At 41.3% G+C, this 72089-nt stretch overlaps 2 protein-coding genes across 2 annotated transcripts; both read right to left on the bottom strand.

The window, feature by feature from the left end:
• Positions 1 to 42772: 42772 nt before the first annotated feature.
• On the bottom strand, positions 42773 to 43414 carry LOC127799772 (uncharacterized). Its single transcript, XM_052334015.1, has one exon. It carries the CDS (start codon positions 43412 to 43414, stop codon positions 42773 to 42775), a length of 642 nt encoding a protein of 213 aa, XP_052189975.1.
• Positions 43415 to 49771: 6357 nt separating this feature from the next.
• Positions 49772 to 51162, bottom strand: LOC127799589 (uncharacterized). Its single transcript, XM_052333799.1, has 2 exons — positions 50771 to 51162; positions 49772 to 50450 (listed from the first exon to the last, which is right to left on the bottom strand). Exons 1-2 carry the CDS (start codon positions 51160 to 51162, stop codon positions 49772 to 49774), a joined length of 1071 nt encoding a protein of 356 aa, XP_052189759.1.
• Positions 51163 to 72089: the final 20927 nt, after the last annotated feature.

The following is a 72089-nucleotide window of genomic DNA, read 5'->3' as shown; positions in this document are numbered from 1 at the left end:
GCCGCCATGGCCTCTTGTGCGAACCTTCGCCGCTACAACTCCAGCGACCACAGCTGGCCAAGACGGCCCTTGCCGTCACTTCCATCGCAACTACCACCTCTGGCCGATGCTGTTAGTGTAGGTGCTCTAGACCCAATCAGATTGGGCATGTTGTACACTGACAATTGTAATCATGTTATTATTTGAATAAGGAGTTATTCAAATTCACAAGAAGTCATTCTATTAGTTTCTTGTTATTATTGTAATAACCGAATGAAACTAGATAGAAGTCCATATGATGTATACTGTGAATAATCTATAAAGATGTGAGATGATGCATCACAGTTTATAGACATCATTAAACGTCCCAAGTCGTAGCAATGTCAAGAATGGACATTGAGAATTGCGGTAAGACTTGTATGTGCTATGTTTTTGCTATGTGATAGCAATGGGGGTCTCACACCCATAGGCATGGGGATGCCTAGACAAGTACATAGGTGACCAATGTTGGAGAACGTGTCACTGGACATGACTCGCCATGAGAATCCATTTTGGTTAAATGTTGATGGAATTCTCATACGAGATGGGTGTAACTAATCCTTGGACCTGAGGTTGTCACGGTCATCTCATAAGAAGACCGGTATGCTTTGACATCGTTTCGATGGGCCTAGACAAAGGCTGCACGTGGCGATCGTTGGGTATATCACGAGGCTTATGGAGATGGGTGCATAGCCAAGATGGGACTCGTCTATCCCTTGATAGAGGATGATGTATCTAAGGCGCATTCGGTGGATATTCACTTTAAATCCATGGCCATGGTGAAAGAGATCAATAAGGAGTTATTGATTCACTTTCTATTAAGTGGAGATATCCGAAAGACCGAAGAAAACTCATGTGATCATTATCAAGCAACACATCGCCATACTTGAGATCACATAAGATGCATTGACGAGAGGATCGTATTACACGGTAACCATGCTCGTGAAAGGTTATTTGCGGATTATGAATCCTTCTGAATAATTGGGTAGGCATGACGCCTTGCTAGAGGCCAATCTTGTCTTATGTGTTCGTACCGACACATTGCCAACATATTCGGAAGCCTAATGAGTCATACGCAATAGGCACGGTCCTTGGCTTAAACTAGGAGAGTGGACGTATGGTTAAGTGGGACACTTCGGCAAGAAGTTGTGCCGTCGTAGGTTCTCACGGAAAAAGAACAGATAGATGTAATGACGTCGATATGACGAGGAGTCATCGTAATGGAAAGAGTTTCCTAAAAATTACATTTGATTAAATTAGGAAGGAGTTTCTAATTTAATGATTTTCTATTTGTTGGAGTGGCAAATAGGAAATAAAATATTTTTGGGCTTAAGTTAATATTTGGACTAAATTAGATTTGGGCCAAATATTAAATTAAATATTATATTTGGACTAAATTGGATTTGGGCCAAATATTAAAATAAATATTATATTTAGACTAAATTAGATTTGGGCCAAATATTAAATATTATATTTGGACCAAATTAGATTTGGGCCAAATATTAAATAAAATATATTTGGGCTTGAATTAGATTTGGGCCATAATATTTTATTTAACCTATAAAAGGATTGGACCATTTAATTATATTTCTAGTTGGACTAGAATAAGCCCACTTATGATTCTAATTAAATTAGAATTAATGGGCTAGCCCAATCGATTAGCCTTTTAGAAACCCTAGGATATTTCATTATAAATATCCTTTTATAGGTTGCCCATTATTGTGGTGATTTTTGGTGTCATTTTTCAAGAGTTGAAAAACGCATTGCCGTTCACTCTTCCCCGTTTCTTTTGGCATCGATTTAAAACGTGGGTGTTCTTTTACCGTCCATACACAAGCCGCGCAAAGGAGAAGGAGCTAGCACTCCTATTCCGCTCTCCTTGCCAACGGACGCGTGCCGCGTATCACGAGTTAGAGGCCGGACGCTTGGACGGCTCGAATCCGCGAACGACTCGATAATCTAAAGGTTAGATTTATTTATTTGTTTGTGAATGATTTGATTTTGACGTTGATCCAATCGCCGGGATCGGGGTAAGGTTCAAAATTTTTGAACTACGCTGCTTGCCCCGGAGCGATCTTGCTTTACTTTCAGTGGTATCAGAGCCATCGTCGAAATATTTCAATTCCTTACGTGCGGATTCGATTATGTTGTTATTTGTGAAATAATTAAATGATTGTTGCGTTTGTATTTTTGGATTGCAAAACGTTTTTGGGTGAAGGGCAAAAGATCGTGTATGACACGAAAAAGGGCGAAACGGGGTTCGGGGTGCATACGGATGCACCGGGGCATCGAAAGACGCAGCCGAGCGGGGCCCGCGCGCGCTGGGCACGGCCTGGGCGCGCGCAGGGGCCGCTGGGGCGCGGCCGTGCGCGCGCATGGCGCGCACAGGGGCGGCCGCGCGTGCGCAGGCGGCCCCAGGCGCTGCCGCGCGCGCGCAAGGCTCCCCCATGCGCGGCCGCGCGCGCGCAAGGCGCAGGCGGCGCGGGCGCGACCCGCGACCCGCGCGCGGCCCTAGTGGCCCGCGCTTGCCGCCCCGCGGCCTTTGCCGCGCGCCCATGCGCGCCAGGCGCGGCCCATGCGCGGCCGTGCGCGCCAGGCGCAGCCCATGCGCGCCCTGCGCGCGCCAGCCGCGGCCTTTGGCCCTGTTTGGGCTGGCAGCATGTGTGACATGCTGCCCAGCCACCTCCCGGCCCCTCCCGCTCCCTCGGGCTTCGGTTTGACCATTCCCGGGGGTCCCCGTGAAGCACCCGGGTCGACCCTTCGGTGGCCCAGTGCGTTCCGTTCTTTTTGGTGGGGCCCGGCCAAATTGTTTGGCTATTTTTATTATTTTTATCCAATCCATGAGTGTATGACACTTATGGGCCGTGATTAAAAATGGGCCAGGGCCATTAATTGGGTTATTTATTAATTATTGGGCTACTAATGTATGTTTGACATACATTGGTTGATCCAAGGCCTGTTGAGCCTTGTTAGTTAGACTAATGGATGGAGCCCAAGCCCAACACAATTAAAACAATTTTGTTTTTCCAAAATCATACAAATTTTTCAATTTATTGAAAGCGTTTCATTAAGTTTGAAATAAATGCGACAATTAATTAACATAATCTAAATGAATCAATGTGATTGATTGCATGGGTGTATGGTATGGATCGAGTTGACCATTTATTTTATGTTGGGAATGAATGCTTGTAAATTTGGTTTTTGAAATAGGGCCTGCGTGTCCTGCCTCTCTTATACTCTGATGTACATTCTCTTCTACTCTCACTCCCCCGGAATGTAACTCGGGGTTTCTGATTCTATGTAATGTATGTAGAATAGAATAGAGTAGCGATAGTTGTAGTTTGTATGAAGAGCAAGAGATGGAGCCAAATTGAAGACAAGATTCGAAGACCAATGAAGGCTTGAAGAATGTGCTTATGAAGCAAGATGTGATTCTTCACCTAGGTTTGACCCGCTAGCTTCCCTTCTATGGCTCGAGGGGACTAGCCGTAGTTATCCATACCACACACCGGTTTGAGTCGTTTATTATGCATTATTAATTTGATTAATTGCATGTGATGAGACCTAAATAAATAAATAATAAATCCCTCATTAATATTAAGCCAACTTGCCTTCCATCATTATGAAGCATTAGGTTTCTAGCTGGCACTTGATTTGTTGAGTCACTCAAGGTCATGTGTCACCTATGATTCCTATGCTTCATGGGCCATGAGATGTCCCTGAATGATGGGTTCGACTTAACTAGAAAGGTGGGGTTTGTTGAGTCACTCAAGGCCTTACTGAGTATAGAGGCAAAGATTGGGAGTCACATAAGATGTGCTTGGCAAGGAGTTGTCAACCCAATGAATCTAGGAGTTGCATGGAGATGCAATTGGTAGCAATTACCTACCTAATCGATCCTAACACAATTTGTTGAGTCACTCAAGGTTGTGCGAGGGGAGATGGGATCCTGGCTCACTAGGAAATCTTCCAACGGGATTTCCCGAGTTATGTCTAGAGGGTGGAAAACTCGTAGAAAATAGTGGGAGCAATCATAAAATGTTACTTCTTGCAATTTATGATTTCGTAATTCAATATGATTATAATAATATCTCTATTCAGTTGTTGATCCAGAATGTCTGGAAACATGTCGATAAGATCGATACTCGAGGGCAATAATACCTTCAACGGACTAATTTCTATGACTGGGAGATCATCTTGAGGATAGTCCTCATGTATGATAAGATTCTTTATGCGATAAAGAGCTATCTTCTTACGAAGCCACCAGTTAAAGAAATAATAGCACATTAGGCCTGGACGATGCACATGGGTGATATGATCATCGCTTGATATATCGTCTTGGCTGCCATGACCCCGAAACATAGGTCGCCACATAAGAGTTATGATGCCTATGAGATCATGGCTAGGCTCAAGGATCATCTGTTGAGAAGCATGTCATGGAGATGGTATGTTTTATCAATAGGTTGTCAGAGCTAAACTTGGGTATGGATGCAGAAACTTACCCCAGACTTGGTGCTATAGTCCCTCCCTAAAAGTTATGGATAAGACTCTTGGAGAGTAGCTGTCCATACTAAGGGAGACCGAGCTTAAAATTGATTATAGGCCAAGGGAAGTGTTCTCTTAGTTGAAGGGCCCAAGGCGCACAAGGGTAAGCCCAAGAGTAAGAAAGTCAAAAAGGAAGAAGAGTTCTTCTATAGCGCAATTTGGAAGAGTCCAGAAGACTAAAACCAAAAGGCAAAAAGGATGCAATCTATCTCCACTGTGATAAACCGAGAAGTGTAGAGTAAGAAGAGTTCTACTCAAGGCACTTCAGGTATTTATGTTATTGGAATTAATCTATTTACTTCTGATCAGTCCACATGAGTATTAGATACTGGATCTAATGCTCATACTTACACCTTTGTGTATGGGCTTAGGAGTATGAGGAGATTAATAATAGGAGAAGTGTACCTATACGTGGAAAATGGATCAAAAGTTGTTCCATTAGTTGTAGGGACCTATTTATTGACATTGCCCACAGGACTTGTATTAGAGTTACATAACTGTTACTACAATCCTAGTTTGACTAGGAATATAATTTCTAATTCTTGTTTGACAATGATGGATATTCATTTTTTTTATTTAAAGGACAATAGTTGTTCATTTGATAAAAATGAGTTGTTTTATGGTAAAACAACAGTACGTAACAGTTTATATGTCCTTGATGTTGATACTCCTATCAATAACATAAATATTAAGTGACTTAAATCAGATGATTTAAATAGCACTTATTTATGGCATTGTTTCCTTAGCCATATAAATGAGACTCGCACATCCAACTTGTATAGAGATGGATATCTCGGCACATTTGATTATGAATCATATGGTGCTTGCGAATCTTGTTTACTTGGTAAGATGACTAAGTCTCTTTTTAAAGTAAAGGGAGGCTACATAAGTGCTAGGGCTTGTGCACATTGATGTGTGTGGGCCCATATCCATCCAGGCTCGAGGTGGGTATATCTACTTCATAACCTTTACTGATGATAGATCATGTTTTGGTTATGTGTATCTTTTAAGACACAAATCTGAGACTTTTGAAAAGTTCAAAGAATTCAAATTTGAAGTAGAGAAACAAACTGAGAAAAGTATCAAAGTACTTCGATCAGATCGAGGTGGTGAATACTTGAACAGTGAGTTTCTAGATCATCTGAAGTAGAATGTGATTCCCTCACAATGGACTCCACCTAGAACATCAGAGATGAATGGTGTGTCTAAAGGAGGAATAGGACCTTGTTGGACATGGTCTGGTCCATGATGAGTCGCGCTGAACTCCCTATTTCATTTTGGGGATACGCACTCCTCACCGCGATCTTTGTTTTGAACAGGGTTCCAAGTAAATCAGTTACTCAGACTCCATATAAGATATGGAAAGAAAAGAAGCCAAATTTGTCTTTCCTTAAGATTTGGGGTTGTCAAATTTATGTTAAACGTGTTGACAGTAATAAGCTACAACCCAAATCGACGAGATATCTGTTTGTGGGATATCCAAGTGGATATTACTTTTACCACCCATGTGAACAAAAGGTGTTTTGTTGCCAAGCATGTGGTATTCCTTGAGAAGGAATTCTTAGATGTTGTGGCTAGTGGGAGGAATGTTAAGCTCGAATAAGATTTGAGGCGAACCACAAACAAATACTCCCCTCCAGGAACCCGAGAAAGATCACACACAAGAAGTTGTGTCAACTCCCCAACCTTCTACACAAGAACCTCATAGGTCGATGAGGGTTCGTTGCGAGCAAGAAAGATATGGATTTCTCATCTCGGCACATGGAGATGTGCTTCTGGTTGTGAACGATGAGCCTACTACCTATGATGAGGCAATGTCTGACATTGACTCTGGGTTATGACAGATGAATGACAAAATAGCTTTCCTTAAAGGAAACTTGGTTGAGGATGTGTATATGACACAGCCTGACGGTTTTGTTACTCATAAACATGCAAATAAGATTTGTAACTTACAAAGGTCTATTTATGGACTAAGGCAAGCATCCCGGAGTTAGAATCAATGTTTTGATGAAAAGATCAAAAGTTTGATTTTTCACAAAAGGGAAGTTGATCCTTGTGTTTACAAGAAGGTTAGTGGGAGCGTGGTGGTCCTTTTAGTCCTATATGTGGACAATATATTGCTCATAGGGAATGGTGTTCCCATGATGCAATTAGTTAAAATATGGCTTTCAAAATATTTTCTCCATGAAGAATTTGGGAGAAGCAGCCTATATTCTGGGAATAAGGATCTATAGAGATAGATCCAGGAGGTTGCTAGCACTCTCCCATAGCGCGTACATTGACAAGGTGCTAAAGAGGTTTAGCATGGAAGATTCTAGGAGGAGAAGTCTTCCCATGTCACATGGAATACATCTCTCCAAGGCTATGTGTTTGAAGACACAAGATGAGAGAGATAGGATGAGTCGAGCGCAATATGCCTTGGCTATTGGCTCGATCATGTATGCCATGTTATGTACGAGGCCTGATATCGCATATACTTTGAGCATATGTAGTAGATATCAATTTGATCCAGGTTAGAAACACTGGATTGTTGTGAAAAACATTCTTAAGTACTTGTGAAGCGCTAAAGAGATGTTTTTTTCCATATGGAGAATAAGAGCATACCATGAAGGGGTTCATGGATGCCAGTTTCCAATTTGACCATGATGATTTTAAATCACGTACAGTCGAAATTCATATTCTGCCTATATGGCTGGGCCATGAGTTGGAAGAGTTCCAACAAGAGATAGTGGCAGATTCAACAACTGAAGTCGAATACATAACAACCTTCGAAGCAGCTAAGGAGGTTGTATGGATCCATAAGTTCATTGATGAACTTAAAGTGGTGTCCAGCATTGTTGATCCAATAACAGTTATTGGGACAATAATGGAGCCATCGCGTAAGCGAAGGAACCACGGTCTCATCAACGGACCAAACTTGTATTGCGGCATCACCATATGATAATGGAGATTATCAGCTGAGGTGACATATGTAGAGAAAGTATCGACGGATGACAATGTCGTAAATCCCTTGACTAAAGCTCTGTCCTAGGAGAAACATGAAAGTCATGTTCGATCATCAGGTATAAGATACATGAATGATTGGCTCTAGTGCAAGTGGGAGATTGTTAGTGTAGGTGCTCTAGACCCAATCAGATTGGGCATGTTGTACACTGACAATTGTAATCATGTTATTATTTGAATAAGGAGTTATTCAAATTCACAAGAAGTCATTCTATTAGTTTCTTGTTATTATTGTAATAACCGAATGAAACTAGATAGAAGTCCATATGATGTATACTGTGAATAATCTATAAAGATGTGAGATGATGCATCACAGTTTATAGACATCATTAAACGTCCCAAGTCGTAGCAATGTCAAGAATGGACATTGACAATTGCGGTAAGACTTGTATGTGCTATGTGATAGCAATGGGGGTCTCACACCCATAGGCATGGGGATGCCTAGACAAGTACATAGGTGACCAATGTTGGAGAACGTGTCACTGGACATGACTCGCCATGAGAATCCATTTTGGTTAAATGTTGATGGAATTCTCATACAAGATGGGTGTAATTAATCCTTGGACCTGAGGTTGTCACGGTCATCTCATAAGAAGACCGGTATGCTTTGACATCGTTTCGATGGGCCTAGACAAAGGCTGCACGTGGGCGATCGTTGGGTATATCACGAGGCTTATGGAGATGGGTGCATAGCCAAGATGGGACTCGTCTATCCCTTGATAGAGGATGATGTATCTAAGGCGCATTCGGTGGATATTCACTTTAAATCCATGGCCATGATGAAAGAGATCAATAAGGAGTTATTGATTCACTTTCTATTAAGTGGAGATATCCGAAAGACCGAAGAAAACTCATGTGATCATTATCAAGCAACACATCGCCATACTTGAGATCACATAAGATGCATTGACGAGAGGATCGTATTACACGGTAACCATGCTCGTGAAAGGTTATTTGCGGATTATGAATCCTTCTGAATAATTGGGTAGGCATGACGCCTTGCTAGAGGCCAATCTTGTCTTATGTGTTCGTACCGACACATTGCCAACATATTCGGAAGCCTAATGAGTCATACGCAATAGGCACGGTCCCTGGCTTAAACTAGGAGAGTGGACGTATGGTTAAGTGGGACACTTCGGCAAGAAGTTGTGCCGTCGTAGGTTCTCACGAAAAAAGAACAGATAGACGTAATGACGTCGATATGACGAGGAGTCGTCGTAATGGAAAGAGTTTCCTAAAAATGACATTTGATTAAATTAGGAAGGAGTTTCTAATTTAATGATTTTCTATTTGTTGGAGTGGCAAATAGGAAATAAAATATTTTTGGGCTTAAGTTAATATTTGGACTAAATTAGATTTGGGCCAAATATTAAATTAAATATTATATTTGGACTAAATTGGATTTGGGCCAAATATTAAAATAAATATTATATTTAGACTAAATTAGATTTGGGCCAAATATTAAATATTATATTTGGACCAAATTAGATTTGGGCCAAATATTAAATAAAATATATTTGGGCTTGAATTAGATTTGGGCCATAATATTTTATTTAACCTATAAAAGGATTGGACCATTTAATTATATTTCTAGTTGGACTAGAATAAGCCCACTTATGATTCTAATTAAATTAGAATTAATGGGCTAGCCCAATCGATTAGGCTTTTTGAAACCCTAGGATATTTCATTATAAATATCCTTTTATAGGTTGCCCATTATTGTGGTGACTTTTGGTGTCGTTTTTCAAGAGTTGAAAAACGCATTGCCGTTCACTCTTCCCCGTTTCTTTTGGCATCGATTTGAAACGTGGGTGTTCTTTTACCGTCCATACACAAGCCGCGCAAAGGAGAAGGAGCTAGCACTCCTATTCCGCTCTCCTTGCCAACGGACGCGTGCCGCGTATCACGAGTTAGAGGCCGGACGCTTGGACGGCTCGAATCCGCGAACGACTCGATAATCTAAAGGTTAGATTTATTTATTTGTTTGTGAATGATTTGATTTCGACGTTGATCCAATCGCCGGGATCGGGGTAAGGTTCAAAATTTTTGAACTACGCTGCTTGCCCCGTAGCGATCTTGCTTTACTTTCAGATGCCGCCACCATTTCCCACACACAGAGCCACCTGTCGGCCTCACCTGCGCACTGCTGGTACTGCTACAATGCCTTTGGCGGTGGTTGCCATGGCCGATTGGCCGCCACCGGCCATTCACCATCGTCTCTCTTTCTCGCCTCCAATCTTTGTCTCTCTCTTCTCTCGATCTCACTCCCTCTGCTTTCCTTCCTCTCAGCCATTTTAAATTTTAGAGAGAAACGAAGCTTCCTGGAAGCTCACCTCACGCCCACAATATATATATATACATATACATATTACACATTAACCCCCAAATATCTCATAATTCCACTTAAGGAACTTATTAATGGCACTTGAGGATTTTTATAATTACACTTGGACCCTCTAAGGCTTAAATTAATTATCATCAAGCCACTCCCAACTCGATTTCTTCGAAAATTAATATTCGCCTTTTACTTGGAATTATTGATTTCGTCCCTGCACCTACACGGGACCTTTATTCCACCCAAAAACTCCTCAGGGTTGTCTGACTCACAAAATCGGACCACCCCTAGGGTCCCCTCAGCTTCTTAGAGGTCCCTTAATTATTCTCGATCGAACTGCTTCTAGAGTCATTATCCTCATCTCGAGACGCTCACCAATCTCTTGCCCTCTTTCCTGGACATCCAAGTCCTGAGGCACTCCCTACCACCAATTCGGCAATTTTATTAATTAATTTCTTGAAACCGACTTTTGGGCTTTTCGGACCACCCGAGGTCCTTTCAAAATCACTGGAAATGGTTTATTTTCCAATACCATGTAATACGGGTATTACACCATGCCCCCCCACACTCGGGCATCTGAAGTTGGCATTTCTTGTGCATTCATAGCCCATGGATGTCCTGTTGCCACACTCACCCATCACTGCACTCGTACCACACAACTCGTTCACACCTCTCATCGGGTGGCCTCCTCGTCACCTAATAAGGATCTCGTGACCTTAGGCGTCATCCCTGACCCCAAGCATCACAATGAGGGTTTGATTGGCCCCTCATCCATTAATCACTTGAACTGTCTCTTGGCCTTACACAACATGGACTCCTAATCCTGTGGCTTTCACACGCATATCAACACATGCCCCACTCTGACATTCCCGATCTGGATTCCCCTGAATCCTAGCTCGACCTGCTAGGGACTTTCAATCTGCCACATACTTAATCGTCCTTAGGATAGACCTTGATTCATCTTGAAACCAGCTAGGGTCCACTCATACCCCAGGTACATCCCCTCCAGGATCATCATAACGATACACTCGCATTGCACCACATGTGTCCCACATGCATACATCACCCACGACTCCCCTCGGAGTCCATCCGAATGCTACTTACGTCATGCCTACCCTGGCCATAACATGCATATGCATTACATGCACACTCCCCCTAGAGCCTTACAACAATTAACCTTACCTTTTTCTTGGGGCTCGCCACCTAGCCCGCTGATGATTCCTTAAGCCTCGAGCTAACTTCCACTTTAGCTCACTCTATGTCAAGCACCGAAGCCTTATGACACCACTCCTAAGGGAAAAAGCTATATTCCCTCAATCATGCTTGGACAATCTCCGACACAAGGATGCTCCACTAATCCCTTCCCGGATTAGTTATACCTCAGGCTCTCCTTGCCCCATCATGATTCTTATTATGACTCAGCTTCGTGTCCCCACACAAAGCCTCAACACATCAATCACAATGAACTCTCATCCTTAGAACGCTTCATATTCCCTCAAATTTCGGCATTCGAGTTGTCGACACCAACACCCATACTTGGGCTTTTGATTCTTCTTTGCCCTGACTCATATACCACTTACGGGTATATCTTCTCAACCCATGGTATTTTCTTATTCCTAGAACATGAATATCCAAACATACCATTCAAATAATTAAAAGCCTCAATACCTCGACCCATCCCTTAAGGTCCTTGGACCACATGTCCTACCGTCGAGGTCATCGAATCAATCTCACATCCAAACCTTGAGTCACAAACTGATCGTTCCAGACCTTAACTCAACAACTAGGACATTTCGAATTACATCCAAATTATGGCAGACAATCCCCAACCCAAAACTCTGGCAATCGCTCACATCAATCACTTAACCGACCATACATGACACCACTGACACTTTAGCTTTCCCCACTCACATTGCAAGCCATGCTTTGATACCAAACTGTAACGACCCGTTCCCACTTTTGGGCGCCACTGGTGAATAATCACCCAAATTACTCACTCGACAAACCACAATTGAAGGGTTGGACTATGTTTCAATACGAAATGCCCTAGGTGGGCACTAGGTTTTGTCCCTCCCTTTGCTCCACTTGAAGAATCTGTCCTAAAACATAAGAGAAAACACAACGGAACGGGACTCGAAACCGAGTGAGCTTCAACTCTCTTCAGCTCGTCTCACAACAAGCCAAAGGTGACCCAGGCACAAAATAATAATAATACATTACACATCGATTGAGTACTGGGAATTTATGGGAACATACTTTTTTGATCCTTACCTGACCCGAACTCGGCTTCGCCAACTAAAGCAATATACATCAAGCACTTGAAAACATTAACATTCACACACAAGGGTATATAAACATACCACCACATGAATAGATACAAGAGGTAATACAATACACAAGCTTGGGCAACATCGCTAGTTGCCACAATAGCCTCCCGGCACCATCCTTGCTAGCAACTAGGCTTGCACATCTACAACACGAGGTAAAACCTCATGAGTCATAAAGACTCAGTAAGGGCGCAATGCATAAGTAAATGAAGCATGAGCGAGCTGTAATGCAAAAATGAAATGCAGCATGGGTAGTCTTTTATGCCCTCAAAACCTCCATAGGTTAAGACATCAACCAACCCTTCCCACAACACTAGTTCTCCATATAGCCATAGGTACACTAGGACACACATATCATGCAAATGTTGACCACTACATGCAACTCATAAGAAACACTTACAAATGCATGCAAGACCTCCTAGCACTTGGGGTCATCCCTTGCCTAGCTCAAAGCCTCTCTCAACCATGAGCGAGATCGATCGCTTGAACTCTGAGCTCTTCTAGGATCACCACCTCCTTGGTCGAACCTGTAACACCCCAAATTTATTGAGCATGTTATAACTTAGGATTTCGGGAATATAAAAATTTTTCATATCACAATAGCCGTCATACATCACACAATATCCCAAAAACCCTAATTTTCACCTTCTCAGCTTAACAAACCCAATAATCGAATAGCTAATATAAGCGTTAAAATCTCGAATGCGGAAGCTAGATCAAACTTGATATGGTTCACAACCATAATACTTTATTTATCATAAAATTGTTCAAGACGTCTACAAAATATATTACATCGACATCATCAAGTGATAACTAAACATCTTAAACATATCCAAAAATATATAGGTGCACACATAAATAAAGATATTCTAAACCTGCTACAGACAACAAATTAAACTTATTTTTCAGCTACCTCCTTTCCCTTAGATCCTCTTGTCGAACCTGGAACGTTTGAATATTCCAGGGACATAGTCCAATTAGAAGATGAATCTTCTAGTGAGAAACTCCAAAAATAGTTTATATCGATGCATGATCAGGTATAAAATGTATGAGAAGACAACGAGAACTACTCCGAAGGGCCTCATGAACACGTCAGCCTCCTCTAACGAGAGCTTTCTCAATGGCGCACGCATAGCGCCTCTCGGGAGGTCCCTAACCATTTCACTTTGGCCTGACTTCATAGCACTCATGCAATCACCATATCCGTTGTTCCTTAGGCTCACGGTCTTCCCCACGAGAGCTTTCTCGATGGCGCACGCATAGCGCCTCTACGGGGATATCCAACTTTTGCCCTCGGCCAGCAACAAATAGGTACAACAGTATGGCCACACGAATTTTATAAATACAATAGTAAAAAAGCCAATAGCATATATTTTCAAAAAAAATACATTTCATATATGCAACATGATTTCACGTATGAGAATAACAAGAGTCTACGTACAAGAACTTCACAAAATACGTCTCATGCAATAGAAGTCTCTCATAAGAGAATAAAAAATAGGATTTGGAGTATAGGAGTCTCACCTTGTTGGTTTATCTCTTAAACGGTATGGTTTCACTGCAAACGGCCTAGGTTTCTGCAGAAAACACACGTTTTGGTAAATCTAAACTCAATTATTTTTATATAGGGTTGAGGGGTATTAAATTAGGGGCATAACTGAAAAATTTGGAGAAAAATAGGGCCCTCATTCGCCCTCACGCGCCCTCAAAAGGTGGCTCACGCGCCTTCACGCACAGCCACTTCCGGCGCATGTATCTCACATGCTGCTACCAGATTTCGGATAGCATTGCGTCGTTTTCGTATTTCGGCCATATCTCCCCCGTTTTAACTCCGATTCAACCCTTGTTTGAACCTACGTGACCCTCTCTTCCCCCTCTACAGGATTATCAAAAACAATTGGACTTACCTTTCTTTTTTGATGATTGATTTTGGTGAACTCCGGTGAAGACCCGCAACTCCGACGAGGCTTGTTCTTCGCCGTTTCTTCGCCGCTTTCTTCCCGCCTTCTTGCCGAACTCCTTTCTCTCTCTTTAGAGCAAGCTTTTCCTCTTAGAGTGCTTCACTCTTCAAAGCTCTCTTGAATGGTTTTAGAACAACCCATGGTGCCTATTTATAGATTACTTGAACCAATGATATTATGCCAGTTGTCACAATCTTAACCATGGACTCCAAAGACTCAAAGATATATTTGAATGGCTTTTCAAATCCAAAACTATAATGAATTCAATTTTTTAAATCCAAGCTAATTCCCCAACTTCTTCCAAATGACACTTTGGCCCTTATTCCAAATCCTCAACTTTAATATTTTACCACATAAGCTCTTAATTTTATCCTTATTTCGTTTGGATAATTCTCTAATTACAATTACACCCTCAATCATCAAATTTATTGAGATACTTAAAATCTCAAAATTAATAACTCAAAATTACTCGATATGTACCATTTCCTGAAGCCCCTTACCATCATTCGGTTATTTTAGGCTACAACTTAGCTTAACCGAAAAATCATCTCTGATTTGATTTCTTTCAGCGTCATAAATCTCGCCTCGAGACGCTCGTCAAAGATATACTTTTGTCCTTAGGTATCTAAGCTCTAGGGCACTCCCTGTGACTGATTTGGTCACTTGTTGCCATTTCAAACATATTTTTTGATATTTTAAACTCATTTAAAATACGTGGCAATTTCACAAAAATATGGGGTGTTATATTCTCCCCCCCTTAAAAGAATTTCGTCCACGAAATTTGAAACATACTCGAAATTATTTAAGGTTAAATAATTATTTCATTTTGGAATACAATTTCTGGAAGAAAATATAAAAATTCCCTACTCTATTTCCATTTCCTCGAACAGATGAGGATATTTCTTCCTAATTGTTTCCTCAAGTTCCCACGTTGCCTCATCATCCGAGTGCTTTCCCCACTGAACCTTCACTAATGGGATCTCTTTATTTCGCAACACTTGAGTTCGGCGATCTAAAATTGCTCCAGGTGACTCCGGGTAGGTCAAGTCATTCCTTAGCTCAATTGTCTCCACCCGAACTCTGAGAGTTGGATCTGGTACATGCTTTCGAAGTTGGGAGATGTGGAACACATTATGAATCCCAGACATGCTAGGCGGAAGCTCTAATCGATAAGCCAAAGGTCTGACTCTTTCCATGATCGGATATGGTCCTATATACCTTGGCTTCAGCTTTCCTTTACCGCTTCCACGCGTCACCAAATGCTGGGGTGACACCTTGAGATACACTAGATCCCCTACCTCGAACTCTAGATTCCTTCTTCTTTGATCTGCGTAAGATTTTTGTCGGCTTTGCGTAGCTCGAATCCTCTCTTGGATTATTCGAATCTTATCACTAGTCTGTTGCACAAGCTCGGGCCCCAACATCTGTTGTTCCCCTACTTCGTTCCAACAAATAGAAGATCGACACTTTCTTCCATACAAAGCCTCATAAGGAGCCATTCCGATGCTGTCGTGGTAACTATTGTTGTACGCGAACTCTATCAATGGTAGATGCTCCTCCCAATTTCCTCCAAAATCAAGGGCACAAGATCTCAACATATCTTCAAGCATTTGAATTGTCCTCTCTGATTGCCCGTCAGTCTGGGATGATAAGCTGTACTCAATTTTAGCTGAGTCCCCATGCATTCCTGCAAACTCTCCCAAAACCTCGAGGTGAACCTTGGGTCTTGATTTGAAACTATGCTTACCGGCGCACCGTGGAGTCGTATTATTTCCTTCACGTACTGCTCGGCGAATTTTAGTATCGGTTGATCCATCCTCATAGGCAGGAAATGCGCTGACTTTGTCAACCTGTCTACCGCCACTCAAATGGCATTATAGCCTCTTCGACTCTTCGAAAATCCTGTCACGAAATCCATCGTGATATGTTCCCATTTTCACTCAGGAACTTCGAAAGGTCTCATCAACCCTGCGGGTTTCTGGTGCTCAATCTTTACCCTTTGGCATATATCACATTGTGCCACCCTCCTTGCCATGCTAGCCTTCATCCCAGGCCACCAATAGATTTCCCGAAGATCTCGATACATCTTCGTGGCTCCCGGGTGCACGGTATACTTAGCTCTGTGGGCTTATCCAAAATTTTCTGCCTCAACTCCCGAAGGTTTGGCACGTACACTCTACCCCAAAACCTGAGAATGCCATTTCGCATCTCAAAATCTGAACTCTTGGGCTAGCCTTGGTCGTCTACCCATAGACGTATATGCCGGTCACTCCCACTAGCCTCCCGTATTTCGGTCTCCAGATTCAGTCGAACTGCTAGTCCAGCTACTAGGACAGAAGATCCCTTCGATACTATACTCACTGTCATCAGGCTAAAAGCCTCAATCAACAGCCACTCCTGGGCCATCAACCCAGCCATAATAGTAGGCACAGTTTTACTCAAAGCATCAGCTACCACATTGGCACGCCCCGGGTTATACAAGATGGTGCATTCGTAGTCCTTCAGGAACTCCATCCATCATTGCTGCCTCATGTTCAACTCTTTTTGCGAGAACACATACCTTAGACTTTTATGGTCTGTGAATACATCGAACGTCTCTCCATATAGGTAGTGCCTCCATAGCTTCAGAGCATATACCACCGCTGCCAGCTCTAAGACAACATATCCACCGGGCCCACTAGGCATTGCAAGCATAGGTGCCGAGGTCAGTCTGTCCTTGAGCTCTTGAAAGCTTTCCTCGCACTTTGCAGTACATTCGAACTTTACCTCATTCCGTATGAGCTTTGTCATAGGTGCAGCTATCTTCGAAAACCCTTCCACAAATCTTCGATAGTAGCCTGCTAATCCCAAAAAGCTTCGCACTTCAGTCACACACGTCGGCTGCTTCCATCCTCGAACAGCCTCAATCTTGGCTGGATCCACTGAGATTCCTTCGGCTGAGATCACATGCCCAAGAAACGCCACTGGAGATAGCCAGAACTCGCACTTCGAGAACTTGACATACAATTGGTGTTTCCTGAGGGTTCCTAGCACTATTCTCAAGTGCTCCTCGTGGTCACTCTCATTCGAAGAATACACCAATATATCATCTATGAAAACGATCACAAACTGATCCAGGTAGGGCTTGAAAACCCTATTCATAAGATCCATAAATGCTGCTGGAGCGTTAGTTAATCCAAATGGCATTACAAAATACTCAAAATGGCCAAACCTCGATCGAAATGTCGTTATTGGAACATCATCTGGTTTAATTCTCAACTGATAATATCCAGATCTCAAATCAATCTTTGAGAACACCTTCGCACCTTGCAGTTGATCAAACAACTCATCTATCCTTGGAAGCGGATACTTGTTCTTTACCGTGGCCTTATTTAGCTGACGGTAATCAATGCACATCCTTGACTCCCGTCTTTCTTCTTTACAAATAGCACTGGTGCGCCCCATGGCGATGTGCTTAGCCTAATGAACCCCTTATCAATCAACTCCTGTAGCTAACTCTTCAATTCTTTCATCTTCGCCGGAGCCATTCGGTATAGTGGAATTGATATCGGCTGGGTTCCTGGCACTAACTTAATTGAGAACTCGATTTCCTGAGGTGGAGATAGTCCCGATAATTCTTTCGGAAACACATCCTCATATTCTCGTACCACTCGTACCTCATTGAGCCTCGGTACCTTTCTTTCTTCTAACTGAGCATAAGCTATGAATCCATGAGCTCCTCGACTTAGAAACTTCGCTGCCTTTATTGTTGAAATCATCTTTCCAACATCGGGGTTGCCTTGCCCCTGAAATTTGACCCACCTTCCTGAAGGATCATGAACGAGGATACAAAAGCATGCAACGGAAGCGTTTTAATCAAAAAACGTTCCTCGTATTGATTAGAATCTAGGAGACTTACTTTTTCGGCAGATTACTGGACAGAATGGAGCGATGAGAGCAGGATGAGCGGGAACTTCTTCTCGTAGTGGAGACGACGGCTGTTCTGCAATCCTTCGGGTCCTTCGCATTAGAACTCAAAAGCATTCTTTCGATCTTCCGGAGTATGACTCGAACTCGTGGCCTCTCTTTCGGTGAAGAAGAGCAAAAACGACCTTAGATGAAAAAACAACCAAAGAGAGATATATATAGGGAGAACCCTAGGGTTAAAACCCTAGTGGGCCAAACCCTAATGGGCTAAGTCCATTTAATTAATTTTCTAATTGGGTTAGCCCAATTTAATTAATTAAAATAATGAACTATTATTTTATTCTAGCCTAATTAATTATGGACCATCCTGAATAAAATAATTCTCTCTCAATGTAATTCACCCAACAAGCCAAACGTATTAAAAAATACATGAGTTACATCGAGCTACCCCGGGGACCAAAAGACAAATTATTCACGGCTACTAAAATGACCAAAATATCCCTGCTACCTAGTAGCTATATTTTGTCATTCTAAGTGTTCCAACTATCACCATATGGTAACACTGACCCCACGAATAATTTTGCATATGCCATGTCTTTGACCTACTAGTGTAATGACGAAAATACCCCTCTGCGTAACACCCATCATCTAGGAAGGAATAATGTACTAACACCTCTCTAAATGATTTCTACCATCCTTAGATCACTAGTCCAATAATCCGTGACTACTCAAATGTACTTGCTTATCACTGGGAGCTACCCAGAAGCACACACTCTTAAGTCACGTTCCCAGGGCCCTGGATTATTTGATTATTCTTGGACAATCACAAGGGGGTGAATCACAGAAACTATCTTGTATTAGTCTGTCTTAGCTAATTAGAAACCATACTCCCAACTCAAAAGGCTATTGATCTTTGATAGACCTCACCTACAGTGAATCTAAGAATATAGCTCTAGATTCACTAGACCACCAACTAATACTCAAGTATTAGAGTACTCGTCCATGTAGTAGCAGTGATAGACTAGCTCCATGATAATTAGTACTTTGTCATTAGCTTCTATCACAGGTCCACTCTACGCATTCCAAATGCGCTTGTACAATTAGAGTAAACGGACTGTTTACTGGCTAAGGCAAGCCATCCTCCATTAGGATCTATTGCACAATGATCTTATCATGATAGAATGCCCAATTCTATCAAAAGATCAAGAGTAATATTTTTCTTGCTTATTAAGTACCCATGATTCATGCCTAACTGTGAAGAACGACCCATCACATGAATCACTTACTTAATAGCATGGACACTTTTCCAACAATTAAATGCAAATAATATATGTGCCATGAACTGAATAAAAGAAGCATCATTACCATAAATTAAACAAAACATGTCTTTAGGGCATACATTTCCAAAACTTCCCTCGGGTTTTCTTTATAGTCATTATCTTCCTACGACAGTCTATATTGGCATCGTACTTGGACAAGAAGTCCATCCCTAAGATTATGTCAAAGTCATATACTTCTAACAGAATCAGATTAGCCTGGAACCAAACATTACTCAGGCTAATTTCGCATCCCCTCACTATTTCTGAGGACTTCAAACTTTTACCTATAGGTGTCGAAATCACCATAAGACACCCCATAGACTCGGTTTCTACTCTCAAACTCCCAGCCAAAGCATGCGATATAAAAGAATGAGTAGACCCTGGATCTATCAATGCATGCACAGGAGTATCCAAAATGAAGAGAGTACCTTGAATAGTTGCAGGATTCGCCTCTACGTCCTCCTTAGTCAAGTTATAGACTCACCCTTGTCTAGTCCCTTTTCCCTCTTCAATCCTTAGTGGCTGCTCTTTCTTCTTCGGGCAATTCCTCGAGATGTGCCAGTACTGGTTGCAATTGTAGCAGATCACGCTCATTGGTGTTGCTGCTATAGCTTTACCTTCTTGGACCATTCCCTTCGAGCAAAGGTTGTCCACAGGTGTAACAGACAATGCTTTGGCCATCGCACCTCTTGCCCAGGTGCCTCTTCTTGCATTTAAAGCACGCCTTGCCCTTTTTCACGATCTTCCCATCCCGAGGTTGAAGGATCATAAACGAGGAAACATAGCATGCAACGGAAGCGATTTTTAATCAAAACCGTTCCTCGTATTGATTAGAATCTAGGAAACTTACTTTTCCTACGGATTACCGGACGGAATGAAGCGATAGGACGAGGATGAGCGGGAGCTTCTTCGCGTGGCGGAGACGACGGCTGTCCTGCAATCCTTCGGCTCCTTCGCATCAGAACTTGAAGGCTCTCTTTCAGTCTTCTGAAGTATGACTCGAACTCGTGGCCTCTCTTTCGGTGAAGAAGAGTAAAAACGACCTTGGATGAAAAACAACTAAATGAGAGAATATATATAGGGAGAACCCTAGGGTTAAAACCCTAGTGGGCCAAACCCTAATGGGCCAAGTTCATTTAATTAATTTTCTAATTGGGTTAGCCCAATTAATTAATTAAAAGCTAATGAACTATTATTTTATTCTAGCCCAATTAATTATGGACCATTCTGAATAAAATAATTCTCTCTCAATGTAATTCATCCAACAAGCCAAATGTATTAAATAATACATGAGTTATATCGAGCTACCCCGGGGACCAAAAGACAAATTATTCACGGCTACTAAAATGACCAAAATATCCCTGCTACCTAGTAGCTATATTTTGTCATTCTAAGTGTTCCAACTATCACCATATGGTAACACTGACCCCACGAATAATTTTGCATATGCCATGTCTTTGACCTACTAGTGTAATGACGAAAATACCCCTCTGTGTAACACCCATCATTTAGAAAGGAATAATGTACTAACACCTCTCTAAATGATTTCTACCATCCTTAGATCACTAGTCCAATAATCTGTGACTACTCGAATGTACTTGCTTATCACTGGGAGCTACCCAGAAGCACACACTCTTAAGTCACGTTCCCAGGGCCCTGGATTATTTGATTATTCTTGGACAATCACAAGGGGGTGAATCACAGAAACTATCTTGTATTAGTCTATCTTAGCTAATTAGAAACCATACTCCCAACTCAAAAGGATATTGATCTTTGATAGACCTCACCTACAGTGAATCTAAGAATATAGCTCTAGGTTCACTAGACCACCAACTAATACTCAAGTATTAGAGTACTCGTCCACGTAGTAGCAGTGATAGACTAGCTCCATGATAATTAGTACTTTGTCATTAGCTTCTATCACAGGTCCACTCTACGCATTCCGAATGCGCTTGTACAATTAGAGTAAACGGACTGTTTACTGGCTAAGGCAAGCCATCCTCCATTAGGATCTATTGCACAATGATCTTATCATGATGGAATGCCCAGTTCTATCAAAAGATGAAGAGTAATATTTTCTTGCTTATTAAGTACCCATGATTCATGCCTAACTGTGAAGAACGACCCATCACACGAATCACTTACTTAATAGCATGGACACTTTTTAAACAATTAAATGCAAATAATATATGTGCCATAAACTGAATAAAAGAAACATCATTACCATAAATTAAACAAAACGTGTCTTTAGGGCATACATTTCCAACAGAGGTCCCATAGTCGAGTGGAATTTTTCTGATTATCCTCCAGTTTGAACAATTGTGGCCTTTAGTTCTGCTACCCGCGTCATATTCTCCTCGGCCATTATAGCTTTGAGAACTATATCTGCATAAGACTCCACATGGACCAAGCTCATCAGCTGTTAAAATTTGATTCGCAAGCCTTGTAAGAATTTTCGTCCCTTCTCCACATCGTCCATCTCGTACAGCGGCATATACTTGATTAACCAAAAAATTCAGCCTCGTACTGGGCCACCGACATATTTGGCCCTTGGCGTAAGTTCATAAACTGTAACACCCGGTGTAACCGGTGTTAAGAGAATAAAAAAGGAAGTAAGTAAACTTCCAAGAATACCCTTGAGAAGGTGATGGATCCTTGAGATTGAGAATGCCCACGAGAAGGGTATTTTGGTAATTTGGATAGAGAAATCCAATAAAGGGTATTTTGATAAATTAAAAATAATTCCTATGAAGAATTAGGTGTGTAAGTGAATAAAAATCCCAATTTGGTATTTATGTGGAGATATATGGGATTAATAAATTCACAAAGAGTAATTGGGAATTTTGGAATTTAATTCCATAAAGGAAATTTAATTTTGAAATAGGGAAAATGGTGGATATTAAATTATTTGAGGAGAATAATTATATTTTCCCTAAGTTGTGAATTAATGTGGTAATGCCACTTGGAGAGATGAGATTAAACTTGGAAGCCAAGGTTAGTGTCTTGTTGTGACACTTGGCATTTTGTGGTTCAAGTATAATTGGGTGAATTAAATAAATGCAAAAGTTATGATAATTGGTCTTGTAAGCATTTAATAAGAGGCATGATTATATGGATTAAAGAAAATCCAAAAGAAAATGGTAAATGGTCACCATTAATGCCTTGGAAAATATGAGAGTTATTTAAATACATAAGAAAGTATTTATGTCTCTCAAATGTGATGTTGGAAATTAGTCCCATTAATTTAAATGGGAAAGAAATTATTTATGTCTCTCATGTGATGGTTATGAAAATAGTCCCATTAATTTAAATGGGAAAGAAAGGATAATTTCAAGGGATGAGATTAATTCTTGAAATGGGAAAGTGATCCAAGGGTTGCCATTAAATCTTGGAAGTTGGCATGGATTGCCAAATGGTGGAGAGATGTTAAAAGAGAAATGATTGGAAGGTGGAGATTTAATCTCCAAATTAAATCAAAGGCTAGGATTAAAACCTAGCAAAGCACATGGATTGTGCTTCCTTTGGATGACTAAGATGTTGTCTTGTAAAGTGAGAAAAGATCCAATGGTGGACTTTAAACAAGACGTAATGCCATGGATTGTGTTAGTTTGGATGGTGAGGATTTATTCTCACCAAATAAATCTAATGGCTAGGATGCATTCTTGAAATATGAGGGAACTAGTATAAAATGGCAAGAAGTGAGGTCTTGGTTTCCTTTGGCCATTTGGAGAAAGAAATGAAGAAGAGAGAAAGAAGAAGAAAAAAGAGAAGAAGAAATCCAAGAAGCCTAAAGGTAAAGGTTTCTTAAATTTCTTGTATTTCTCATTTTTAAAGGATTTCTTTATAATCCTAGGCTTGTTTTTCATGTAAGGAGTTTGAGGAAATTAAAAGAAGTGATTTTGGAGGCTTGAAGTTGTTGGAAACTTGAAGATCCATGGAGTATGAGGTAAGGGGAAAGCCCCAAGTGGATGGTGGCTAGCATGACTTTTGTATGCATTTTAACATTTTGTGCTTGCTTTGCATATGCTTGTGTGTATGAGACTCATGGCCATGAAATTGTGTGTTGGGATGGGTGTGTTGAAGCCTTTAACCTTGAGGGTTGAGGTATTGGAACCCTAGGCACTTGCATATGGCATTAGCATCTATGTTGTTAATTTCCATACTTTATGTCATTGCACCCTTATTGAGCTCTTGGAGCTCATGAGGTTTATTTGACCTCTTGTAGGTATTGAAGCATGCTATGGAAGGGTTTGGCAAGAGAAAGAAGCTTGAGCATGAAGGCATTAATTATTTTTCTCAAATGGTGTAATTTATGCTTAAATTGTATATGCTTTAAGTAAGGGTTTCTTAAGCCCAAAGTGTATTTTTGGAGTGTATATTCCTTGAAGGGTTGATTTTTCTTAGTGAATGAGATTGAGGCTTATGGCATGTTGAAGCCTAGGCAAAAACTTCCCTTTGGTATGATATGTTGTATGTTCATCAAGAGGTGGATTAGGCCTTAATTATGGAGAATTAGAGGCAAACCAAGATGAATGTGAATTTATTTATTTAAATTTAATTTCTGGAAAATTTGGGGTTTTATAGCCCAAAGAAAAAAAAAAAAAAAAAAAAAAAAAGGGAAGAAAGAAGGAGGGAACCAGCAGCTGGAAGCTGCTGGAAATCAGCAGCAGCAGGCTGCTGCCTGCGCGCGGGCTGGGCCGCATGGGCGGCCGCGCGCGCGCGGGCTGCCTCGGCCGCGCGCGCGAGCAGGCGGCCGTGCGCGGGAGGCCGTGCCAGCGCGCGCGCAGGCGGCCGCGCCCGCGTGCGGGCGGGCACGCGCGGGCGGCCGCGCCCGCATGCCGACGGGCGCGTGCGGGTGGCCGCGCGGCATGCGCGGCCAGCCCGCGCAGCCAGCGCCAGCGGGGCCCCGCGCGGGCCCCGGGCGTGCCAGTGGGCCCCGCCGGCCAATTTTTTTTTAAAAAATTGGAATTTTGGGAGAAATAAGGGGCATTTCTTAATCGATTTTGGGCCCCGGAGGAATTTTCAAAATAAATGAAATTTCGGGCATTTTTGGAGAAAACGCCGAAATTTTGGGAAATTGAAAATGATGAGTTTTTCCTCCAAAAAAAAAAAAATTGGTGATCCATCAATGGATTGGTCTGGATGGTGATTTTGGGAGCCCGGTAAAATTCTTCGATGGAAAGAATTAAATATAAAAAAAAAAAATGGCGGTTGGGCGCTTGAAAGAGATTTTCTTTATAGCCAATGCGGTGTGGCTAAAGCCCAATTCTGCTAGCGAATCCTGGGATTCAGCGAAGGGAAGGACGAGCCTAGATCCCACCTAGGGCGTTTCGTCTTGAAACATGATCCACCCTTCGCCAAAGGCCGGGCAGGTGGACAATTCAGGTGATTGTTCACGAGTAACACCCGTAAGTGGGAGCGGGGCGTTACATAAACTCTCAAGCTCTAGCCAACTTCCAGCAAGTGGGAAAGAATTTCCCGTTGAAAAGCTCCTTAAACCGTTCCCACAACATCTGGGGTGCCTCCCCCAATTCTACATCTGTTGCTGACCCCTGAGATCCTGTCCGGTTAGGTATCGCTCGCTGTATAGACCTCCACCATTGGGCAGCTTCCTCTTCCAGCATATAGGTGGCACACTCAACCTTATCCTCATTCAAGATTCTCAATCTTTGTCGGATCTTCTCGGTCTGGTCCAACCAGTATTCACTGATTGTGGGGTCATCTGCCGGTTTTCCTCGAAACACTGGCGGATTTTGTCATAGATACCTCTCCGAGGAATCTACTCTTCTTTGCTCGGGCTGCAACTCCAAAATTCGCCCAGCCATGCCCTCTAGGATTCTCTCGATCCTATCAATCCAGCCTTCACCGAGGTTGGCTCGTGCATCTCTTTGACCTTCCACACCACCTCCTGGGTGCTGGTTGGTGTTACTTTCTTCGCCATTGCCTCTCTCGCGCCTTTTCCTTCTTGTATTCACCATCTGGTAAGAAGACAGGGTGATCTATTAATTCATCACAGCATAGCACAATTCAACTTGAACAAGCAACAAGAGTATGCCACTAAATATTTCAAAAATCCTAACCTAATTCCCAAAACTTACAGTGGCTTTACTCATCATACCACAAGCAAACTTTTCCTTAGGTTCGCTCTGATACCAACTGTAACACCTCAAATTTATTGAGCATGTTATAACTTAGGATTTTGGGAATATAAAAATTTTTCATATCACAATAGTTGTCATACATCACACAATATCCCAAAAACCCTAATTTTCACCTTCTCAGCTTAACAAACCCAATAATCGAATAGCTAAGACAAGCGTTAAAATCTCGAATGCGGAAGCTAGATCGAACCTGATATGGTTCACAACCATAATACTTTATTTATCATAAAATTGTTCAAGACGTCTACAAAATATATTACATGGACATCATCAAGTGATAACTAAACATCTTAAACATATCCAAAATTACATAGGTGCACACATAAATAAAGATATTCTAAACCTGCTACAGACAGCAAATTAAACTTATTCTTCAGCTACCACTTTTCCCTTAGAGCCGCTTGTCGAACCTAGAACGTTTGAATATTCCAGGGACGTAGTCCAATTAGAAGATGAATCTTCTAGTGAGAAACTCCAAAAACAGTTTATATCGATGCATGATCAGGTATAAAATGTATGAGAAGACAAGGAGAACTACTCCGAAGTGCCTCATGAACACGTCAGCCTCCTCCAATGAGAGCTTTCTCAATGGCGCACACATAGCGCCTCTTGGGAGGTCCCTAACCATGTCACTTTGGCCCGACTTCATAGCACTCATGTAAGCACCACATCCGTTGTTCCTTAGGCTCACGATCTTCCCCACGAAAGCTTTCTCGATGGCACACGCATAGCGTCTCTCGGGGGATATCCGACTTTTTCCCTCAACCAACAACAAATAGGTACAACAGTATGGCCACATGAATTTTATAAATGCAACAGTAAAAAAGACAATAGCATATATTTTAAAAAAAAATACATTTCATATATGCAACATGATTTCACGTAAGAGAATAACAAGAGTCTACGTACAAGAACTTCACAAAACACATTTCATGCAATAGAAAGTCTCTCATAAGAGAATAAAAAATAGGATTTGGAGTATAGGAGTCTCACCTTGTTGGTTTATCTCTTAAACAGTACGGTTTCACTGCAAATGGCCTAGGTTTCTACAGAAAACACACGTTTTGGTAAACCTAAACTCAATTATTTTTATATAGGGTTGAGGGGTATTAAATTAGGGGCATAACTGAAAACTATGGAGGAAAATAGGCCCCTCACGCCCCCTCATGCGTAGCCACTTTCGGGGCGTGCATCTCACGCGTTGCTACCAGATTTCGGACTACATTGCGTCATTTTCGTATTTCGGCCATATCTCCCTCATTTTAACTCCAATTCGACCCCTGTTTGAACCTACGCGACCCTCTCTTCCCCTTCTACAGGATTATCAAAAAACAATTGAACTTACCTTGCTTTTTTACTTACTGATTTTGGAGAACTCCGGCAAAGACCCACAACTCCGACGAGGCTTGTTCTCCGCCGCTTTCTTCCCGCCTTCTTACCGAACTCCCTTCTCTCTCTCTAGAGAAAGCTCCTCCTCTTAGTGTGCTTTACTCCTCAAAGCTCTCTTGAATGGTTTTAGAACAACCCATGGTGCCTATGTAACATCCCGTTCGAGCGATAGGAAGGACCGGAACAACTTACCCTGATGGGCCTACACGAACTTCCCAAGGGGGTCACCCATCCTTGGATTGCCCCAGGTCAAGCACGCTTAACTTGGGAGTTCTTTGCCAACACCAGCTGGATACCTTTTGGTCTGAATGTTGGCAAAGAACTCCCAAGTTAAGCATGCTTGACCTGGGGCAATCCAAGGATGGGTGACCCCCCTGGGAAGTTCGTGTAGGCCCATCAGGGTAAGTTGTTCCGGTCCTTCCTATCGCTCGAACGGGATGTTACAGCCTATTTATAGATTACTTGAACCAATGATATTATGCCACTTGTCAAAATTTTAGCCATGGACTCCAAAGACTCAAAGATATATTTGAATGGCTTTTGAAATCCAAAACTATAATGAATTCAATTTTTTAAATCCAAGCTCATTCCCCAACTTCTTCCAAATGACACTTTGACCCTTATTTCAAGTCCTCAACTTTAATATTTTACCACATAAGCTCTTAATTTTATCCTTATTTCGTTTGGATAATTCTCTAATTACAATTACACCCTCAATCATCAAATTTATCGAGATACTTAAAATCTAAAAATTAATTACTCAAAATTACTCGATATGTACGATTTCCCGAAGCCCCTTACCATCATTCGGTTATTTTAGGCTACAACTTAGCTTAACCAAAAAATCATCTCTGATTTGATTTCTTTCAGCGTTATAAATCTCGCCTCGAGACGCTCGTCAAAGATATACTTTTGTCCTTAGGTATCTAAGCTCTAGGGCACTCCCTCCGACTGATTTGGTCACTTGTTGCCATTTCAAACATATTTTTTGATATTTTAAACTCACTTAAAATACGTGGCAATTTCACGAAAATATGGGGTGTTATAGAACCTAGATGCCCCACAAACCCCACTCCATTAACATCAGACATTAAATCAATGCCTTCAATTTCACCATACACCGCAACTATAATTAACCCCAACCACGGGCATAATCCAACCATCACTTCACATTTCACACTATTCCACAACATCTCACATAATGTTATTAACTCGGAAAGAATTAAATAAATTTACCTCAGTCATCTAGAGGAGAAAATCGACCAAACGCCCACCCGACATTGCCTTCTTGACTACCATCTTGTGCCCAAATCACTGATTTCAAGCCTCTGGCACACTTCTCTAGTCCCAAATCAATTTTCAGAACTTTCCCCAATTTTTTTTGGAATTTTTCGGGATTTTCTCCTATTTTTTCTCCAATTTTTCAGATTTTCTTTTATTTTTTATTTATTTTTTCTTTTCTTTTATTATTTTTTTAATCTTCTTCTTCTCCACTGTTCTTTTTCCTCCTCACGGCTTTTTCTGCAGGGCCTGCGCCTGCTCCTTCTTCTTCTTCACCGAGCATGCACACCAGCCCTGTTGCCTCCTAGCTTGACCGACCACCGCTGTTGGCTCCCCTGCCATCGTCAACTGACATCGCCAGGTGTTGCGCCTCGTTCACCACTGGCACTTCCATCGTGAGCCACCATCGCGGATCAGCCTCCCGCGCGTAACAGCAACTACCGTGACTGCGATTTTTGACCTCGTGTGCCATCGCGCACCACCAACCATCGCTGCTTCGGCGTTGACCGCTGCTAGTCGTGACCTCGTCGGCTTCCTCCGCGCATACCTGTGCCATCGTCGCTTACTGGACCGCTGCTATAGCAACCGCCAGGGATGCCGACGCCTTGAGCTCTCTCTCTCTTGCCATATCTCGCGTTTCTCTCCCTCACAATCTCTCATCCAAGCTCTCTCTCGATCTCTCGGACTCGGACGCTCTTGGCCATCGCTCAAGCTCCCTGATTTCAAAAAATAAAAAATAAATAACACTCGAGGAAGCTTTAAGAAGCTTCCTCACACACACACACGTTTATATATATATATATATACATAAAATTACACATTAATCCCACTAATTTCTCATTAGAAAATTTGGATAATTGCATTTAAAGAATTTTTAAATTACACTTGGACCCTCCAAGGCTTTAATTTAATTACCCTCAAGCCATAAGAGACTTTAATTCTCAAAAATTAATAACGACCTCTACTCGGGAATACCAATTTCGTTCCTACGCCTACACGGGATGTTTATTCCACCTGCAAATACTTCAAGTTTGCCTTACTCACAAAATCAGACCACCCCTAGGGTCCCCTCAACTTCCTGTAGGTTCCCTTAGACCATTCGGCACTGGCACCCATTTGGTCTTATACAAAATTTATTTCGAAAATTATTCCTGATCGGAGATCTTCTAGCGTCATTAGCCTCACGTTGAGACGCTCACGAATCTCATGCCCTCTTCCCTTGACATCCAAGTCCTAGGGCATTCCCTACAGTCGATTTGACAATTTTATTAATTAATTTCTCGAAACCGACCCTTGGCTTCCTGGAGCACCCGAGGTCCTTTCAAAATAATAATAAAATATTTATTTTTCAATACCATGTAACATGGGTATTACAGTCGGTGCTGAGGAAGAAGGAGTAGGCGCGCTTAGGGGAGAAGGCATGGGAAGGAGAAGAAGAATAGTGAAGAAGAAGAAAGAAAATAGAAAAAGAAAAAAAATAAGAAAATAAAAATAAAAGAAATTTTGGAAAAATGGAAAAAATAGGAGAAAAATTCTAGAAAATTTTGAGAAAAGTCTGAAAATTATTTCCTGGCTCGTGGAGCGTACTGGAAGCAACACTAGTGTAGGTGGTTGGCCGAATTTCTCCTCCAGATGAACAAAGGTAAATTAAATTTCATTTCGAGTTTTTGCATTATGGGACATGTTGTGGTATAATGTAATGGGAATTGTTGGTTCGTTTAAACCCTCAGTTGGGGTTGTTTGGAAGTTATTGTCGGGTGGTTTTGCAGTGTATGACGAAGTAAAAGGCATGGGTTTAATGTTTGAAGTTGATGGGTTTTTGTGTGGTTACATTTAGGTTCGACCGGGGAGGCAGTGATCCTAGGAGAGCTCAGAGTTCAGGCTAGCGTTCTTACTCGAGGCGGAGATGAGGCTTTAAGCCAGGTAAGGGATGACTCAAGTGGTGGGGGTCTTGCTTGCATTTGTAAGTGTTTCTTTATGAGTTGCGTGTAGTGGTAAAGCTTTGCATGATATGTGTTCTAGTGTACCTATGGCCATATGGAGGACTAATGCTTTGGGAATGGTTGGTTGATGCCTTAACCTATGGAGGTTATGAGGGCATGGAAGACTACCCATGTTGCATTGCATTTTTACGTTATATGCTCTCTCTCATGCTTCATTTACTTATGCATTGCACCCTTACTGAGTCTCTTTATGACTCATGGGGTTTTACCTTATGTTGTAGATGTGCAAGTCCAGATGCAAGTAGGGTTGGTGTTCCGAGGTTAGCGTGGCGACTAGCATTATTGCCCGAGTTTATGAATTGTATTAGTTCTTGTATGTATTCATGTGGTGGTATGTGTATATATATTCCGGTGTGTTAATGTATATGTTGTTGGTCGCTAGATGTATCTAGTTGTTGTACTACCATGGTGTGATAGATGATTGAGAGACTACTTGATGTATGTATGGCTTTGGTTGGTGGAGTCGAGTCTCGGATTAGGTAAGGATCGTAAGATATGTTCCCATAAATCCCCAATACTCAGCGAAGTGTGTGTTATGCTAGCTTGTGCCTAGGTCACCTTTGGCTTGCTATGAGGTCAGCAGAAGAAAGGTGAAGCTCACTCGGGTTTTGGGTCCCAGTTCGCTATGTTTTTCTTGTTTGTGTTTGGGACCGATTTCTTGAGTGGAGCGAAGACAATGACGAAACCTAGTTCCTACCTAGGGCATTTCATGTTGGAACATAGTCCAACCCTTCAGTTGTGATTTGTCGGGTGAGTAATCCGAGTGATTATTCACCGGTGGCACCCGAAAGTGGGAGCGGGCAGTTACAATTTGCGACTGTAATAAAAGGTCAGATTTAATATAGTCGTAAAATAGTTTTATTTTAACTTAAAAGTTATGGATTTAATAAATTATTTTTTATTTTTAAAAATGTCAAAGAGTATTATTAAAATTTGAAATAGTATCTTTGAATGCTAAATAATATGGTGTTTACTTGTATAATAGAATAGATATATATTTCTTATAAAAGGATGACACCTAGATAAATTAAAAGAATTTAAAATCCTCTTCAATTGGTGATATTTAGCCAGTATAGTTTAGTTTTTAATTATTAAAATAAATTTCAATTAAAAATGAATTTAATAAAGTTGTTCTAAGATTTATTATGACTTAGAAAGTCATGTGTTTAAGTTAAGAAATATATATATATATATATGTGTGTGTGTGTTGTTGCCTAACTACAACAATGATTTTTTAGTGCGAGAGAGTAAGATGAAAATGACCTGATGAGGTCTGAGTGATTCCTTAAGATGTGAGTGACTTTGTAAATGACAAGTGACCCTGAGGATGATGAGTGACTCTTAAGATGACGAGTGGCTTGCTGAGAGAGAAATCAGTTAGGGGTGCAGGTAAGTCTCCCCATGCGAATCCTCTAATGTTTAATTCAGTCTCTAGATAAGTATTATTATGACATAGCCTCAAAGAGAGAGCCCTCCTGAAGCAGCCAATAGGTCAATGATCTTAAAAGCAGTCGTCATTCTAGGAAGATTCTCTCAAGCTAGGAGCAATTCCCTCTAGAAGGCAGCCATTTGTTTGGGGCTAACTTCTCGGACCTACATGTTTAGTCTCCGCATGATTGAGCCGAGCTCTTGGGAGAAATTTAGGGGAATACATCTCTCGCCAGCACTATCCCACATTGTTCTGCAACGACACGACCCGCCTACTTTGGGCCTCTTCTACCTGCCAAGGGGGGATTCTCCCAAAGGCCCTTTTCGATCTTAACCACGGGATAACTCCACATGTGGGGAGAGAAGCACTACGCTTCCATGGGGAAGCATAATGTACCCTGACACGTGTGTGTCACATGTCCTTGTCACACTCGGTGCTTATAAATACCCATCGACCCCTAGCTTTTAAGGGAGGTCAAGCCTAATCGAGTCAAGGAAAACACAAGCCCATAGATGCAAGCAAGCATGAGTACGAATAAGAGCCTAAGAGCAAGCTAGCAATAACAAGCTCCCATCTCGACCATCATACATCTTCACAATGTCCTCATATCTAATCATTGTTGAATTTTGCACTATATCGTGACTGCATATGACTTAAGCATTGAACGACCCACATAGGAGAGATCCATGCATGCCTCCTGACTGTTATCTGTCTTGTAGACCTGATCCTAAGATGAAGAGTCGCAGATCAAGTTCACCCTCAATGGTTTCCTCCTCCAGTGATGGAAAATAGGGGAAGAAGTGTAACGACTTGCTCCCATTTACGGGCGCCACCAGTGAATAATTGATTGAATTACTCACATGACAAACTAACAATTGAAGGGTTGGACTATGTTTCATCATGAAACGCCCTAGGTGGGCACTAGGCTTCGTCCTTCCCTTCCCTCCACTAGAGGAATTGCTCCCCAAACAAAGAAGAAAACACAGCGGACCAGAACCTGAAACTCGAGTGAGCTTCACTTTTCTTCAACTCGCCCCGCAGCAAGACAAAGGTGACCCAGGCACAAAACTAGCGCATTAAACATCCACTGAGTACTGGGTATTTATGGGAACATACCTTTTTGATCCTTACCTAATTCGAATCTGGCTCCACCAACTAAAGCCATAAACAAGAAGCAATCTCACAATCACCTATCACTCTATGATAATTACAACAACTAGATACATTTAGCGCTCAACAACATATACATTAAATCACATGATTACATACATGAAAAATGAATAACATACAACTCGGGCAACACCGCTAGTTGCCATAACAACCTCCCCACACTATCCTGTTTGCATCGAACTTGCATCATCTATAACACGAGATAAAACCTCATGAGTCATAAGACTCAGTAAGGGTGCAATGCATAAGTAAATGAAGCATGAGAGAGCATGTAATGCAATGGGTAGTCTTCCATGCCCTCATAACCTCCATAGGTTAAGGCATCGACCAACCCTTCCCACCGTTAGTCCCCCTTATGGCCATAGGTACACTAGAACATATATCATGCAATGTTTACCACTACATGCAACTCATAAAAAAACACTTACAAATGCAAGCAAGACCCCCACCACTTGGGTCATCCCTTACCTGGCTCGAAGCTGCATCTCCGGCTTGGGCAAGAATGCCAGCCCGAACTTAGAGCTCTCTTAGGATCACTTCCTCCCCGGTGGAACCTAGATGTAACCACACAAAAACCCATGCCTTCAACTTCGCCATACACCGCAAAATGACTCGACAACAACTTCCAAATAACCTCAATCGAGGGTTTAAACCAACCAACACTTCATACATTACATGATTTCACATACTGCCATTAACTCGAAAAGAATTAAATAAATTTACCTCAGTCATTCTGGAGGAGAAATTCGGCCAATCGTCTACATTGGCGTTGCCTCTTTGGCTTCCATTTCGCACAAAAATCTCTATTTTCGAGCTTCCAGAATGCTCCATAAGCCTCAAAATAATTTCCAGACTTTTCTAAAAAAATTTAGGAATTTTTCTCCTATTTTTTCCATTTTTCCAGAATTTCTTTTATTTTTATTTTTTTATTTTTTTATTTTTTTCTTTTTCTATTTTCTTTCTTCTTCTTCACTGTTCTTCTTTTCCTTCCCGCGCCTTCTCCTTTTTCTTCCTCAGCGCCAACAGCCCCCGGCCTTCACCTGTTGTGGCCACTACCAGCGCCTAACCACCGCGCACCGTTGCCTTCGACCGCCAGCCTCCACGAGCAGCAGGCTAGTCGGCCTTCTGCTCGCAACCAGCCTGTGCGCGACCATCGCTGCCACACATAGCACCGCCGGCCATCGGTTAAGGCCGCCTCCAGCGTCGCCTCCCACCACTGCCACCGCACACTTTCTCCCATCCATCGTCATGCGCCTCCATGCTAGCCACCCCCTTTCAACTTCACCTATTGCTGCCTCCATCAGCCATGGTTGCTACAACAACCATAGCAGACCCTATAACGCCCCGCTCCCACTTACGGGTGTTACTCGTGAATAATCAACTTACTATTCACACGCTAGGGAAAAAATAAAAAGATGGCTACGTTTCGATGAGAAACGACCTAGGTGGGAACTAGGCTTTGCCCTCCCTTCGCTCTACTCAAGGATTCAGGAAATATCGAAACGAACCCGCGAAAATAAAACCCGAACCTATCAAAGTGTCACCCCCTCTCAAGCTCTTAAAGAAGAGCTAAGGATGACTTCCTACGATTCAACAAAATAAACTAACTCACTTGCTTCATGTAAATTATGGCATAAGGCCTTAATTATAAGAAAATAATTTTTCTTTGCCCCAACTATTAACCCATTTTTCTCACTTCCAAATCCTTTAGAAAATATTTGGATTAATATTTTTTTGGAAACATTTAATACAATTTTCCTTATTAAATCTCCATTGATTTTTCTTTTTAATTATTTCAAAATACCTCAAATTTCCAATCCTTAGGAAATAAAATTTTGAAATTCAAACATCAAGCATCCTCATCCATTTTTCAAAATTCAAGGAAAATACTCCCTTATTTATTTTCCAGAATATAGGAATTTTTCCACAATTGCCTCAAAATTTATATTAATTTAATAACTAATTTAGAGGCTTAAATACTCATTTATTTATTTATTTAAACATGCTTTTATTTCAAAAAATCCCAAATAGCGTATACAATTAAATAAACAGAAGAAAAAAATAAAATAATAAAAAAATAATTTCAAATAGCAGTAGGGGGGCCGTGGCAGCACCAGGGGCGCCCCCAGCGCGCGGGTTGCACACGTACGAGCTGATCACGCGGTCCAGGTGCGTAGGCCGCGCGGGCTGTGCGCGCGCTGGCTGCCCGCGCGCGCCCTTGGTCGCGCTAGCCCGACTTGCCACCAAAAATTTAATCTAAAAAAAATATATTTTTTTCTTTTTAACTCAAACTTTCCAGAATGCTTACATACTTCAAATGCCTTCCAAAACATCTAAGTTTTCCACCATTCATCCACATTAAACATTCATACATATTTAACTAAAATACATACATCAACATCCACTATATCAAGAAAATACACTCAACTTCACATGCATTCCTCTTGCTCCATTACCTTCAACCTTCCAAAACTCTCTTTCCTTTAAAAGATTCCCCACCTACATAGAGGTCAAAGGACCTTATGAGCCATTGCTCAGTAAGGGTGCTATGCAAAAGTAAATGTAACATGAGAAATAAACATGTAATGCAAATACAATACATATAATGGGTAGTCCTCCATTCCCTTATAACCACATAGGTTAAGGCACCAACCAACCCCTCCCACATCACTAGCCCCCCATATGGCCATAGGTACACTAGAACACAAATCATGCAAATATGAACATTACATGCAACTCATACAAATAATTACAAATGCAAGCAAACCCCACCACTAGGCGTCATCCCTTACCTCTATTTCCTTGAAACTTCAAGACTTCACTTGCCAAGACTCTCTTTGGCTTTCAACCACCTTAAGAAAAGAATTCTTAAAGCATTAAATGATATTGAAGACTAGTGAAATGAAAGGAGAAATGAAGACTTTCTTTCTTTCTATAAAAGATTTAGATCAAAGCTTACCTTCCTCTCATTTGGAAGCTCATAAGAGAACTCTCCCTTGTTCTCTAATTTCTGTCACCAAGCCAAACTTCCTCTTAGAGATTTTTTCTTCCTTATATATAATGTCTTGTTATCTCACAAGTTTAAGACTAATTTCTAGCCCTTGATCAATCTTTTGAAGAACAAATCCTAACCCTTGAAACTAGCACAATCCTTGTGCTTTTGATAAACTTAATCCTAGCCTTTGATTTAGAAAGAACTAATCTCTACTCTCTAGAAAAACACAATCCTTGCCATCTAGCCTCCTTAAATCTCCACCCTTGATGATAAACTAGAGACTAAATCTCGATCATCCATTCCTTTATTAGGCTTATTAGATATTTATTTATTTGCAAATTTTGTAATCATGCCACTTTCAAGAATCAATTGTAGCCATTAGATCTTGATCCTTTCCAAGCTAAATCCTTAACCATTGGATCAAAGCTCCAATTCCCATAATTCTCAATTTTCAAAATTAAGAAATATTGACTAATTTCAAGATTGACTAATATCTAATTTCCCTTTTTCATTTTCTTTAATTATTTTAATGATGACTCCCATTTAATGCTTGAGAGACCATTTCCCTTTTCTTTTTGACTTACTTTTAATCTCACTCTTGCTTCACAAGATCATGCCAAGTGTCCCACTTACACTTAATCCAACTAATTTCTTATTCCCATATTTAATTAAATCCCTTCCATGAGATCTTACCAAGTGTCACCAATCTACCCTACTTGGCTTCCATTTTAATTCCACATTTTCCATTCATTTTCCTATGCATTTAAACAATAATTAATTTCTCCCAAAATCAATTCTCTAATATATAATTATTTTCTCCACCAAAAATAATTTACCTTTTATGGGACGGGACTCCAAATTACCATTTTGCCCTTCTTAAGGCATCCTATATATTATGTGCCTTCTCTTTGATTCAAGGGAAATTACGAAAATTTCCATATACCATTATTCTCTTAATTGACAATTTTATCATGACTCATTAAGGGTATTACATTTCACCCCTCTTAAAAGAATTTCGTCCTCGAAATTTCACTTTCATTAATAAATTTGGTTAATACATCAAAGCTACTCTTCCATTACATCAACAAATAATTCGAGAAATTAGGGCCTTAAATCTACTTCTAGCTCCCATATTGCTTCCCGATCAGAGTGATGGTTCCACTGAACTTTAACTAGCGGAATTGATTTGCTCCTCAACCTCTTCTCCTTGCGGTCCAAGATTTCCACCGACCTCTCGATATAGGTTAGGTTCTGATGAACCTCAACCTCTTTCTCTGGGACTTCCATTCTTGGATCAGATATGTACTTCCACAATTGAGAAACATGAAACACGTCATGAAATCTAGCTAATTTGTTGGGCAAGGACAATCGATAGGCCAAAGGACCCACTCGCTCAATGATTCTGTACGGTCCCATAAACCTCGGACTAAGCTTCCCTTGCTTTCAATTTCTCATTGATGGTCTTAGTGGTGAAATCCAAAGAAATACTCTATCCCCTTCTTAAAACTCCAAATCCCGCGTGCGATGATCCGCATAGTACTTTTGGCGATCTTGAGCAATCTTCATACACCTTCTCGCCACATCAATCTTCTTAGAGGCTTGCTGCACCACTTCAATCTTGGCCAACTGCCTTTCACCCACCTCAAGCTAGCACGAAGGCGATCTGCATCGCCTGCCATACAATGCTTCATATGGCGTATTAGTGTAGGTGCTCTAGACCCAATCAGATTGGGCATGTTGTACACTGACAATTGTAATCATGTTATTATTTGAATAAAGAGTTATTCAAATTCACAAGAAGTCATTCTATTAGTTTCTTGTTATTATTGTAATAACCGAATGAAACTAGATAGAAGTCCATATGATGTATACTGTGAATAATCTATAAAGACGTGAGATGATGCATCACAGTTTCTAGACATCATTAAACGTCCCAAGTCGTAGCAATGTCAAGAATGGACATTGACAATTGCGGTAAGACTTGTATGTGCTATGTTTTTGCTATGTGATAGCAATGGGGGTCTCACACCCATAGGCATAGGGATGCCTAGACAAGTACATAGGTGACCAATGTTGGAGAACGTGTCACTGGACATGACTCGCCATGAGAATCCATTTTGGTTATATGTTGATGGTATTCTCATACGAGATGGGTGTAACTAATCCTTGGACCTGAGGTTGTCACGGTCATCTCATAAGAAGACCGATATGCTTTGACATCGTTTCGATGGGCCTAGATAAAGATGCACGTGGGCGATCGTTGGGCATATCGTGAGGCTTATGGAGATGGGTGTATAACCAAGTTGGGACTCGTGTATCCCTTGATAGAGGATGATGTATCTAAGGCGCCTTTGGTGGATATTCACTTTAAATCCATGGCCATGGTGAAAGAGATCAATAAGGAGTTATTGATTTACTTTCTAATTAAGTGAAGATATCCGGAAGACCGAAGAAAACTCATGTGATCGTTATCAAGCAACATATCGCCATACTTGAGATCACATAAGATACATTGACGAGAGGATTGAATTACACAGTAACCATGCTCGTGAAAGGTTATTTGCGGATTATGAATCCTTCTGAATAATTGGGTAGGCATGATGCCTTGCTAGAGGCCAATCTTGTTTTATGTTTTCGTACCGACACATTGCCAACATATTCGGAAGCCTAATGAGTCATACGCAATAGGCACGGTCCCTGGCTTAAACCAGGAGAGTGGACGTATGGTTAAGTAGGGCACTTCGGTAAGAAGTTATGCCGTCGTAGGTTCTCACGGAAAAAGAACAAATAGACGTAATGACGTCGATATGACGAGGAGTCGTCATAATGGAAAGAGTTTCCTAAAATGGCAATTGATTAAATTAGGAAAGAGTTTCTAATTTAATAATTTTCTATTTGTTGGAGTGGCAAATAGGAAATAAAATATTTTTGGGCTTAAGTTAATATTTGGACTAAATTAGATTTGGGCCAAATATTAAATTAAATATTATATTTGGACTAAATTGGATTTAGGTCAAATATTAAATTAAATATTATATTTGGACTAAATTGGATTTAGGCCAAATATTAAAATAAATATTATATTTGGACTAAATTAGATTTGGGCCAAATATTAAATATTATATTTGGACCAAATTAGATTTGGGCTAAATACTAAATATTATATTTGGGCTTGAATTAGATTTGGGCCAAAATATTTTATTTAAACCTATAAAAGGATTTGGGCCATTTAATTATATTTCTAGTTGGACTAGAATAAGCCCACTTAATATTCTAATTAAATTAGAATTAATGGACTAGCCCAATCCATTAGGGTTTTAGAAACCCTAGGATATTTCATTATAAATATCCTTTTATAGGTTGCCCATGATAAAAAGTGATTTTTGGTGTCGTTTTTCAAGAGTTGAAAAACGTATTGCCGTTCACTCTTTCCATTTCTTTTTGGCATCAGTTTGAAACGTGGGCATTCTTTTACCGTCTATACACAAGCCCCGCAAAGGAGAAGGAGCTAGCACTCCTATTCCGCTCTCCTTGCCAACGGACGTGTGCCGCGTATCACGAGTTAGAGGCCGGACGCTTGGACGGCTCGAATCCGCGAACAACTCGATAATCTAAAGGTTAGATTTATTTATTTGTTTGTGAATGATTTGATTTCGACGTTGATCCAATCGCCGGGATCGGGGTAAGGTTAAAAAATTTTGAACTACGCTGCTTGCCCCGTAGCGATCTTGCTTTACTTTCATGGCGCCATGCCAATATTACTTTGATAGCTATTATTATATGAAAACTCCACCAACGGCACTCTTCCCAACTTCCTCCAAATTCCAGAACACATGCCCTCAACATGTCTTCCAAAACTTGGTTCACCCGCTTTGTCTGGCCGTCTGTTTGGGGGTGATATGCAGTACTGAAATTCAATCTTGTTCCCAATTCCTCTTGCAAACATGTCCAAAATCTCGACAAAAATTTTGAATCTCTATCAGACACAATGCTGACTGGGGTCCCGTGCAGCAGCACAATTTCCTGGACATAAATCCATGACAGCTCTTCCGCACCTTGACCAGTTCGAACAGGTATAAAATGAGCTGACTTTGTTAGCCTATCTACCACAACCCATATCGAGTCTTTCTTCCTTGCTGTCCTAGGAAATCCCACGATAAAATCCATAGAAATGTGCTCCCACTTCCATTCTGGAATCTCTAACGGTCGCAATAATCCCGCTGGTCGCTGATGCTCGATCTTAATACGCTGGCATGCGTCACACTTGGCTACGTACTGAGCCACACTCCGCTTCATTCCAGGCCACCAATAAACTTCTCTCAAGTCCTTATACATCTTGCTTGCCCCTGGATGAACAGTGTACTTTGATTAATGCGCTTCATCTAGAATCCTTTGCCTTAATTCTTCATTATTAGGAAAAAAAATTTGCTCGTTCATCCCTAAGATTCCATCTCTATATTCAAAACCTATCTTCACTGGCTGACCCTTCTCATCCACCCATTGGCGAAGCCTCCGATCCTCCTCGGTAGCCTGACGTATCTCCTCCCACCAACCTGGCTGAATTTGCAGACTAGCCACCATGGACATACCATTCCCAGGCACTACACCCACCATTAGGCTACCGAACACCTCTATCAGCTGCCATTCTCGCATCATCATCCCGGCCGCGATTGCAAGATCCCTATGACTAAGGGCATCTGCCATAACATTCGCCCGCCCTAGATGATAATGGATGGTGCAATCGTAGTCCTTCAAGAACTCCATCCATTGACGTTGTCTCATGTTCAGCTCCTTTTGGGAGAAGATATATTTTAGGCTTTTATGATCAGTATATATCTCAAATTTCTCACCATACAAATAATGTCGCCAAATCTTCAGGGCGTGGATAATTGCAGCCAATTCCAAATCATGGATAGGGTAGTTCTTCTCATGAGGTCGTAATTGACGTGACCCATAAGCAATCACTTTACCATGCTGCATTAACACGCAGCCTAATCTCGATCTCGAAGCATCACTGTAGACCATGAATCCTCTAGACCCCTCAGGTAGGGTCAAAATCGGCGCTGTGGTTAACCTCTTCTTAAGTTCCTCAAAACTTTGCTCACATTTTCTGTCCCATAAGAACTTTACATTCTTTTGAGTCAAACGTGTCAATGGCAGAGTAATTTTCGAAAATCCTTCAATGAATTTTCGATAGTATCCTGCTAACCCTAGAAAACTTCTCACCTTGAACATTGACCTCGGTCGGTGCCAGTTCTTAATGGCCTCTATCTTGGATGGATCCATTGATACACTGTCACCCGAAATTACATGGCCAAGAAATGCCACTTCTCTTAGCCAGAAGCTACATTTAGAAAATTTGGCATATAGCCTTTTGTTACGCAACTTTTCTAGCACCATCCTCAAATGCTCACAGTGCTCCGCCTCACTAGCTGAGTACACCAAAATATCATCGATAAAGATGATCACAAATTGGTCTAAAAAGGGTTTAAACACTTTATTCATGAGATCCATAAAAGTTGTGGGCGCATTGGTTAACCTGAACGGCATCACCAAAAATTCAAAGTGTCCATATCGACATCGAAATGTCGTCTTGGGTATATCCTCACTTCTAACTTTCAGTTGATAGTACCCCGAGCGCAGATCAATTTTTGAAAATATTTTGGTGCCTTTCAATTCTGGGCAATGGGTACTTATTTTTCACTGTCACTTTATTGAGTGCTCGAAAATCGATACACAATCGCAAACTGCTATCTTTCTTCTTTACAAACAAAACTGGAGCTCCCCATGGAGAAATACTTGGTCGAATAAATCCTTTATCCACCAAATCTTGAAGTTGTACTTTAAGCTCCCTCAACTCAGCCGGGGCCATGCGATAAGTGGGTACAGAAATTGGTGTTGTTCCGCACAACAGTTCAATGGCAAACTCCACTTCTCGATCTGGAGGCAGTTCTAATAAGTCTTTTGGAAAAACATCCAAGAACTCCCTCACTACTTCTACATCCTCCGGCTTCTTTTCTGGCTTATCATTGACCACCATAACATGAGCTATAAATCCATATGCTCCCTTTTTCAACCATTTGCACGCCTTCAAGGCTGATACCAATTTTAACTGCCTACCAAACCATGGTCCCTTAAACTTCACTACCTTTCCCCCCGGACGTCCCAATTCCACTGTCTTTCCCAAACAGTCCATAATAGTACAATATCGAGAAAGAAAATCCATACCTAGGATGACATCGAAATCATGCATCTCCATAAATATCAGATCTATCTTAAATTTCTCGTCCTCAATATCCACATCACAATCTCAGACTACTAAATTAGTCTCCATAGTCTCCCCAATTGGAGACTGAATCCTAACTCCATGCCCTGTTGTTGAGGGTTCAAGACCCAAACTCCTAGCAGACTCATTTGCTATGAATGAATGAGTGGCACCAGGGTCCACTAATGCATGCACAGGAGTAGTGTGGATGAAGAGCGTACCTTCCACCACGCTCGGGTCGATATCCGCCTCTGCCTTTGTTAGGTGAAACACTCGAGCTGGTTCTGGACTCGATTTTCCTTCTAGCTTTTTTCCTTGGTCAGATTTGCCTCACTGGGGGTAGTTCCATGCATAGTGTCCCCGCTGTTTGCAAGCATAACATGTCACCTCCCTTTTGGGCGCTTCCTCAATCTTCAATGTTTTCCTCGAGGGACAATCTCTCGCAAAATGTCCAGTTTCTCCACAAACAAAGCAACCTGCTCCCTTGCTTTTGGTCCCACACTTATTGCCAACATGTCTTTTCTAGCACTTATTGCAATACCTTTCCTTTTTAAATTTGGCTCCTTCCGGCTTCTTGAATTGAGCTATTGGAGGGTTTGTTGACTTGTCTTTGCTCTCCACTTCTTTTTTCGAATCACTGCGGAGCTTTAGTTCTCTTTGAGCCATCATGTTCCTCTCGACGGTAATGGCCTTATCGACCACATCACATCCTCAAATGTGCGAATGTTCCATGCGTACAGAACTTGCTTAACTTCTTTTCTGAGTCCTTGGAAAAACTTATGGGCCTTCTCAAAATCGTCAGTGGTGTACATGGGCACATATTTTATCAACTTGGAAAACTTGGCTTCGTACTGTACCACGAACATATCATCTGTCTGAGACAACTTCAAGAACTCTTGCTTTTTCACCTTTCTCCAGTAGTCGAGAAAGTATTTATCATTAAATGCAGTCTTAAATTGCTCCCAAGTAATAGGTGTCACCCGTACATCTCCATTTTCTTGAACAGTATTTCGAGTCCTTAAGACTCCTGACATAGACTTCCACCAAATAGCTGCTTCTTCTTTTAACATAAATGTTGCACATCTTACCCAGTGCTCTTCAGGGCATTCTAAGTGTTCTAGCAGCTTTTCTGTTTGCTCCATCCAATATTCTCCCATGCTTGGGTCCACTTCCGGGTCACTCTTAAAACTTAGCGGACATAAATCTCGATACATCTTCAGCCAATATATGGTAGAGGTTTCTGATCTGTTCATTGAACTCATCATCATTTCAACAAACCTTTCAAATGACCTGTCACCACTTGGCATCCCTGAGCCGCTTCCTTCTGGGATGTCTCGAGATGACGACTAGGCCTGGCCCCTCCTTCTATTAAGTCACTCTTCACGGTTCATCTGCACAATGGCATAAGCGACGTTCATTTTCTACTACACCATAGCCACACATACATACATAGCAAAAGTTTTGAACAATGCCATGTAAGATGAAATTTCCAACGTGACTTATTTATTTACATAAACAAGATCCAGGCTTACAAGAGAGCTTTCCCCTTTACAAAAGGATTTCAAAGAGAGGAAAAGCCCAAAACTACACGAAAACAAAATACATCATATTCCCCCCCTAGCCCCACAAAACCCAACCCTCTGAGCTCACCAGTCACCTAACATGACTTAGCCCTACCCATGGCCTCCACATCGCAACCCTCGCCACTAGGTCCACATGGCTCATCTATCACGTAGCTACTCTGAGGCCTGCCTGGGATAACCCCGCCTCGGAGCTTCAAACTGACTGGGTCACTGTAGTTGATTCCAATCTGGGTCTTGGACTCCTTCGAGGGTTCCTCATAAGGGGCTTTAGGAGAATCTACCTCCCTACCAAGGTCTTCTTCATAATCATTTATGGTTTCATTGCTTCCCACGCTCTCTTCTTCCAGTCCTGCATGCCCACGGATGACCTCTTTGGACTGCTACACATCCGTCTCTCAGATCATCTCAATGAATAAGGCAAAGTTTTGAGACACTCGTGGATGCCTAGTAATCCTCCTCGCGTACCACCTATATTTTCCATGGAGTAACTCCTTCACACGGTGCACCTTTATTTCTCCTAATAAACCAGGAGGTAAGGCCGTGCCTGGGGTCTCTGCTATGACGTCCTCCACCCTGTTGAGGTAACGCTGGATGGACTCACTATAACGCCCCGCTCCCACCTACGGGTGTTACTCACGAATAGCCAGCTTACTATTCACAGGCTAGGGCAAAGATGAAGAGACGGCTACGTTTCAATGAGAAACGACCTAGGTGGGAACTAAGCTTTGCCCTCCCTTCGCTCCACTCAAGGACTCGGGAAATATCGAAACGACCCCGCGAAAATAAAACCCGAAACCTCACAAGTGTCACCCCTTCTCAAGCTATTTAATGAAGAGCTAAGGATGACTTCCTAGGATCGAAAGAAATAAGCCAACTCACTAGCTTCAAATAAATTATGGCATAACGCCTTAATTATAAGAAAATAATTTTTCTTTTCTTTGCCCCAACCATTAACCCATTTATCTCACTTCCAATTCCTTTGGAAAATATTTGGATTAATATTTCTTTGGAAAAATTTAATAAAATTTTCCTTATTAAATCTGCATTGATTTTTCCCTTTAATTATTTCAAAATATACCATAATTTTCCAACCATTAGGAAATTAATTTTTTAAATACAAACCTCAAGGCATCCTCATCCAATTTCAAAATTTAAGGAAAATACTCCATTATTTAATTTCCCAAAATATAGAAATTTTTCCCACAATTGCCTCAAATTTATATTAATTTAATAATTAATTTGGAAGCTAAAATACTCATTTATTTATTTATTTAAACATAATTTATTTCAGAATTTTACAAAATATCATAAATAATTAATTAAACAAAAAAAAGAAATAAAATAAAAAAAAAGAAAAACATCACAGCAGCAAGGGGGGGCAGGCAGCACCAGCTGCACCCCCAGCACTGGCCGTGCACGCACGGCCGCTCGGGCCGCATGCACGCATGGGCCGCGCAAACCATGCGCGCAGGTTACCCGCGCGCACCTGCTGCGCGTGGCCGCACCAACCGCGCGCAGGCGTGCCCCTGGCTGCGCCCAGCACACTGCCTCTCCTTTTTAATTAAAAAAAAATATATTTTTTTCTTTTTAAACTCAAATTTTCCAGAATGCGTTTTCACTTCAAATGGCTTCCAAAACATTCAAGTTTGCCACTTTTCACCCACATTAAGCATTCATTACATATTTAACAAAATAAATACAACATTCATCCACAAAATACATACAACTACACATGCACTTCTCTTGCTCCATTACCTTCAACCTTGCAAAACTCCTTTTCCCTTAAATGATTCTCCACCTACATAGAGGTCAAAGGACCTTATGAGCCAATGCTCAGTAAGGGTGTTATGCAAATGTATATGTAACATGAGAATATAAACATGTAATGCAAATGCAATGCATATTATGGGTAGTCCTCCATACCCTCATAACCACTTAGGTTAAGGCACCAACCAACCCCTCTCTCATCACTAGTCCTCCATATGGTCATAGGTCCACTAGAACACAAAACATGCAATAAGACCATTACATGCAACTCATTAAAAACATGTACAAATGCAAGCAAAACCCCCACCACTTGGGGTTATCCCTTACCTCTTTCCTTGAAGCTTCAATACTTCCACTTGCCAAGACTCTCTCTTTGGCTTTTAATCACCTTAAGAAAATATCCTTAAAGCATTAGAGATCTTTAAGACTAAAGAAAGAATGGAGAATGAAAACTTCCCTACACACTTGAAGAGATTTAAACTAAGGCTTACCTCTTGCTTGCCTTTCTTCTTCCTTCTCTTAACCTTAGCTCTTCTTGCTTTCTTTCTCTTCACAAGTGGGAAAACCTTGAACTAAATTCTCAACTCCCTATTTATAAAGCTTTTCTACTCAATCCATTCCAAAATTCAAGATTACATCTTAGCCATTGATTTTTCTTTAATTCAAGAGACTCAATCTCAACTCTCCAACACAAGCACAATCCTTGTGCTTCTCCTAATCCTCAATCTTAGCCATTGATTTTAAGAGAACTCATCTCTAGTCTCTAAAGAAACACAATCCAAGAGACTTAGTCTCTTTAATTCTCAACCTTTGATTTTTCTTTGGAGATTAAATCCTCAACTATTGGATCAATCTCTAATTCCCACAATTCTCCCATTTTCACAATTAATAAATAATGACTAATTTCAAGATTGACTAATTTCTCCATTTTCCATTTAATTTAAATCCATAACTTTTCAAGCAATTAATGGAGACCATTATCTTTTCTTTTTGATTTAATTTAAATTGCTCTTGAAAGACATAATTCAATTTACTTTGGCATTTAATTAAATCCACCATTTTCCCACATAAATGCATGACTATTTTCCATTTAATATGGAATTTCTTTTAATTCTCTCCATAATGGCTCTTATTAATGCTTGAGAGACTAATTTCTTTTCTTTTTGAATTTCTTTAAATCCCACTCTTGCTTCACAAGATCATGCCAAGTGTCACCAATTACACTTAATAAAATTATTTCTTATTCCCAGATTTATTTAAATCCCATTCAATGAGATTTTGCCAAGTGTCACAAATCTAACCATACTTGGCTTCCATTTTAATTTCCTAATTATCCATACACTTAAACAAGAATTAAATTCTCCAAAAATCAATTCTCCAATATAAATAATTTCTCCAAAAATAATTTATCTTTTATGGGACGGGACTCCAAATTACCATTTTGCCCCTCCTAAGGCATCCTACATATTATGGGCCTTCTCTTTAATTCAAGGGCAATTATGGAATTTTTATATACCAATATTCTCTTAATTGATAAAATCTATCATGACTCATTAAGGGTATTACATTTCACCCCTCTTAAAAGAATTTCGTCCTTGAAATTTCATTTTCATTAATGAGATTGATCAATACATCAAAGCTACTCTTCCATTACATCAACAAATAATTCGGGAAATTGGCGCTTTAAATCTTCTTCTAGCTCCCATGTTGCTTCCCGATTAGAGTGATGGTTCCACTGAACCTTAACTAATGGAATTGATTTGCTTCTCAATCTTTTTTCCTTGCGGTCCAAGATTTTCACTAGCCTCTCAATATAGGTTAGGTTCTGACAAACCTCAACCTCTTCCTCTGGAACTTCCATTCTTGGATCCGGTATGAACTTCCGCAATTGAGACACATGGAACACGTCATGAAATCCAGCTAATTCGTTGGACAAGACCAACCGATAGGCCAAAGGACCTACTCGCTCAATGATCATAACGGTCCCATAAACCTCGGACTAAGCTTCCCTTGCTTTCTATTTCTCATTGATGGTCTCTGTGGTGAGATCCGAAGAAATACTCTATCCCCTTCTTGAAACTCTAAATCTCGCGTACGGTGATCCGCATAATAGTTTTGGCGATCTTGAGCAATCTTCATACACTTTCTCGCCACATCAATCTTCTCAAAGGCTTGCTGCACCAATTCAGTCCTGGCCAACTGCCTTTCGCCCACCTCAAGCCAACACGAAGGCGATCTGCATCGCCTGCCATATAATGCTTCATACGACGCCATGCCAATGCTACTCTGATAGCTGTTATTATATGAGAACTCCACCAACGGCAAGTACTCATCCCAACTTCCTCCAAATTTCAGGACATATGCCCGTAACATGTCTTCCAAAACCTAGTTCACCCTCTCTGTCTGGCCGTCTGTCTAGGGGTGATATGCAGTACTGAAATTCAATCTTGTTCCCAATTCCTCTTGCAAACACGTCCAAAATCTCGACAAAATTTGAATCTCTATCAGACACAATGCTAACTGGGGTCCCGTGCAGCCGCACAATTTCCTGGACGTAAATCCGTGACAACTCTTCCGCACCTTGACCGATTCGAACAGGTATAAAATGAGCCGACTTTGTTAGCCTGTCGACAACAACCCATATCGAGTCTTTCTTCCTTGTTGTCCTAGGCAATCCCACGATGAAATCCATAGAAATGTGCTCCCACTTCCATTCTGGTATCTCTAACGGTCGTAACAATCCCGCTGGCCACTGATGCTCGATCTTAATACACTGGCATGCATCATACTTGGCTACATACTGAGCCACATTTCGCTTCATTCCAGGCCACTAATAAACTTCTCTCAAGTCCTTATACATCTTGGTTGCCCCTGGATGAACAGTGTACTTTGATTGATGCGTTTCATCTAGAATCCTTTGCCTTAATTCTTCATTATTAGGAATATAAATTAGCCCGTTCATCCTCAAGATTCCATCTCTAAACTTAAAACCTATCTTCACTGGACCCTTCTCATCCACCCATTGGCGAAGCCTCCGATCCTCCTCGGTAGCCTGACGTATCTCCTCCCACCAACCTGGCTGAATTTGCAGACTAGCCACCATGGATATTCCATTCCTAGGCAGTACACCCACTGTTAGGCTACTGAACACCTCTATCAGCTGCCATTCCCGCATCATCATCCTGGCCGCGACTGCAAGATCCCTACGACTAAGGGCATCAGCTACAACATTCGCCCGCCCTGGATGATAATGGATGGTGCAATCGTAGTCCTTCAAGAACTCCATCCATCGATGTTGTCTCGTGTTCAGCTCTTTTTGGGAGAAGATATACTTTAGGCTTTTATGATCGGTGTATATCTCAAATTTCTCACCATACAGATAATGTCGCCAAATCTTTAAGGCGTGGGTAACCGCAGCCAATTCCAAATCATGGACAGGGTAGTTCTTCTCATGAGGTCGTAATTGACGCGACCCATAAGCAATCACTTTATCATGCTGCATCAACACGCAGCCTAATCTCGATCCTGAAGCATCACTGTAGACCACAAATCCTCTAGAACCTTCAGGTAGGGTCAAAATCGGCGCTGTGGTTAACCGCTTCTTAAGTTCCTCAAAATTTTGTTCACACTTGTCATCCCATATGAACCTCACATTCTTTTGAGTCAAACGTGTCAGAGGCAAAGTAATTTTTGAAAATCCTTCAACGAATTATCGATAGTATCCATAAAAGTTGCAAGAGCATTGGTTAACCCGAATGGCATCACCAAGAATTCGAAGTGTCCATATCGACACCGAAATGCCGTCTTGGGTATATCCTCACTTCTAACTTTCAGTTGATAGTACCCCGAGCGCAGATCAATTTTTGAAAATATTCTAGCGCCTTTCAATTGATCAAATAACTCTCCAATTCTGGGCAATGGGTACTTATTTTTCACTATCACTTTATTAAGTGCTTGAAAATAGATACACAATCACAAACTGCCATCTTTCTTCTTTACAAACAAAACTGGAGCTCCCCACAGGGAAATACTTGGTCGAATAAATCCCTTATCCACTAAATCTTGAAGTTGTATTTTAAGCTCCCTTAACTCAGCCGGGGCTATGCGATAACTGGGTATAGAAATTGGTGTTGTTCCCGGCAACAGTTCAATGGCAAACTCCACTTCTCGATCTGGAGGTAGCTCTGTTAAGTCTTTTGGAAAAACATCCAAGAATTCCCTCACTACTTCTACCTCATCCGGCTTCATTTCTGACTTATTGTCGACCACCATAACATGAGCTATAAATCCATATGCTCCATTTTCCAACCATTTTCACGCTTTCAAGGCCGATACAAATTTTAATTGCCTACTAAACCGTGGTCTCTTAAACTTCACCACCTTTCCCCTCGGACATCCCAATTCCACTGTCCTTTCCAAACAGTCCATACTAGCACAATATCGAGAAAGAAAATCCATACCTAGGATGACATCGAAGTCATGCATCTCCATAAGTATCAGATCTATCTTAAATTTCTCGTCTTCAATATCCACATCACAATCTCGGACTATTAAATTAGTCTCCATAGCCTCCCCAATTGGAGATTGAATCCTAACTCCATACCCCATTATTGAGGGTTCAAGACCTAAACTCCTAGCAGACTCATTTGCTATGAATGAATGAGTGGCACTAGGGTCCACCAATGCATGTACAAGAGTAGTGCGGATGAAGAGCGTACCTTCCACCACGCTCGGGTTAGCATTCGCCTCCGTTTTTGTCAAGTGAAACACTCGAGCTGGTTGTGGGCCTGATTTTCCTGCTGGCTTCTTTCCTTGGTCCGACTTGCCTCGCTGGGGGTAGTTCCATGCATAATGTCCCCACTGTTTGCAAGCATAACATGTCACCTCCTTTTTGGCCGCTTCCTCAATCTTCAACGTTTTTCTCGAAGGGCAATCTCTTGCGAAATGTCCAGTTTCTCCACAAACAAAGCAACCTGCTCCCTTGGTTTTGGTCCTACACTTATTGCCAGCATGCCTCTTCTGGCACTTCTTGCAATACCTTTCCTTTTTAAATTTTGCTCCTTCCAGCTTCTTGAATTGGGCTACTGGAGGGTTTGTTGACTTGTCTTTGCTCTCCACTTCCTTTTCGAATCACTGCGGAGCTTCAGTTCTCCTTGAGCTATCATGTTTTGCTCAACGGTAATGGCCTTCTCCACTGCATCTTCAAAAGTACGAATGTTCCACGCGTACAGAACTTGCTTCACTTTCTTTCTGAGTCCTTGGAAAAACTTCTAGGCCTTCTCAAATTCATCAGTGGTGTACATGGGTACATACTTTATCAGCTTGGAAAACTTGGCCTCGTACTGCACCACGGACATATCATCTAACTGGGTCAGCTTCAAGAACTCTTGCTTCTTCACCTTTCTCCAATACTCAGGAAAGTACTTATCATTAAATGCAGTCTTAAACTGCTCCCAAGTAATAGGTGTCACCCGCACCTCCCCGTTTTCTTGGATGGTATTTCGCGTCCTTAAGACTCCTGACATAGACTTCCACCAAATAGCCGCTTCTTCCTCTAACATAAATGTGGCACATCTTACCCAGTGCTCTTCAGGGCACTCTAAGTGTTCCAGCAGTTTTTCAATTTGCTCCATCCAATATTCTCCCACGCTTGGGTCCACTTTCGGGTCACCTTTAAAGCTTGGCGGATGTAAATCCCGAAACATCTTCGGCCAATTAAAGTTGAGGTTTCTGATCTGTTCATTGAACTCATCATCATTTCAACAAATCTTTCAAACGACCTGTCACCACTCAGCACCCCTGAGTCGCTTCCTTCTGGGATGTCTCGAGATGACGACTGGGCCTGGCCCCTTCTTCTGTGAAGTCGCTCTTCATGGCTCATCTACACAATGGCATAAGTGACATTCATTTTTCTACTACACCATAGCCACACATACATATATAACACAAGTTTTGCAATGCCATACAAGATGAAGTTTCCAACATAACTTATTTATTTATATAAACAAGATCCAAGCTTACAAAAGAGAGCTTTCCCCTTTACAAAATGATTTCAAAGAGAGGAAAAGCCTATAATAACCCTAAGCCAAAACCACATGAAGACAAAATACATCATGTTTTCCCCCAGCCCCACAAAACCCAACCCTCAGAGCTCACCAGTCATCTAGCATGACTTAGCCCTACCCATGGCCTCCACATCATGACCCTCGCCACTAGGCCGACCTGGCCCATCAATCACATAACTACTTTGAGGCCTACCCGGGATCACCACGCCTCGAAGCTTCAGACTGACCGGGTCGCTGTAGTAGATTCTGGTCTGGGTCTCGGACTCCTCCGAGGGTCCTCATAAAGGGCTTCGGGAGAATCTACCTCCCTATCAAGGTCTTCCTTTGAATCATCTATGCTCTCATTGCTTCCCACACTCTCTTCATCTGGTCCCGCATACCCACAAGCGACCTCTTTGGACTGCCATACGTCCGTCTCTTGAATCAACTCAATGAATAAGGCAAAGTTTTGGGACACTCTTGGATGCCTAGCAATCCTCCTCGCGTACCGCCTCCACTTGCCATGGAGTAATTCTTTCACATAGTGCACCTTTACTTCACCCAATAATCCAGGAGGTAAGGCCGTGCCTGGGGTCTCCGCGATGACGTCCTCCACCCTGCTAAGGTAGCGCTGGATGGACTCATCGGGTCTCATCACAGATATGGCTAAAGTCCATTGGGCCTTCAGCCTCCGGATGTAGTCTTGCACTAGCCACACTGACCGAAATGGGGTTCGCCTCTCCATACCTATGCACAAAACACCACACCACAGGTATCAACCCAAAGACATTACGACCACAACAATCATATCAACATAATTATAATGCCCAACAATCACGAATTCCCATCTCAAACTAAAAACCACGCTCTGATACCAAACTATAACGCCCCGCTCCCCACCTACGGGTGTTACTCACGAATAGCCAGCTTACTATTCACACGCTAGGGCAAAGATGAAGAGACGGCTACGTTTCAATGAGAAACGACTTAGGTGAGAACTAGGCTTTGCCCTCCCTTCGCTCCACTCAAGGACTCGGGAAATATCGAAACGACACCGCGAAAATAAAACCCGAAACCTCACAAGTGTCACCCCTTCTCAAGCTCTTTAATGAAGAGCTAAGGATGACTTCCCAGGATCGAAAGAAATAAGCTAACTCACTAGCTTTAAATAAATTATGGCATAACGCCTTAATTATAAGAAAATAATTTTTCTTTTCTTTGCCCCAACCATTAACCCATTTATCTCACTTCCAATTCCTTTGGAAAATATTTGGATTAATATTTCTATGGAAAAATTTAATAAAATTTTCCTTATTAAATCTCCATTGATTTTTCCCTTTAATTATTTCAAAATATACCATAATTTTCCAACCATTAGGAAATTAATTTTTGAAATACAAACCTCAAGGCATCCTCATCCAATTTCAAAATTTAAGGAAAATACTCCATTATTTAATTTCCCAAAATATAGAAATTTTTCCAACAATTGCCTCAAATTTATATTAATTTAATAATTAATTTGGAGGCTAAAATACTCATTTATTTATTTATTTAAACATAATTTATTTCAAAATTTTACAAAATATCATAAATAATTAATTAAACAAAAAAAAGAAATAAAATAAAAAAAAGAAAAACATCACAGTAGTAAGGGGGGCAGTACCAGCTGCGCCCCCAGCGCTGGCCGCGCGCGCATGGCCACGCGGGCCGCACGAGCGCACTGGCCACGCCAGTCGCGCCCCTGGCTGCGCCCAGCACACTGCCTCTCATTTTTAATTAAAAAAAATGTTTTTTTTTCTTTTTAAACTCAAATTTTCCAGAATGCTTTTTCACTTCAAATGGCTTCGAAAACATTCAAGTTTGCCACTTTTCACCCACATTAAGCATTCATTACATATTTAACAAAATAAATACAACATTCATCCACTAAACCACAAAATACATACAACTACACATGCACTTCCCTTGCTCCATTACTTTCAACCTTGCAAAACTCCTTTTCCTTTAGATGATTCTCCACCTACATAGAGGTCAAAGGACCTTATGAGCCAATGTTCAGTAAGGGTGCTATGCAAATATATATGTAACATGAGAATATAAACATGTAATGCAAGTGCAATGCATATTATGGGTAGTCCTCCATGCCCTCATAACCACTTAGGTTAAGGCACCAACCAACCCTTCTCTCATCACTAGTCCTCCATATGGCCATAGGTCCACTAGAACACAAAACATGCAATAAGACCATTACATGCAACTCATTAAAAACATGTACAAATGCAAGCAAAACCCCCACCACTTGGGTTATCCCTTACCTCTTTCCTTGAAGCTTCAATACTTCCACTTGCCAAGACTCTTTCTTTGGCTTTTAATCACCTTAAGAAAATATCCTTAAAGCATTAGAGATCTTTAAGACTAAAGAAAGAATGGAGAATGAAAACTTCCCTACACACTTGAAGAGATTTAAACTAAGGCTTACCTCTTGCTTGCCTTTCTTCTTCCTTCTCCTAACCTTAGCTCTTCTTGCTTTCTTTCTCTTCACAAGTGGGAAAACCTTGAACTAAATTCTCAACTCCCTATTTATAGAGCTTTTCTACTCAATCCATGCCAAAATTCAAGATTACATCTTAGCCATTGGTTTTTCTTTAATTCAAGAGACTCAATCTCAACTCTCCAACACAAGCACAATCCTTATGCTTCTCCTAATCCTCAATCTTAGCCATTGATTTTAAGAGAACTCATCTCTAGTCTCTAAAGAAACACAATCCAAGAGACTTAGTCTCTTTAATTCTCAACCTTTGATTTTTCTTTGGAGATTAAATCCTCAACCATTGGATCAATCTCTAATTCCCATAATTCTCCCATTTTCACAATTAATAAATAATGACTAATTTCAAGATTGACTAATTTCTCCATACACTTAAACAAGAATTAAATTCTCCAAAAATCAATTCTCCAATATAAATAATTTCTCCAAAAATAATTTATCTTTTATGGGACGGGACTCCAAATTACCATTTTTCCCCTCCTAAGGCATCCTACATATTATGGGCCTTCTCTTTAATTCAAGGGCAATTATCGAATTTTCCATATACCAATATTCTCTTAATTGATAAAATCTGTCATGACTCATCAAGGGTATTGCACTCACTGGGTCTCATAACTGATAGGGCTAAAGTCCATTAGGCCTTCAGCCTCCGGATGTACTCTCGCACTAGCCACACTAAACGAAATGGGGTTCGTCTCTCCATACCTATGCACAAAACACCACACCATAAATATTAACCCAAGGACATCACCACCACAACAATCATATCAGCAAAACTATAATGTCCAGCAATCATGAAATCCCATCTCAAACTAAAACCACGCTCTGATACCAAACTGTAACACCTCGCTCCTACTTACGGGTGTTACTCGTGAATAATCAACTTACTATTCACATGCTAGGGCAAAGATAAAGAGACGGCTAAGTTTCGATGAGAAACGACCTAAGTGGGAACTAGGCTTTGCCCTCCCTTCGCTCCACTCAAGGATCCTGGAAATATCGAAATGACCCCACGAAAATAAAACCCGAACCTCCCAAAGTGTCACCCCTTCTCAAGCTCTTAATGAAGAGCTAAGGATGACTTCCCGGGATTCGACAAAATAAACTAACTCACTTGCTTGATGTAAATTATGGCATAAGGCCTTAATTATAAGAAAATAATTTTTCTTTGCCCCAACTATTAACCCATTTTTCTCACTTTCAAATCCTTTAGAAAATATTTGGATTAATATTTCTTTGGAAAAATTTAATACAATTTTCCTTATTAAATCTCCATTGATTTTTCTTTTTAATTATTTCAAAATACCTCAAATTTCCAATCCTTAGGAAATAAAATTTTGAAATTCAAACATCAAGCATCCTCATCCATTTTTTAAAATTCAAGGAAAATACTCCCTTATTTATTTTCCAGAATATAGGAATTTTCCAACAATTGCCTCAAAATTTATATTAATTTAATAATTAATTTGGAGGCTTAAATACTCATTTATTTATTTATTTAAACATGCTTTTATTTCAGAAAATCCCAAATAGCATATACAATTAAATAAACAGAAGAAAAAAAATAAAATAATAAAAAAATAATTTCAAACAGTAGCAGGGGGCCCGCGGCAGCACCAGCCGCACCCCCAGCACGTGGGCTGCACACATGCGCGCTGGCCGCGCGGGCCAGGCGGGTAGATCGCGCAGGCCGCTCGCACGCGCCTGCTATGCGTGGCCACGCCAGCCGCGCCCCTGGCGGCGCTAGCCCGACCTACCACCAAAAATTTAATTTAAAAAAAATATTTTTTTTCTTTTTAACTCAAACTTTCCAGAATGCTTACATACTTCAAATGCCTTCCAAAACATCTAAGTTTTCCACCATTCATCCACATTAAGCATTCATACATATTTAACTAAAATACATACATCAACATCCACTATATCAACAAAATACACTCAACTTCACATGCATTCCTCTTGCTCCGTTACCTTCAACCTTCCAAAACTCTCTTTCCTTTAGAAGATTCCCCACCTACATAGAGGTCAAAGGACCTTATGAGCTATTGCTCAGTAAGGGTGCTATGCAAAAGTAAATGTAACATGAGAAATAAACATGTAATGCAAATGCAATGCATATAATGGGTAGTCCTCCATGCCCTCATAACCACATAGGTTAAGGCACCAATCAACCCCTCCCACATCACTAGCTCGATGTAGGGTGAAGTTAGGTTGCCGTAAGAGATGTCACCTCAATGCAGTTTGCCGCTAGGATGCTCGCCGAAAGGATTTACCACTAGCTCTCGCCACAAGATTTCGCCACTGGCTCTTGCCACAAGGTTTTGCCACTAGCCCTCGCCACTAGCTCTTGCCACAAGCTCTTAACTTCGCCGCAAGCTTTTACCTTTACCGCTAGGTTCGCCGTAAGCTTTTCCTTCGCCGCTAGATTCGCCGCAAGGATTTGGCCCTGCTGATGCTAAAAAGAAAATGGGTTAGAAGGCTCGCGGGAATGTTCCCCCACGAAGACCATCCGATGATAAAGTTAGTCTCAAATCCCAATGACTATTCACAAAAATAGTAAAAGTGCATTCAAAGTGTCTAGATTTTATCAAAGTTGGAAGTCCGACAATTCGAGCCTTCACACGCAAGTCGAAGGCCTCCAAACCCAACTTTAGGGTCTTACTATAAGGTGCTAATCAGTAGAATTAAAGGCCCAAAAATGGAAGTAGAAATCCGTGGAGCAAGGCCAAGCGTACGAAGAGATGGAGTCTTCATTTTCTAATGCTCGGGAGGAGATTGTTCAACTTCGTAGGTCTCTCGCCAACTCCGAGGATCAGGTGGCACAGGCTCATTAGGAGATATCCAATCTTGGTGAAAGCAGGCATCGATAGATTAATGAGGCTGCACGAGAGGCGGTGAAAGAGTATCGACTTTCTAATGATTGCTTTCAACGGAAGGAAGCCTACGCCAGCTGCTTCTCCAAGCTAGGCTTTTACCTTGGCCGCAGTCTCCTGGAGTTCAGGCGTCCTGGGGAGTCATTTCCTAAAATGGTGTTTTCGGAAATAGCTTCACTTGATCCTCCTGATTAGTAGAAGGATGAGCCCAACTCATGTGACCTCGACGAATATATAAGGGCAGCCTTGACAGTGTTGGAAATGTATGCCCTAAAGACACGTTTTGTTTAATTTATGGTAATGATGTTTCTTTTAGTCAGTTTATGGCACATATATTATTTGCATTTAATTGTTGAAAAAGTGTCCATGCTATTAAGTAAGTGATTCATGTGATGGGTCGTTCTTCACAGTTAGGCATGAATCATGGGTACTTAATAAGCAAGAAAATATTACTCTTGATCTTTTAATAGAACTGGGCATTCTATCATGATAAGATCATTGTGCAATAGATCCTAATGGAGGATGGCTTGCCTTAGCCAGTAAACAATCCGTTTACTCTAATTGTACAAGCGCATTTGGAATGCGTAGAGTGGACCTGTGATAGAAGCTAATGACAAAGTACTAATTATCATGGAGCTAGTCTATCACTGCTACTACGTGGACGAGTACTCTAATACTTGAGTATTAGTTGGTGGTCTAGTGAACCTAGAGCTATATTCTTAAATTCACTGTAGGTGAGGTCTATCAAAGATCAATAACCTTTTGAGTTGGGAGTATGGTTTCTAATTAGCTAAGACAGACTAATACAAGATAGTTTCTATGATTCACCCCCTCGTGATTGTCCAAGAATAATCAAATAATCCAGGGCCCTGGGAACGTGACTTAAGAGTGTGTGCTTCTTGGTAGCTCCCAGTGATAAGCAAGTACATTCGAGTAGTCACGGATTATTGGACTAGTGATCTAAGGATGGTAGAAATCATTTAGAGAGGTGTTAGTACATTATTCCTTTCTAAATGATGGGTGTTACGCAGAGGGTTATTTTCGTCATTACACTAGTAGGTCAAAGACATTGCATATGCAAAATTATTCGTGGGGTCAGTGTTACCATATGGTGATAGTTGGAACACTTAGAATGACAAAATATAGCTACTAGGTAGCAGGGATGTTTTGGTCATTTTAGTAGCCGTGAATAATTTGTCTTTTGGTCCCCAGGGTAGCTCGATATAACTCATGTATTATTTAATACATTTGGCTTGTTGGGTGAATTGCATTGAAAGAGAATTATTTTATTCAGAATAGTCCATAATTAATTGGGCTAGAATAAAATAATAGTTCATTAGTTTTTTAATTAATTAATTGGGCTAACCCAATTAGAAAATTAATTAAATGAACTTGGCCCACTAGGGTTTGGCCCACTAGGGTTTTAACCCTAGGGTTCTCCCTATATATATTCTCTTCCTGGTTGTTTTTCATCTAAGGGTTTTTTTTTTACTCTTCTTCACCAAAAGAGAGGCCACGAGTTTGAGTCATACCTTTGGAAGATCAAGAGAACGTTCAAGTTCTGATGCGAAGGAGCCGAAGGATTGCAGGACAGCCGTCATCTCCACCACGACAAGAAGCTCCCGCCCATCCTCCTCTTATCGCTTCATTCCATCCGGTAATCCGAAGGAAAAGTAAGTTTCCTAGATTCTAATCAATACGAGGAAAGTTTTTATTTAAAAATGCTTCCATTGCATGCTATGTATCCTCGTGATGATCCTTCAAACAGATGACATGGCCAACCTGTCCTGACCATGGAGTCCTTATGTACCTGATCCGGAGGATACTTCCAAGATTATAGAGTGTAACGCCCCGCTCCCACTTACGAGTGTTACTCGTGAACAATTACCCGAATTGTCCACCTGCCCGGTCTTAGGTAAATGGTGGACCATGTTTCTAGAGGAAACACCCTAGGTGGGAACTAGGCTCGTCCTTCCCTTCCCTCAATCCCAGGATTCACTAGTAGAATTGGGCTTCAACCACACCGCATTTGGTTAAAAGAAAACTCATGAAAATGCCCAACCGCCATTTTCTTATTTATTTTAAATCTTTCTCCATCCGAGAATTTTACCGGGCTCCATGAAAAATCACCATTTAAATCAATCCATTGATGGATTACCAATTTTGGAGGAAAAACTCATAATTTTCAATTTTCCAAATTTTGGCATCATTCTCCAAAATGCCCGAAAAATCCCGATATTTGAAAGTTCCTCCGGGGCTCGAAAATCAATTTAGAATTGCCCTTTAATTCCATAAAATTCCAAATTTTAAAAAAATTTGGCCAATGAGACCCGCTGGCACGCCGGGGCCTGCACGGGGCCCCGCGGTGCGCCTTCAGCGCGGGCCACGCGCGCCTCTACGCAGCTGCCTGCGCCCGCTCGCCTCTGCGCAGCCGGCCGTGCGCGCCGGCGCATGCCACCAACGCACACCTGCGCGCTTGCGCGCCCAACAGCCTGCTGCTGCCATCTTCACTTCTTTTCTTTTTTCTTTTTTTTTTTTCTTTTTCTTCTTGGGCCTTCTAACCCAAAAATTTCCAGAAATCTAAACACCCTTAATTTGCATCAAATCCTCCACTTTTCTCATTCCAAAGCCTCATTTCACAAACAAAACCCATCTTATTTTTATTTATTACAACATACCTCAACATATCAAAAAATTTCCCTCTCTTAGCTACCATACACAACATGGAAGCTTCATACACATGAAACCAAAATAAAATACAATTTATTTACATTACCAACTAAAATACATAGGCTACACAACTTTAGCCTTCAACACTTATAGCCATTTCTCTCCCATTTTCACCTTTTCCATGAGGCTTTCAACACCTACAAAGAGGTCCAACAAACCTCATGAGCTCAAAAGCTCAGTAAGGGTGCATATGCAAAGTAAATAAAAGCAAAACAAGTCTATGCAATGGCAAATGCATGCAAGCATGGTTAGGTCATTCGATCCTCACAACCCAACATGGTTTGAGGCATCAACCTACCATTTCTTTCCCACCCCCGTGGCCATAGGTCTTATGAACATGTAAAGCATGCAAAAAGATACATAAAAGTTTATGCAACCTACTTACAATGCAATGCAAGGCCTCCTCCACATGGGGCCATCCCTTACCTCATTCTTGAACCTTTAAATCTTCATTTCAAGAGAGCTTCCATCTTCATTTTCTCCCATCTAAGTGGTATCCCAAAAGAAACTTACTACCATTCAAGAGAAATAAAAAGATTATTAGACTAAGGAAGAACCCTTACCTTTATCTTCTTCCTTTTCTTTTCTTCTCTTTTCTTCTCATTGGAAGACAACTCTTTCCTTCCTCTCACTTTCTTTCTCTCTTTGAAATGGCAAAACTTGAGACAAGGGCTTACTCTCCCTTTAAATACTACTCTTGTCTTGAAATCTCCATTTCAAGACTTCATCTTAGCCTTTGATTTCCATTTGCTTTTTGAGAGAAAATCCCAACCATCCATCTCTTTGGATTAAATACATCTCTCTTGGAAGAAACACAATCCATGCCATTTCCTTCCTTTAAATCTCACCCATTAGATTACCTTTGCCTTTTTAAGACTTCATCTCCACCATTAAAAGAAAGCACACTTTTAATATGTTGGCAATCCATGCCATTATTTCTCTTTAAATCCCCACCCTTGGATTAATTCTCTTTCTCAAGAATACATCTCATCCATTGGATTCTTGAAATTTCCATTTATTTCTCATTTACTTAAATGAGACCATTTTCATAACCATCACACTTGAGAGACATAATTAATTTCTTTCCCATTTAATTTAATGGGACCATTTTCCACCATCACATAAGAGACCACTTTGAAAGACATAAATGCTTTCTTTCTCATTTAAATAAATCCCACAATTTTCCAAAGCATTAATGGGTGACCATTTTCCCATTTCATTTGGATTTAATTAACTCTCCTTAATCATGCACAATATTAAATGTTTGAAAGACTAATTAGAATTTACTTTGCATTTAATTTAATCTCTTCATTTAATTTGGACCACACTAAGCCATGTGTCATTACAAGACACTAACCTTGGCTTCCAAGTTCTAATCTCCTCCATCCATGTGGCATTACCACATTTATTCACTAATTTAGGGAAAAAAATAATTATTTTCTCAAATAATTGCATATTCTCCATTTTCCCTATTTTCCATAATTAAATTTCCTCTATGGAATTTATTCCAAAATTCCCAAAATACCCTTTCATGAATTATTAATCCCATATCTCCACATAAATACAAAATTGGGATTTAATTCACTTACATCCCTAATTCCATATAGGAATTATTTTCAATTTATCAAAATACCCTTTAATTGGACTTCACTATCCAAATTACCAAAATGCCCCTCTCATAGGGCACCAATATACTCAAGGATCTAACACCTTCTCAAGGGCACTTTTGGAAGTTTTTAACACTTCCTTTCTCATTCTCTTAACACCGGGTGTTACATTCCACCCTCCTTAAAGGAATTTCGCCCTCGAAATTCACTTTACCATAATCTCTTGCCCAAGATAATCACATTCTCGGGCTACATGGAAAATTCTCGTGCTTGAGAATCTCATAGCCTATTCATTTCTCACATTTACCTCGGGCTATACCCACCTCGAGGCTTCGTTTAGGCTTTTTGGTCCCCCCCCAACTCTCGAGGACATTTACCAACCGAATATCACTTTGGCCTCCTACCAAATCACACCACTGGTTGCTAGTCATGCTTGCTGCAACGCTGTCCATCTCCGGATGGATTTCCACTGCCTCGAAGCACCGCTTTGCAGTCCACTTCCCATTTTCCCATCAATCAAAATGAACTCTCGCTAACATTGCATCACTGATCAGTCTACCATGATTTTACGCCTATCACACACGGCAACGTTTCACACTGCCAAACACACATGGCCACGATTTTATGCTGGTCCAACCAGCAACGTCTTAGCACTGATCATCCACCGCAATGTCACTTCTAGTGCCCACAAGACACTCTGACACCCATTCATCATGGCATACCGCCATTTATCACACGCATGCATAGCTTAAGTTGATCCTCATGGCAACCTCTCATTACCGATCAACTTATCGTGCTAGCACTACATGGGAAGCACCCATTTGGCCCACCTTGCCAACTTCGACCATTTCATACATGGTCTTCTACCTTGACCAGCCGACCCTCATTTATCGATACGATTACGCAAAATTGACATACCTAACACCATGCCAGGTAATTACACATTTCAACCATACGTGCATTACTTGAGTCCAACTCGAGCTTGGCGATGCACACACCATTACAATCTTACCTCGAGCTTAACCATACTCGGGCCACAACCTTCTCCCAACCAGAAGTTTCTCTCATAAGCACACAAACTCCTCTGGCCTTTCTTTCTGGCCGATATTGCACGCTAGTAGGGGTCTCATACCCATACCAGGGAACTCTTCATTGAGAAACCCCCTTCGATACTTCACCCAATTCAGCTTTCACAATCATGCACTAGCCTAGGCCTTACCTTGGCTATTAAACCCTATCGCGAGTCAAGGATCCTACCATTGCTCTTAAGGTTGCGGAACCATTAATCGACCCTCATCATCACCCATGGTGCGTGGCATAAGTGATTGGCTTATTACCATCTGCACAATCACTTATGCATCGCACCTGTAGAATGACTCGTGCCTTTGGTCCGCACCACAACAAGCTAACATGGTTACACCCCCACTCTTGTAGCGGTCTTCTAGCCAAATATACTCGCCCAGCTTCAATTTCATTGGGACTTTTCAAATCTCACCATTTCTCAATAAAGCCTCTTACCCTAAAGACACGAAACTTTCAGCCATCCTAAATCAAGTTCATTCTCAATTTGCATTAGACACCTGATTTAAACCATGCATATTGGTTTTCCTTGTCCTCCTCGGCAAGGACAACACCATGATAGTAACGAATTTCCCCCCACGGTCGTTGCTTCTCAAATTTCACAGGCACCAACCCTCATGGCCATTCACACTCAGCTTCGAGGTCCTACCATGCACAATGGTTACCTTTGACCTTCCTGACAACATCTTTTCCCTGACAACGACAATGACACCACCATGTTATCTCAAAAGACTCGCTGCTCCTTGAATTCCATTGGTCATAGCAACCAACACGACCCCACTCTTAGGCTGCCTTCCTCATATCACTTTCTATACTTATAGCAGCTAGCTAATTTCCTGAGAGACTCTGGCTTCTCCCAGATTTCTTTTACACTTCGCTACAACCAGCTCACACCACTCAGTGAGCGACCACATGGGCTCTAACGCCATAACAGCTTCACTAGCCGATTTCCTTTTTCAACCATTAACTTTAGACACGAGGTTAATTCCCATCAATTGCCCACACACTAAGGCATCCCTCTAGCTGTATCACTCACAGCTATTAAGTGATTTCATCACCTCGTCATCATTCCTAGAAACCAATCTCGTCCCATAAGCTCTTCCTTCGAGCTCTCGCCACCCATTGGCGACACCTTAATTTCTCCCTCATCTTCCATCTAACCGACTTGATTAGCTCTAGCCTGATCACCCGGCTTACAACCAACACAACCTCTCTCCAGGCACTATTCTTGCAATCAACGACTATGACTTCGATTTAAACTCCACCCATTGGGAATCACCCCTGCCTCTCATATGGAATTCACACTTCCACTTGATGCCGTAGGACTCACCTTCCTACTCAGGCACTCGCTATTTCGCTGGCTTTCCCCCGAGTGATCTCTCCTGGTAGAGTTGTAGTGCATTAGGACGATCATTCCACACTGTTGCCTCATGCTCAACTTCTCTTGGGAGAACCTCTCAAGTTTTACCTTGACCACATTTCAACTACCATTGATAGCTCTCATTCTAGAGCCACACTTCTTTAAGTGGCACAATTCTGCCCTGACCAACCATCTTTTATCACCTTGGATCTCTTTCTCAAAATTCACCTGGTCTAACCACCAGGACCCATTAAACCTTATACTAAAGGCATACACGACACCCAACAAGGCTTTACTTCACAGCCCTCGAGCCTCACGTTCCATCATTGCCATCAGGTGCTACCACCTGGCAACTGATCATGTGTCAACAACTGGAAACCCCTCCAGTGCCACATGAGGATATTTCCTCATTTCGCATAGACACAACCAAGACTAACACCAGACTGTGCCATTGCGAGCCTTCACAGATTCAAAACCATGCCTTAGCCACGCGTTCAGCCTGCCATAACTCACTTCACTGGATTAGGGATCCCTTTACTCGAAGCCTTCACATGCTTCAATTTCCCCATCTCATGGTTGGCTTCCAATTCGTAAGTCTCTCCCTCAACGGCATTTACCTTACATCCTAGAGCCATTTACCGACTCTACCAATCAATCCCATCTCATGCATTACTGCAAGATCACACTGTTGGAAATGTATGCCCTAAAGACACGTTTTGTTTAATTTATGGTAATGATGTTTCTTTCTGTTCAGTTTATGGCACATATATTATTTGCATTTAATTGTTGGAAAGGTGTCCATGCTATTAAGTAAGTGATTCATGTGATGGGTCGTTCTTCACAGTTAGGCATGAATCATGGGTACTTAATAAGCAAGAAAATATAACTCTTGATCTTTTGATAGAACTGGGCATTCTATCATGATAAGATCATTGTGCAATAGATCCTAATGGAGGATGGCTTGCCTTAGCCAGTAAACAGTCCGTTTACTCTAATTGTACAAGCGCATTTGGAATGCGTAGAGTGGACCTGTGATAGAAGCTAATGACAAAGTACTAATTATCATGGAGCTAGTCTATCACTGCTACTACGTGGACGAGTACTCTAATACTTGAGTATTAGTTGGTGGTCTAGTGAACCTAGAGCTATATTCTTAGATTCATTGTAGGTGAGGTCTATCAAAGATCAATATCCTTTTGAGTTGGGAGTATGGTTTCTAATTAGCTAAGACAGACTAATACAAGATAGTTTCTGTGATTCACCCCCTTGTGATTGTCCAAGAATAATCGAATAATCCAGGGCCCTGGGAACATGACTTAAGAGTGTGTGCTTCTGGGTAGCTCCCAGTGATAAGCAAGTACATTCGAGTAGTCACAGATTATTGGACTAGTGATCTAAGGATGGTAGAAGTCATTTAGAAAGGTATTAGTACATTATTCCTTTCTAAATGATGGGTGTTACGCAGAGGGGTATTTTCGTCATTACACTAGTAGGTCAAAGACATGGCATATGCAAAATTATTCGTGGGGTCAGTGTTACCATATGGTGATAGTTGGAACACTTAGAATGACAAAATATAGCTACTAGGTAGCAGGGATATTTTGGTCATTTTAGTAGCCGTGAATAATTTGTCTTTTGGTCCCCGGGGTAGCTCGATATAACTCATGTATTTTTTAATACATTTGGCTTGTTGGATGAATTACATTGAGAGAGAATTATTTTATTCAGAATGGTCCATTGGGCTAGAATAAAATAATAGTTCATTAGGGTTTTAATTAATTAATTGGGCTAACCCAATTAGAAAATTAATTAAAAGATCTTGGCCCATTAGGGTTTGGCCCACTAGGGTTTTAACCCTAGGGTTCTCCCTATATATATCTCTCTTTAGTTGTTTTTTTGTCTAAGTCGTTTTTCATTCTTCTTCACCAAAGAGAGGCCACGAGTTCGAGTCATACTCCGGAAGATCGAAAGGGTGCGTTTGAGTTCTGATGCGACGAAGCCGAAGGCTAGCAGGACAGCCGTCGTCTCCACAACGTGAAGAAGCTCCCATCGCTCCATTCCGTCCGGTAATCCGCCGCAAAAGTAAGTCTCCTAGATTCTTATCAATACGAGGAACGGTTTTGATTTTAAACCGCTTCCGCTGCATGCTTTGTTTCCTCGTTCATGATCCTTCACACACAGGGTCCATCATCTCAATTTACCCAATCAACTTCGATTAATTTTAACCACAACTACGTTAGTATCCTTTAACAAGGAGCATCACCACATATCTTGATATCACACCATAAGATATTACCCAATCGATTCACCAACCATTTGTTACCCTGACCACAACAGCATTACCATGATCCTTCAACCCTCACGGAATTTTAGGTCTAGCTCAGGCATAACCTACAGCATACCCCAGGTCTTCGGCGTCTAATTGTCTCCATTATAGACATGTTACTCCACGTAGAGGGCTGCAGTCCCTCCTGTGGACTAATTGTCTGCATCCAGTGGTCCCTAGCATTAGACCCGTCAACAATAAGCATCAACTGTAGCGTTATTCCCACGCTAGACCCGTTTCTTTTCCCCGGGTTTCTTTCTCAAACATATCATAGATCTTCAGTCCTTGACCATCGTATAGTCACTATGTTGCCCTGTGCTTTAGGCGAGCCAACACCTGGTCATCATCATCATGTCACTCCCATACACTGGCCCAACATTGGTTTCCCATCGTGTTGCCCTATGCTTCAGAGAGTCAACACCCAATCATGTGTCACTCCCATACACTGGCCCAACACTGGTTCCCCATCGTATTGCCCTATGCTTCGGAGAGTCAACACCCAATCATTATTACCGTGTTGCTCCCTTACACTGGCCCAATAATAGTTTCCAACAGCATGGCTCAAGTCCCACTCTGATCTGCTTCGCACCCCGTAGTGTGACTTTCAGCCTTCTAGCCACACCTCTGATATCGAACCCGACATGACTACCTCGCCATGCTCGCAGCCACTATGCTTACCAGGCTTCCTACTCGACAAAAATCTATCGGATCATTACCGCACTCCGTGATTCTTCCTTAGGACTACTCTAGATGTCCTATCCCTTACAAGAGATTCTCGATCTCACCTAACCAAATTTCCTAAGGTGCTGCTGTTAGTGTAGGTGCTCTAGACCCAATCAGATTGGGCATGTTGTACACTGACAATTGTAATCATGTTATTATTTGAATAAAGAGTTATTCAAATTCACAAGAAGTCATTCTATTAGTTTCTTGTTATTATTGTAATAACCGAATGAAACTAGATAGAAGTCCATATGATGTATACTGTGAATAATCTATAAAGATGTGAGATGATGCATCACAGTTTATAGACATCATTAAACGTCCCAAGTCGTAGCAATGTCAAGAATGGACATTGACAATTGCGGTAAGACTTGTATGTGCTATGTTTTTGCTATGTGATAGCAATGGGGGTCTCACACCCATAGGCATGGGGATGCAAGTACATAGGTGACCAATGTTGGAGAACGTGTCACTGGACATGACTCGCCATGAGAATCCATTTCGGTTATATGTTGATGAAATTCTCATACGAGATGGGTGTAACTAATCCTTGGACCTGAGGTTGTCACGGTCATCTCATAAGAAGACTGGTATGCTTTGACATCATTTCGATGGGCCTAGACAAAGGCTGCACGTGGGCGATCGTTGGGTATATCATGAGGCTTATGGAGATGGGTGCATAGCCAAGATGGGACTCGTCTATCCCTTGATAGAGGATGATGTATCTAAGGCGCCTTCGGTGGATATTCACTTTAAATCCATGGCCATGGTGAAAGAGATCAATAAGGAGTTATTGATTCACTTTCTATTAAGTGAAGATATCCGAAAGACCGAAGAAAACTCATGTGATCATTATCAAGCAACACATCGCCATACTTGAGATCACATAAGATGCATTGACGAGAGGATCGTATTACACGGTAACCATGCTCGTGAAAGGTTATTTGCGGATTATGAATCCTTCTGAATAATTGGGTAGGCATGACGCCTTGCTAGAGGCCAATCTTGTCTTATGTGTTCGTACCGACACATTGCCAACATATTCGGAAGCCTAATGAGTCATACGCAATAGGCACGGTCCCTGGCTTAAACCAGGAGAGTGGACGTATGGTTAAGTGGGACACTTCGGCAAGAAGTTGTGCCGTCGTAGGTTCTCACGGGAAAAGAACAAATAGACGTAATGACGTCGATATGACGAGGAGTCGTCATAATGGAAAGAGTTTCCTAAAAATGGCATTTGATTAAATTAGGAAGGAGTTTCTAATTTAATGATTTTCTATTTGTTGGAGTGGCAAATAGGAAATAAAATATTTTTGGGCTTAAGTTAATATTTGGACTAAATTAGATTTGGGCCAAATATTAAATTAAATATTATATTTGGACTAAATTGGATTTGGGCCAAATATTAAAATAAATATTATATTTGGACTAAATTAGATTTGGGCCAAATATTAAATATTATATTTGGACCAAATTAGATTTGGGCCAAATATTAAATAAAATATATTTGGGCTTGAATTAGATTTGGGCCATAATATTTTATTTAACCTATAAAAGGATTGGGCCATTTAATTATATTTCTACTTGGACTAGAATAAGCCCACTTATGATTCTAATTAAATTAGAATTAATGGGCTAGCCCAATCCATTAGGGTTTTAGAAACCCTAGGATATTTCATTATAAATATCCTTTTATAGGTTGCCCATTATAGAGGTGATTTTTGGTGTCGTTTTTCAAGAGTTGAAAAACGCATTGCCATTCACTCTTCCCCGTTTCTTTTGGCATCGATTTGAAACGTGGGTGTTCTTTTACCGTCCATATACAAGCCGCGGAAAGAAGAAGGAGCTAGCACTCCTATTCCGCTCTCCTTGCCAACGGACGTGTGCCGCGTATCACGAGTTAGAGGCTGGACGCTTGGACGGCTCGAATCCGCGAACGACTCGATAATCTAAAGGTTAGATTTATTTATTTGTTTGTGAATGATTTGATTTCGACGTTGATCCAATCGCCGGGATCGGGGTAAGGTTCAAAATTTTTGAACTACGCTGCTTGCCCCGTAGCGATCTTGCTTTACTTTCAGCTGCTCCAGATCTTCGACATCTGACCATCACCTGCAGTTCACTAAATTGCTTAGGCCTATGGGCCACTTGCCCTCAACGCGAGCCAACTCCTTAGTCCTCTGTCACATAGTCCATAGCACTAGATCTGTCACATCGAGCCTTGCACCCATAGCATCAAAGCCACTTAAAGCCTTCCCAAGCTACGATGGTTCCACCACCATCTTACCAAAACCATCTTACTTGGTTAGCCTTGCCTTGATAACCTCAAGCTCACACCATAAGCCTCGCTCCTCAGTACTCTACACCCCTTACCGCTTAAGAGACTCTCAAACCACTTCACGTCTTGAGGCCTCATGATCTTACCCCACAAGATCATATCTCACGGTTCTCCTTCAACATTTCAAAGCTCTAACTTTCCATGGCAATGGATCCAAATCCATCATGATTCATTTCGCCACCTAGCTCTTCCCAAAGTTTGATTATCTACTATCTCAATCCGCAACCAACATACTGAGCCTACCTCAAGCTCCAATACCCATAACCATAGAGCACTTACCATTACCCTCCAGGTAAATTGAGACCTCTCGTCTCTTCTTGCACCTCCTTTGCATTCAGTCACTATGCCTGGCCTGGCCTTTCCGCATGCCTCGCTCGGGCTTCCATGACTTGAAACTAAAATTTTGGGGCCTCCACATTGCTCACCATGCCCTTGCCCCCTGGGCACCCAAAGTTGGCATTTCTTGCGTGCGCATAGCCCACGGATGTCCTGTTGCCACAATTCACTACCCTTGGCCCACACACCGCTCATACCTTTCATTGGGTGACCTCCGCATCTCCCATCAAGGGTCTCATAACCTTAGGCGTCATCTCGACCCCATGCATCATAATGAGGGTCTATTCACCTCTCATCTCTCAACTTTAGGTGTCCCGCCTGACCCCAAGCATCAATGAGAGTTTAGATTGGCCCCTCATCCATCAATCACATGAACGGTCACTTGGCCTTTCATAATTAGGACTTCTAATCCCATGGCTCCCACACGCATATCTACACAAGCCCAACTCCTTTATCCCAATCCTGGATTCCCTTGGATTCCAGCTTGATTCACTTGGGATTTCCATCTCATACAAACACCTGCTAGGGTCCATTTGCCACACACCAATCCGTTCTTAGGATATATCCTATTTCATCTTGAAACCAACTAGGGTCCACTCACACCCTAGGCACGTCCCTTCCAGGATCGCCATAACCATACGATCATCTTGGACCATATACATTTAACATGCACACCTCACACCCGACCCCCTTCAAAGTCTTTCTGCAAGCTACCAATGCCATGCCTACCCCGGCTATGACTGCCATGTATCTCACATGCTCGCTCTGCCTAGAGCCTATCTACGAGCAACTTTCGCTTACTCCCTTCTTGGAGCTCGTCACACAACCTGTTGACGACTTCTTTCTTTGGGCTTCAAGCTAATTTCAACCTTAGCTCACCCTAGTTCAAGCACACAACCCTTAGCACACCACTTCATTCCCTCATACGGGCTTGACCATATCCCCAACAGAGGAATACTCCGTTAAACCCTTCTCGGATTAGCTATACCTCGAGCCCTCCAGGCCCTTTCATGACTCTTGTCATGATTCAGTTTCATGTCCCCACACGAGCCTCAACACTTCAATCACAAGGAAATCTCATCCTTAAAACGCTTCACTTACTCCTAAATTTTCACATTTGGGTTCTTGATACCAACGCCCACACTGGGGCTTTTGACTTTTCTTTGCTCGACCCGTATATCTCTTACGGAATATCATCTCAAACCATGATATTTTCCCCTTCCTATAGCAAGAATATCCGAGCACTCCATTTCCATCACCATAGACCTCCATGTCTCGACCCAACCCCTAGGGTCCTCGGTCACTTGTGGTTCTACTTCCAAGGCCTTCTGATCAACCTTCAACCACATTTCTCCAAGCATCCTCCACTTGATGCTCTAACCGCGCTCTGATACCAAACTGTAATGCCCTGCTCCCACTTACGGGTGTTACTCGTGAACAATTACCCGAATTGTCCACCTGCCCTGCCTTAGGTGAAGGGTGGACCATGTTTCCAGAGGAAACGCCCTAATTGGAACTAGGCTCGTCCTTCCCTTCCCTCAACCCCAAGATTCACTAACAGAATTGGGCTTCAACCACACCGCATTTGGTTAAAAGAAAACTCATGAAAATGCCCAACTACCATTTTCTTATTTATTTTAATTCTTTCTCCATCCGAGAACTTTACCGGGCTCCATGAAAAATCATCATTTAAATCAATCCATTGATGGATTACCAATTTTGGAGGAAAAACTCATAATTTTCAATTTTCCAAATTTCGGCATCATTCTCCAAAATGCCCAAAAAATCCCAATATTTGAAAGTTCCTCCGGGGCCCAAAAATCAATTTAGAATTGCCCCTTAATTCCATAAAATTCCAAATTTTAAAAAAATTTGGCCAACGGTACCCGCTGGCATGCCCGTTGGCAAAACTTGTCTTGAAATCTCCATTTCAAGACTTCATCTTAGCCTTTGATTTCCATTTTCTTTTTGAGAGAAAATCCTAACCATCCATCTCTTTGGATTAAATACATCTCTCTTGGAAGAAACACAATCCATGCCATTTCCTTCCTTTAAATCTCACCCATTGGATTACCTTTTCCTTTACAAGACTTCATCTCCACCATTAAAAGAAAGCACACTTTTAAATGTTTGCAATCCATGCCATTATTTCTCTTTAAATCCCCACCCTTGGATTAATTCTCTTTCTCAAGAATACATCTCATCCATTGGATTCTTGAAATTTCCATTTATTTCTCATTTACTTAAATGAGACCATTTTCATAACCATCACACTTGAGAGACATAATTAATTTCTTTCCCATTTAATTTAATGGGACCATTTTCCACCATCACATGAGAGACCACTTTGAAAGACATAAATGCTTTCTTTCTCATTTAAATAAATCCCACAATTTTCCAAAGCATTAATGAGTGACCATTTTCCCATTTCATTTGGATTTAATTAACTCTCCTTAATCATGCACAATATTAAATGCTTGAAAGACTAATTAGAATTTTCTTTGCATTTAATTTAATCTCTTCATTTAACTTGGACCACACTAAGCCATGTGTCATTACAAGACACTAACCTTGGCTTCCAAGTTCTAATCTCCTCCATCCATGTGGCGTTACCACATTTATTCACCAATTTAGGGAAAAAAATAATTATTTTCTCAAATAATTGCA

This window comes from Diospyros lotus, chromosome 1 (assembly GCF_014633365.1).
Source record: "Diospyros lotus cultivar Yz01 chromosome 1, ASM1463336v1, whole genome shotgun sequence".
In the NCBI taxonomy this organism is placed as follows: Eukaryota; Viridiplantae; Streptophyta; class Magnoliopsida; order Ericales; family Ebenaceae; genus Diospyros; species Diospyros lotus.
This window is presented reverse-complemented; position numbering and strand designations above follow the sequence as displayed.

Coding starts and splice junctions, on each gene's coding strand:
- LOC127799589 (XM_052333799.1), bottom strand. CDS start 51,162: ATGTTTCGGGATTTACATCCGCCAAGCTTTAAAGGTGACCCGAAAGTG. Junction 50,451..50,770: donor AAGTTTTCCAAGCTGATAAA/GTATGTACCCAT, acceptor CAATAAGTGTAG/GACCAAAACCAAGGGAGCAG.
- LOC127799772 (XM_052334015.1), bottom strand. CDS start 43,414: ATGCCAAGTGGTGACAGGTCATTTGAAAGGTTTGTTGAAATGATGATG.